Source organism: Ornithodoros turicata, chromosome 1 (assembly GCF_037126465.1).
Source record: "Ornithodoros turicata isolate Travis chromosome 1, ASM3712646v1, whole genome shotgun sequence".
NCBI classification, from domain to species: Eukaryota; Metazoa; Arthropoda; class Arachnida; order Ixodida; family Argasidae; genus Ornithodoros; species Ornithodoros turicata.
The window spans coordinates 80,545,129-80,617,217 of record NC_088201.1 but is presented as its reverse complement, the minus strand read 5'-3'; the positions used below and the strand labels follow the sequence as shown (position 1 = coordinate 80,617,217).

Sequence of the window (72,089 nt, the reverse complement as noted above, 5' to 3'; positions counted from 1 at the left end):
GTGGAAAAAAGAACTATCTTCTAAGTGAGAAGCAATGCATAAAAGTGCGAGGAAGCTAGCGAGTCAAAACAACTGACCTATGTTTGCTAAGCTGAACACACCCAACGAAATGGAGAACTGCAGCAGAAAAAAATTTATTCCACATTCGTGTTGCAGAGGCGAGCGCAAATGGCAATACAGTATTACATAAAACGCACACAACCTTGAGGAATATGAGTGCACAGTAACGCAGGAGACACTATATTACTGCGTTATCAGCGTTGGAGGCGCTCTGGGACGAGTTTGTGAGGTACTGCATTGCGCTGGTGACGGTATGTGAACCTGCATGTGGGATCCTGGGAACAAAAGTTTGGGCAATGAGAGTAACATTTACGGAACCATTCAAATCCGTACAAAGCACAAGGTACAAAGCAGCATAAATGCGAGAAGGCGTTCACTCCGCGATTGAGTCTTAGAATATCGTAAGAATACAACAAGTAGGAAGCTGCGAAATATATATCTCGATGCATATATCCGCAGCTCGCAAAATGCACGCCGGTGTATTGACTTGGCGACCAAGTAAGAGCAGAAAAGTAGTAAGCGTAAGTGGCGTTCATATGCAGGACCGCAAAACGCTTGCCATAACCACAACAAACCTGCGCTAAGAGCTCTTGCTATCAAAATAACGCACGTACCTAGCACAAAATGTACACTTACCCAGTGTATCCCAGTGTATGAAGTGTGTGAATTAGGGCTGCGGTGGTGACGTTCGTTTTTGGTTATATATTCTTTGCAATCTTCGCACTCACTACACTTTCCCCTGAGAACACCGAAAATATACTTGTTTGCTAGCGACATCTAGCTTTTCCGTTGTTCCTGACGATACTATGATAAACGCGAGGAAAACCACTGATTAAAACAGATTACACTTGTTAACGGACGGACGACGAGCGTTAAGCGTTTCAAGGAAACCGCTCTCAGTGTGGATAGACCTAGACCAGGCTCGGCTACGCAGCGAAATCGGAAATCTTGGTGGTTGCGGCATTGACAATTGTTTTCCACCCTTTAGAAAGAAACATACTATCAGTATTTCAGACTGCGAACTTATAATCTGTGTTCATACAGCATTGATAACATGTAGTTGACGTATAGGTGACGCTGAAACAGATAAAAAATAACAGCGTAGATTCGCAACTGTCGTCTCGAATGGGAGGCTGAAACGCGGCATTATGCTGAAAAACAAAAGGAAAACAAACGATAAGAAACTAACAAAGAGATTATCGTTGGAGATTTCGCTTAGAAGTTACAGTGTCGGAGTAGAGGGTACATTTATAAGTTACAACAAGCTGTTTTTGTTTTTTCCGAGATGTAACTTCTATTCGTGTTGTAAAGACATGACCTTGGTCGCTTTTAACCTCTAAATATACGTTACAGTGGTGTAACCTATAAGAAATCTCGAAATCTACGTCTATACAGAAGTTACATGTTTCTAAAAGTTACAATAAAAGGTACGGGTTTAAGAGTGTACCCTTGCCAATCGATGGCTTTTGGCCATAGCTTGCTTGGGCTGCTGGGGTCATTGGCTGGTGATAAGTCAAAGGTGCTCCTACTAGCGACGGTCCAAACTTTGTTTCTCGGAACTCTAATTTGGCCCCCAGAAGAGAGGTAGCGAAGCCCTGCTTCCCGTCGAGTAATGCAAGTGCTTCACCAAATTTCTCTACTGCCTGGATTTCCTCTTCCTTCGTCTGTAGTTTAGTCCTTGCGTCGTAAAGTCGTAGAGGTAGCCTGTTTTCTGCTCCATTTACTTCAATCTTCCTCCAGTCTACTGCTTGTACTGCTGTACCATGCACAACCTGCTTCCTTGGCACCCTCCATCTCTGAGGCAATTCTGTACAAGAAAGCTCGGCGGGTGCTTCTGCATACCCTTTCTGCTGTAGCAAGGACAATAGGCGTAGTGATGCCAGGACGTGGTTACATACGTACAGCCTTTCCAGCAGGACAACCACAGCGGGTGTACACAATAGTACCAGCGCCGTCAAGAGAGATACAGATACTGTACGGGTCACTTCTTTTCTTCAGGGTCCGGTAGCACTGACACTTCATATGAAATGTGTTGTCCATCTGAAACGAAACATGACAATCAATAACAGATATGACGATGACAAAAACACGTAAGGAAAATCATGATGCTGTATCCACTGTAATTCGAAGTATTCAGTACAAGCAAAACGGGAAATCAGCTATCTATCTGACTGCAGCAAGATGTTCCTGAAGCAGTGCAGCCGTCGCCTTTACAACGCTTTCTGTTGCACAAGAAAATGCACACAGGTTTAAGATAAAATATATGAGCTTACGTTTCACTTGTGTAGCAAGCTTTAATCGTTGCCGGAACAACGTAGGACTCTGTCACGAACTTGTAGCTCCGGCGGTAGGTTCGGTAGGCCACGCTTCTGCTGTCGTGGAAATCTTTCATCGCGTTTTCAGTCACAATCGGTAAACGCGATATATCGTTCACTCAGCCAGTTTTGGGGAAGGATGAGTGACCCCCTGTCTTGGTCATAATCGCAGGCTCGAGCCCCTAAATTAGCTAAAACCACACTTAGTAACCAAACCGCAACGCAGGGAACACAGAAGCAACGCAGTTTTCGACTGCACTATTTCGGCAGAATGCCAGTGTTGCCAGACCAACTTCCAATTTCGAAAAGGGTGTATTGTGCTCTTCCATAGCCTCCTATATACTTCAATGCCTGCCCAGTTGAGGCGGAACGGCCGTTCAGCGCACTATGCGGCGGCGGCGCCACATGCCTGGGGTTGTGATAACCATATCGCTGCGCTTGCTGGCGCGTGATGTTTGACTTGATACCTCAAAATAAACGAAGAGCATAGAAATTTTCCAATTCATATCTGTAGTGACAGGCTTGCAAGCAGATGAGGGTATTGGTTGACACCAGACAGACAGAACAAGCTGGCAGGCAGACGACGCTGCAGTCACACGCGAAACCGAAACATCACGCGCCAGAAAACAGAGCGATATGATCATCATATCCCGTGTATGTGGCGCCACTACAGTGGACGGCCGGTTCGCATGCGTTCCGCTTCGACTGGGCAGGCATTGATGTATATAGGAGGCTATGGCTCTTCTCATTGAAAATATTCGACAAAACCCACGAATGTGAGTCAAAATTGCATTTAAGCATTTAATGTGTGCACATGTAATGATCACGAATGGACAAGAATGTGAGCTCTTTAGCATCTTTCAGATCGTCGAAAACTGTCCTGATATTGAAATTCGTGTTCCTCGGTGTTCGCCCTAGCTCAAGTGGCGATGATGCATGCTTAGAAGCTAACCCTTTACTTAAAAGTTGCGTTCCATGGTTAATGAAGTCCATCTGATAGCTTCTAGCACTGAGTATTGATAGCTTTAATTGCTTCTATGACTCCTTGGCATGATTCTAGCCCTTTAATGATCATTTGATGTTCCTCTGATAGCATATTATAGGTGGTTTGCAACTTCCTGTCAAGATGACGTAGGGGAAGTTGCGATGTCACGTGGGTTTACGCTTCCGGTCCGAAGTTCTGTTGAATTGTCATTGTGTTAGCAGGTTTTGGACTTACTTGAGGCGAAAATGGGCGGATGTTCAGCACTTAACTGTACTAATTCGGCGGAAAAAGGTCATAAAATGTATCGTGTACCCTGGGATCCTGCGCGGAAGATGCAGTGGGCTGTCGCAATTCGCCGCAAGAAGAAGAATGGTGACTTGTGGATACCGGGCGTCGGGGCTCGGATATGTTTCGCGCACTTCGTTGAAGGTAATAAAATTTCCTATGGTATCTTTACAGTGTCTGTTTAGTCTGATGTACGTGTCTGTACAGGATCCAGGAGCGACGATCCAAATCATGTGGACTACGTGCCATCCATTTTCGAGTATGACGATGCAAGCCGCGCACGTTCATACCGCAGGATCCAGAGGTAATTAATACTCATGCCTCTGAATTTTTCCTTTTTTTCTAGGAGTTGTTCATAGTGAACAGCCATTGATTTCACTTATTATACTGACTTTCAGCCACAGGCGCCACGTCGCTGTAGAGAAGAAGCGTGCGACGGCGAGGGAACACGAAAACGAAGCCCCTGAATACACTGCGAATGAAAATCTGCCATCCGCATCGGTTGTGTCGGAGGCTCATGACTGCGGTGCATACAATGACTATTTTGACTATCAACTAAGCCCTACAACATCGAATAGCGGAACAGCGGATGCAGGTAAGCTTCTGGTGCCTTCTGTGGGAGTTGCTATTTACAGCGTCACAGTGTTGAAGTTCAGGAAGCAAAAAAAAAACTATGTATTGTGGGGGATGCAGTACAGGCACATGGAGTATACTTTATTTCCATAGGAACACAGACCTCAGATTATCATGGCTTCTGCTCGAGCTGTAATACACTTGCAAGTGAGTGTGAAAAACTAAAAGAAAGCCTTGAGGCGTCAAGAAAGCAGTGCCAGAAGCTAAGGGGTCGTCTTGCTGCTCAACAGAATGTTGAGAAGATGAGTGAGAAGAAAGTGGCCTTTTACACGGGTATGGTGTACTTGCAGTTCCACATCACCTAGGTTTCACCATCACTTTGCTGTCTGTTACTACTTACAGGACTCACAAAGACAACATTTCTAGCGCTGCTGGCAGTTGTTGCAGCTGTTGTGCCATGGAAGCGTAAGAATCTGCCTTGTGGAAGCCAACTTCTGCTACTGTTGATGCGACTGAGACTTGGGCTACAAGTTACAGACCTAGCCTACAGGTTCAACATCTCCATTGGTACTGCAAGCCGCATCTTCAAACTCTGGCTGGGACCAGTGGCATCTGTGTGCCGCACGCTCATTGTGTTTCCCAAACCGGACGTTGCTAGAAGCTGGCTGACAGACAGGGAGAGTTCCCATTTCCCAAATTTGAAGGGAATAATTGACTGCAGTGAGGTACCCGTTTCCAGGTAGGAGGCTCTAGCTTACAGTTATGATGATAGTGCACCGTGCTGCAAAGGTACCAGGTGGTACCTGTGTAGTTGAGGCTGGTCACAATACACAACTGTTTGTTGTATGATTTTAGGCCTTACAACCTGTCGACGCAGCAACAAGTGTGGAGTAACTACAAACAAGACTCAACACTCAAGTTTTTGGTTTGTGTAAATCCACACGGGTGTATTACCTTCATCTCCAAAGCATTTGGTGGAAGGATATCTGATAAAGAAATCACAATAGAAAGTGGTAAGAACTCTAGCCTAGCAATAGCATAACACATGTAGGCCACATCAGGGCCTTAAACCAGATCTGATCTTTGCACAGGCTTTCTGGAATTGCTCCTGCCAGGGGACCAAATTTTGGCTGACAGGGGGTTCTTGTTGCACGAAGAATTCTTACTTCGCAACGTGCAACTCATCACGCCTGCATTCACAAAAGGAAGGACGCAGCTTCTACCAAGTGAGGTGGAAAGTTCCAGAAGGATTTCGTCCTCACGCATCATTGTAGAAAGGGCCATCGGACATCTTAAGAAGTGGAAGGTGCTCTCAAACACTGTTCCATATACGATGGTGCAACACTTCGACGACATCCTTACCATAATCGCAGGACTGACGAACACTGCTCCTTCTCTTCTAAGTGAATGTGAGTATACGTAGTTGCAAGAAGAACTATGTCAAGCGACTGGATGATAAATTACAAAGAACGTATACCATTCAGACAATTTATTTGAAGAAAGCTTTTGTGTAGTAATGTATACTTTATCAGGTTACAAAAATGTCATTAGTCGTTATGTAGGATGAGCAGGAGAGGAGGAATACATTAGTTTGCAAAAGCTGGGGTTCACCAATATCAGTTAACATTTGGACTGGGATCAACGGTTCCTTAACCTGAATTTCACGCTTCACTCTGCTTCACTAAAGGGAGTTTTTGTCACTGAAACATTCATCACGTCACAAACTGAAGTATCGACTGCTACACAAGGGTTTGTTCAACTAAAATTTTCTGGATGTTTATAACCATTATAAGGTCCTTTAACGCAGAGAACACAATCTTGGAAGCACAATCTTCGTGAAGAACTCTTCTAGTTTTGGCTTTTTGTGTACCATGAACTCGTTGTCCTTTTCAATAGGCACTAGTAGTCCACCCTTATCAACATGAAGATAAAGATAGCACATGTCACATCCAGCAGTGTTGAGGTGTATTTGAGCCTGCACTTGATAGTAGTATTTGTGTGTATGTTTCATTTGTCCATGTGAGTCCAAGCAAAAGTGTGCAAGCTTTTGCCCTTCTTCTATCATGGAGGAAGGGTCGACAGACTTAAGTGAATATATGCATTTCACTTCAAGCACAGCAGGCGCATGGCAGTCACAATGCAGTAGTGCATCTGGGCTACAGCCAAGGTAGGGGTAGCTGGGAGGAACCATGAGTCCGCAATCCTCCATACGTGCATTTTGGTGGCTCAACGAAAATATTTCAAGGGCAGTTCGTTTGGCACTTTCTTCATTTTCAATGCCATACTGCACAGCGGCAGTGTTAATGAACGTAGGCCGGAAGATTTTGTTGATGAGGGAGGTGCACTTAGTCATTCTCGATGCGCACACCTCTTTAAATATGGAAGCTGTTATACGACCTTTCCTGTGCTCAAACCAGGCGCTGCTATTCCGCTGCTGTCGTGTTGCTGCCTCAATAGCTTGTGAATCTTCATTTGTGATTCGTAACATTTTTAGAGCAGAGGTACAATCTGAGGGAGGTCGAAACTTGCTTAGGGGCTGACTGAGAGTTATATTGTAATGGAAACGTTGCTCGGGTGTTTGCACATGTTCAGGTAGATTATTGTGCGCTGGATTTACATCCACTGCTGTAAAAAATCGTGCAGTTGGTGCTACCTGCAATGATTAATTTAAACAGGGCATGAGTTGCATGACGATATTAATATTATCTTGATGAGCTTACTCTTGTACACTGACCTTTCTCAGTGCTGCTATGAATGCGCTTGAATCTGGTTCAGGTGTCTGCTTAACCGGCTGGGGGAGCACAGACTGCTTGTGCCCATCACGTGTGTCCCGTGTGTAGTTCAGTTGGTTGGCAGCCTTGGGATGTACCTGTTTGAAGTTGTACTTAAACATGTTTACTTCATTTATGTTCATTAAATGGTTTACCCTTTTCAGACGGGGTGCCAGCCACTGACACGGAATGTCCGTAGGCACTGGTGTCTCCACCTTCTCCTTATTCCACGCCTCAAGTACGAAACATACTGCGGCTGCATGACTGCAGCACTCTCCGAGCCTTTGGAAAAATTGTAATCGTCAAGCAAAATCGAGCTACCTGGTGTAGGCACTTCTTACCAGTTCCTGTGCAATGTACTTACTGTGTGGAATTGTGCGTGGCTGTGATAACATTATAAACTCAAAATATGAAAATATCACTAAAGTCACGTCTCAAACTAAAAGGGAATGACTACATCTAACAAAGCAAGTGTTGGGCTCGTTGGTGCATATTTAATTTAAAAATGATTAAATTATTCGTCCTCGTCCTACCCAGCACTGTTTTTTTATCTGTCTTAAATTGAACGACCACATGTGTATGGTCCTCAGAGTGTGGAAGATTGTTGTGTAAAATAGTGCCTGTATGCACATGTGCATTCATGTGAGGATTGAATTATTGAGGTTTTCTTTACAAAGAATATGAATACACAAATGCAAAACTACATATATTGTATAACTACGTTTTCCTAATGGGAATAAATTCTTATCCATATTCTTTACTACAGAGAACAAACAACATAATAAAGGATGACTGCAGGGGGTCTGATGCTTCCAGGCCACGTAGTCATTCTTTAGAGGCGTTTTGAGAGCTGGGTAACGCAGGCAGCAGTTGTAGCCCTCCAGTAACTGCACAATATACAAGATGTCCAGACTTATTTAATGTTGTGACAAGTTCACTTTGCTGTGACCACATAAGGGAAGTACCTACCCTGCCATGCATGTACAGGTGGCATCCCTTATTTTGCCACATGTTTCAATCACCACCCAGCACACATAGGGTGCTGATGACCTTTGGGAGGGGCTTACGGTTCCTTTCAGTATGATGTACCCTGGCTCTGGCACAGACACCAGTATGCTGTGCACTTTCCCTGTTTGTAGAGTGAACACAAAGTATGAAACATTGAAAGCAATAAACTGACAAAGAAATACCAGAGTCGCTTACCCGACGTAACGTATAAAAATGCATTCAATGACTTATACGCCTTCACTGCTTCTCCGTCAAATCCGGGTCTCCCTACAAAATATTCGCATATGTTGTCGTATGTGACACTTGGCCACAGCTCTTGGCATTCCCAATAATTTCTTTTCTCGTAGTGGTAAGTTTCCAGAAGCTTTCCACTGAAACATCAAATTAACCGCGTTTTAATGTAGCGGAACATTTCGCACTTCGTGTTAGCAGAGACCGCGACTTCAAAGCGCGCGCCAAACGGAACCGAAACATGCACCAACTGTGACGAAATCTAAACTTTTCCGAAAGAAAAGTGTCGGCAAAGTATCTACGTAGGTAGCTTACCTGTTTGGGGGACAGGCGTTTCCAGGCGTACTCATTTTGATTATCGTTGAAGCCCTAGATTACAGACTTTTCCTTTGCTCCAATTACGCAAAACAAAAATTTCGGACCGGAAGTTCGAACTCCCAGCATGCGTAGCGCCACCTCTCCACTTGAAAACCACCTATTTCTAGCGTCGGCTATTGATAATTGTTGCTATGATTGTGTCTCGCGGCCTCGTTTTGTTCAAGAAACGGGCCTCGCGGGAAGACCACTCTAGCGCACCCCTCATCCACAGTGTGCCTCCGTCCCATCAGTATCGGTCATCCTGCCTATGCCTCACTTTGAAATCGTCACCTGAAATCGTCAACTCTTCTCCCCCTGTTTTTTTTTCTCTAGTCATGACGATGCCCACTTGAGTGCGGCCAACAACGGGAAGCTACTACGACCCCAATCCCCTCTATACCTCCATACTTTCTCCATCTATCCACATTCTATCTACGTCCCGCTGTTCTGCTCCTCAATTCATAGAGTCGTATTGGAAGCTGTCGATTAATATCAGAAGAGAATAACTATTTTCTTACACCTATTCGTGATGGCGATGTGAAAAAAAAAAAAAAAGGATGTGAGGTGCAACAACAAAAAAAAAAAAAAAAAAGAACTGGCTACCCACAGGATGCCTACACACAGACTATTATTACATCCAGGGCTTCAGGTTCATCATGCTCTTCCAATGGTACACATGGTCTTCTTCCCTTATCAACTTGATATTTCATTTTTCACTTTTGGTATTACTTTTGTTATGCGTTTCTTTTGTACTTTTCTTATGTGCTTCTCTCCACTCCTTATATAATACCCCCTGGGGGTCTTTAACGTGCTTAAATAAATAAATAAAAATAAACATATTTGTGATCATTACTATAACAAAAATATTGCCTCCATATAACAGCAAGATTAGCCATTGCATTTTCGATGTCATCCTTCACTCTATCGATGATGGCACCCAATATGGATTTTCGCTTTGAGAGGGGGAATCGTCGGCTGAGGGCAGAGGGAGATTTCCCGCGCGTTTCGAGGAAAGAGTGGAAAGGAATGTGTGAAAAGGAAGGTGAAACCGATTCTAGCCGATAGAGGGAGGGGGTGGTATATTAATTTTGACAGGAAAAGTCAGCCAGAAAAGACGGCTTGCCATTCCTTGTTAAATAATTCCATAGTGTGTATTCCTGGAGTAGTTAAGTGCAAGGCTATGTGGGGTCAGAGGTATCACGCAGGTAGCAGAGAAGCGCTGCGGTTACACCACTGCTCCGTGTGCCAAGTAGTGTTGCGAACGAGATGGACTATCCGAGGCTGGTCAGGCGAGACTTGAGCCGACAGGGGTCAGTGAATATGTCTATCTGAGTATGTGTGTTTGCGTGTGCGTGTGCACAGTAAAACCACGCGTTCCTCACTACATGCAAGAATCATTTGTGTGTGTGTGTGTGTGTGTGTGTGTGTGTGTCACTGTGTTGTTCTAATGGAAATGTTCGACAAAATGCAAGAATATGAGTCAAATTTGCATTTAATGTGTGCATGTAATGATCCTGAATGCACAAGAAAGTGAGCTCTGTGCCATGTTTCATATCAACGAAAATTGTCCCCATATTGTAATTCGTGTTCTTCAGCGTTCACCCTGGCGTTGGTATCATACTTAGAAGTTAACTCTTCTTCAAATAAAAGTTGTGTTCCGTGGTTAATGATATCCCTCTGGCAGCGTTGACTATTGCTTGTTTTAATTATTGATCTCCTGGTTGGCGTGCTTTGTCTCTTTGTTGTGCTCTTGAACCGACAGACTCGTATTTTCTAGCCTTAAACTAATTTCAGCATTGAATACTTAATCTGTGTTGTGTCATGTTGATTTCCGCTGCGCAGATGGAGGTCACATACAGGAAGCTGAGACGTCTATGGTAATAATTTTAATTTTGATTATCATCGTATTGATTAAGAATATTTTCCTTAATGAAAAGCTGAGTTCCTGGAAGTTCTTTAATCAATACTATCTGCTCGGGGGAAGTGATTTTCTGCACTGGGCCATCGAATCTCTCCATTTCATATCAAATCGTTTTAACTGCAGACATTACCATATCATAAAATTTGTAGTGTGTGTAAGATGTGAACGTTGCCTGCTGCTGTTGCTCTATGAAGCCTTGCACCCATCTATGCTGATTGTCAACAATTGACATTAATACAATATTTTCACATGTGCAAATGTGTATGTCTATTGCATGCATGTTCGGGCGCGAGAAGGAAAGCACGCTATGTTAAAGGGAAGCATGGGGAGAGTAAACGCTCTTTCAAGGAGTGGACGTCCTCGTTCGGCATGTAATGTATGTAGAACTGACTGGAGATGGAATGAGATGGGGTCGGGCAATAACACTTTCTTTCATGGTGATGTACTTTGCACGTTGCACTTTGATGATGATGGTGATGTACTTTGCACGTTGATGTATGTCCGAATGCAAGAAAGAGAGCCCTTGCACGCACAGATACGGACCACGAACAAGCCTATACACGAGAGGATAGAGAGGTAGCAAGCGAGCTGGTCTGTTGGAGACCTTGTCTGTGTTTGTCGTTTTTTTGTCCCCTAGTCTCGGGTTTTTAGGTTATGAATAAGCCTATACACGTTGCCCTATCCTGTATCCTCTACTAAGGCGGAACTGTATGCCTTCCTCGCAGCCCTAGGATACATTGCCGGCCTGCCACCTGAGAAGTCCTGGGTTGTCCTCACTGACAGCAGGGCGTCCCTTCTTCTTTTGCTGTCTTCCCACCCCGCCCTCATATGTGACCTGCCCAGCATGATCAGCCATGCATACAATCGGCTCCGTGCAAATGGTCACGTTCTTTCTCTGCAGTGGATTCTCCGTCATGTGGGCTTATCCCGTAACTCACGCGCAGATGCGGCTGCACGACGTGCTGCACAAGTTGTGACTCATGCCACTCTACATCTGCCCCTTACTGTTTCTGCCTGCCGTATGTCTATACGCCGCCGGTGTGCTGCTCTGTGCCCAAGCGTTCAGAGCAGAGGCTGCCTCATACAACAGTCACCTGCAATTAATCGACCCCGCTGTGGACTTCTTTATTACGTGTCGTTGCACTCGTCATGAGGCATCTCTCCTTCACCGTCTCCGTCTAAACGTCGCCCGTACACCGCTGCAACTGTTCAAAATGGGTCAATCTAGCACTCCACACTGCACTACACTCTTAAAAATGAACTTCACCGCATAGCACGCTCCTAGCCAACCATCATCTCGAATGATATCGTTATCAGCCCCGATTTGTTGAAAACTGGGGCGTACGCCTTTTTTGTGACACTTATGCTGTTCATAATTGTCACAAAAAAGGTGTACGCCCCCCGTTTTCAACAAATCAGGGCTGATAACGATATCATTCCAGATGATGGTTGGCTAGGAGCGTGCTATGCGGTGAAGTTCATTTTTAAGAGTGTAGCTGTGGCGTGGTGGGTGATATTCCCCACTGCATCCTACACTGCCGGCAACACCTTCTGCACCGTGACGTCTGTCCTCGTCTATCCCAGCTTGGCTACGGCACTATGACACTGGCTACCCTACTGGGTCCCGTTCGTCAGTCGACCCAGTGGGCAGTTACCACTGCGCTCCTTTTTCTTTTCTTCTTTTCCTTTTCCATTTCTTTTCTTTTCCTTTGCTTTTCTTCCCCCTTGTTCCTTTTTTTGGAATAGCAAGCCGACCTTCGTCTGGCTGACCTTTGCTTTCTTTTTTCTTAAAAAACATATCCCCCCCCCCCCCTTGCACGGCCCAGCGCGTGAAAAAAACGCCCGGCCGCTCCTCCGATTTGAGGGTGTCTTTGCGATGCGTCTCTTCCTAAATGGGGTATACATAGAATATTTTCCTAAATTGGACTGGCGCTGAGTATCTTCCTACACCGGCCTGGCTCTATCGTTGGTCGCCAGAATCTTTCCCGTACTACTACTCTCACCGATTCGCAATGCGCATGCGCGACACTCGAATCGGTCGTTTGCTTCAAGCGAAAACGACTCGCTAAAGCTCCCTATTGTTACGGTTAATCACGTCAGCAGGTTGCCAGTTGTGAACGTAAAAAGTAGGGTTTCGTCCTACATCAGCTTTGCCAAGTAGCTAATGAACTATTCATCAAGTTCATCACCAGATACTACCTGGTTATCAACAACTAGTTCTTGAATTTCACTGGAGTGTTCGGTACGAGCAATTACATTACATAAGTGCCTCCAGCGATTGTCTCAGAATTCTTGGGTGATGACCCTAGTTGAAATTGCTGTCTGTCGACCATTGGCCAGTGGTCGGTTTTTGGTCGGCAAGCAACTTAGTTTTCCAACGCACCGTGGATCAACGTCGGTCTAATGTCGCTCGTAGTGGTAGTTGGCAAGCGACGTTGGGCCGAGAACGTTGTGCGACGTGTTGCGGGAGCGCTACTGGGAGTTTGGCATAATAAATGCGGGGCAATGCCGGCCCTGCACTGCAAACAAACAAGAAAACAACGCAGCTTCCGCTCGAAACAAAAAGCAAAGAAAACGCACTGTGCATTTGTAGTTCTTCGAATTCCACGTATCTGAGTAAATTTCTTCCGCTTGCAAAAGTATTTCTAGACGAGATGAAGGCTGCCTTCCGGTCGCCCTCGGTAGCTCGTAGCGTCCTGGCTTGCTGAGCTCGAGATCACACTGGTTCGAGGGGTTCGATCCCGGCTGAGGACAATAGCTGCACAGGGCCTTAGAGGCACCCTGTCCCAAGCAACAAACAAAGGTTGGGCCAAGCTTGGCAATAGTTATACTGGCCTACCTGGCCTTGCTTTCGTACATCATCGGCCAAGAAGCTTGTTTCTTGATACGGATCTGTACCCTGGCCAATGATTTGCCAAGCATTGGCCAGCCTACGCTGTACCAAGCTTGTGCCAAGATACAGACTAAAGCATTCCTGCGGCATCGCTCATCTTCATACTCAACTGGCTCGCGGCGTAAGGTAACGATATATCATTATTTGTTTGTTTTGCTGGTATTGCCCACAACGGACGTTTGTATTGCTCACGACGTTTCAAAAAGTGGAGAAAAAAAGAAAAATAGAGAGCTGTTTCCAAGTATAAAAAAAGCTCGTAAGATGCCCGTAACATCTCTTCATCAGGAAGACTCATGCCGTTGTGAGTTTGGTCGTCTCGACCAAACTCACAACGGCATGTGTTTCCTGAGGAAAAACAGATACTGTACATAGCTTGTCTCGCGAGCTTCCGCAAATTCGAGAGTCCTGTTCGCTTGTGTATCAAAATGAAGGGTGAGGTGTCTAAGTTTAATTTGGCGCGTACAGAAAACTACACTGAAATGATGAATTGCTTGTCGTATTAACTCCCCATGAAGGTAATGCTTCTGTTTCTTACTGCTTTAGTTTTTGAGAAATTTCTTTGGTCCATCGAAAGTCGAACTTATCTAGCGCTACACCATTCTACGTTGCCCTCTCCCCCAGGCGAGATTGGTCTAAGCCTTGTCAAGTGCTTGGCCAACGAGCCCGTTTCTTGATACGGATCTGTACCCTGGCCGACAGCTTTCCAATCCTCGCTCTGCCTAACACTATGCAACGTTGCACCAACGTTGGATGGCCGAAAGAGTCGTTGGCCAACTGTCATCCGACCGTTTGCCAACCGTCGGCCATCGGACATTGCTTGCCTGGGGTGTCTGTGGTTTCGGTTACAAGCTAAAGAACCCGTGGTGGTAGAAATTACTTGCAGTCCTACACTACGGTGCGTACCGCATCTAGCTACACAAGTGTCGTCTAACCCGCCTTACTTTTGAATCTATTTCTAGTGATTAGCGATAGTGACTCAGTTTTGTAACACCAAAGCGTTTTTGTATTGTAGCGTGATTGTATGCCTCTATGATTGCCACTGACCGAATGCAATAACGTGGCCCTGGAATCTGCACGGTATCCACTGCTATAGGATCAGGATACTGCATAACCTCGCTGTTCGTTGTTGCAAGTGGTCCATAGTTGGCCCATCATGGCTGTTGATCGATGGGCCGCCGTCTAGCCGACTGAGCGCCGGCTACTGCCCAGGTTTTGTTCTACATCGGCCCTGTGTTGGCCCCATGTCTTATAAGTCGGTCTGGTATATTGGTCCAAGGTTAGCGGCAGTGATGGGCAAAGTACCTCAAAATTATACTTAAAGAAAAGTACCAAGTACCTGGCGTCATTAGTACTTCAAGTAGAGTACAAAGTACCCAATTCCAAATGTACTTCAAGGAAAGTACAAAGTACTAGGCAAGGTACTTCAAGTACTCATCAAGTAGATTGCCAATTTAATTTGTATCACTTTGCATTTCACTGTTTAGTATCTGTGTCTTGCCTTTTTGTCAAAACTTTAGCGAGTATTCTTGACAAATGCTCTGAAGCCATAAAGTTCTAGGTTAAGTGCTAACCCGTGAATATGAACTTCATCAGGTGTCATAATTTGCAGTAACGTGTAGAGAGGTAATCAGTCAGCTGTGCTGTGATTATGCAAAATAGTATTATGTCCTGACTGATCCAAGATCACTCGCCATGTGGTGTTCCGGTACTAATCTTCTGCTATAACAGGCTAGGAAATTTCAAGGGAAAAAAGTACAAGCAAACATAGATTATATATTCCTGGGCATTCCTTGATGCTTTTTGAAATACAACATGTTCAAGAAAAGAATATGAAGAAAGTAAAAAAGGATGAAGCACAATGTAAGCCTTCATTTTTATACGACTGTGATCTGGAGTAATGTAATGCGTGTGACCAATTAAAAAACGTAAAATGTAAAAATGAAAGCATGTGTGTCTTTCAGAGTGTTCATCATGTAATGCAATCACACATATAATGTGATATAAAATGATATTTAATTGCCAATGAAGGGAACAATATAAAAAAGCATAAAACCCTCCTCTGGGAGAACTGAAATGACAATGGACCAAGTCATTGTGCTGCTGCTTACAGTGTCCATTTCATTCGTTTTACATAATCATAGAAGCGCTGATACTTTTTCAACATTTCAAGCCTCTCAACAATAGATTTGCTTCAAGAAATATGGTCTTTAAAAGCACAAAAATCATTTTTGGTAAAATGTCAGACTGGGACTCTTGGTACTGCATCCCACTAAAAGCGCTAAAATGATGACAAAAAGACGAAAACTCAGAGATAGCCCTATCTGTGTGTTTTCGTCTTCTTGCTGTCATTTTAGCGCTTTTAGTAGGGTGCATTTTTTATACTCTTTTGTGATTTTTTGTCTGCAGTCCAAGTTTGGGTACTTCAGTACTTGATGGGAAAGTACTCGGAAAAAAGTACTTGAAGTACAGTACAAAGTACACGATTTAAAATGTACTTAAAGTAAAGTACAAGTACACAGAAATGTACTTAAAGTACTACTTGAGTACGTGGTACTTCAAGTACTGCCCATCACTGGTTGGCGGTATCATGTTGGGCCGAGTAAGGCCAATGTCAATCCCCAAGCTTGGCCCAACGTTTTTTTTGTATTTTTTTTTGTTTTTGTTTTTGCAAGCACGGCCCAACGACTTGTGGGTCTGAAGCATAAGTCGGCCTGGCATTTTTCCCGACGTTGTTTTCACCCTTGGGGAGTCATTAAACAGATTCTCGTAATAAGCTAACTTCTACTTTTTCTTAAGTACTCAGCTGAGATGGTTACGAACGTTCTTACATGCATTGTGTTTATTACAATATTGTGAGATCCCTGCTTTCCAAGACTTTTTTATACAACGCTTGCTTTTTCTTTTTCCGTATCAAAGATTACATCTGCGGCGTAACCGATGCTTTTCTTGCGCTTTTGACACTGTATAATTTCTTGTAAGCGGAGACAAGACATATATATAGGGAGTTTTGACCTACGTCACATTGTCACGTGGCAGTGACGTGGCATGCTCGTAGGCTCCTCTCACTGGTGGTCAGTTTTCGTGCTAGCGGCATTGAAAGATGACAAACAGTTCAATGCAACACCAATAGTTTTCATAAAAGAAAATGTGTGAACGACAATGACAGTGTCTTCGGGATAAAAAAAGGGTACGGATGCGACCGGATTTCAAAACACTATTGAAGGCTTCGTTTTCGAGCAAATGCTAGATAATCTCAGCAGCTGCGCCGAAAAAGTGACCACCACTATGGCGGCCAAACGCGTTCGTTGGACGTCATGTGAAAACACCCTTCATTCATTGTACGCCATTAACGTCTAAGCGGGTTCACAGGAATTCAACTTACGCATGCGAGAACTTTCATGGTCATGTGTGCTTTCAAGATGTACCTACTGGAATAACATGTGTCATAAAAGTTACGCCCGGAGAAGTAATGCTGTGAAGTAATGCAACATGTATTTCACCACACTCTACATTTGCGAGTTGCATTCATCGGCTTGCTTGCTGAACAGTTAAATGCCTCCGAGAACTCAGGCATGTTGCTCATGGGTACGATGATCCTGAAACATCAGGAAAAATATGCATTCGAAACTGCACCGGGAAAAGGAACCAATAATCAGGCCGTCAGTTCTCATGCGCACCTGTATTTTGCTGGCGCGTGCACGTCGTACTGAATCAGGTGACGCAACTGTCTTTCCCGAGTGTTCTGGCACCATACCTGCAACAAAAGCTTCTTCTTAAGGTATAACGATGTATAGCGCACGGAAGCAGGAGCCTAACGGGACGACACGGGTTGATATGTGACTCGAAGTACGTGAAAGCTTTCAGAAGTAAAGGGCAGTGATGGCCAGTAGTTAACTACATGTAGTTAAACTACTAGTTAAACTACCTGATTGTCGTTGAAAAGTAGTTATCAACTACTTGCAGAAATGTAGTGGCAACTACTAGTTAAACTACTATTTCGCGTAATATGTATTGCTAATGCTATACTAACTATGTAATGCGACACCATATGCGCGGATACTCTATGATGTAATGCGAATAGCAAATGTCGCATTACATCATAGAGTATCCGTACACACGCCAGCGCATAAAATGAACGGATTACTGAATGGATTACAGTGGTGTTAGCCAAGTCTGGAGATTATTTTTTCAGTATTCCGATTGCTTTCGTTGATCGCCGTATATGCCATAGCGAGCATTAAAATGGGATAGGCGTCGAAAAAGCCAGACAGCGGCCGAACTCGAACCCACTCTTTTTTGTTGCCAGACTACTGCGCTGCAAACTACGTCACGCTGGCACAACTTACGCCGCGACTAGAGAACGACTTCTCTGCATTATGAAGTGTTATTCGACAAGATGAAAAATTAGACTATTTGGCATGGTATCACATACATACCGTTTTCACCGCTTCCGGTTGGGTGCCAAAACGACATCCGGTTTCACAGCAAACACGCTCTGCGCCAACCACAATGCCGATTGATACAGTTATCGCTTCTGATTTGAGGAGAGTGAGATGGTCGTATACGCCTTTTTGTGCCACTTCAAATTGCCACAAAAAGTCGTAGGGCCTCCCGTTTTCAACAAATCAGGAAAGCGAAAGATGCAATTCTCCATGGCGGCTGGTTCTGGTTCGGAGCGTCCTTACTCGCGGAAGGACCGGAAGTCTTTTTGGCAGCGGAAGTTGTGGCGGGAGCTTGTTTATCTTTACCCGAGAATGTCATGTATACGTTCTCGTACACAAGTATTTGTGATGCGCTATACAGTGCCAAATAAATCGATGACATACATACTTTTTGAATAAATAATTCGTTCCCTATCAAGCGAATCGGAGCTTCGACAGTATCGTGCTGGCTATTCGAACTATCGATAGCATAAGGAACATTTATTTATTTAGTTGAATGTGCCTATCGTAGGAAAAGTAGCATAGGTAGCGCAGCTGTCCACTTTACGTCACGCAAGCCAGTCCAATGAAACTAGAAAGATAGCTGCGCAGCTATCTTTCTCTTCTCTCCTTTCTGGTCGCGAGGATCTTAGTTTTATTATGGTAACCGTACCGTTCTCCCACCAATATTCAGTCACAGCTACCATCACTCGTTCTACGTACGACCACGGTTAGTATCAGACAAATACTATAGGTATTTTTCTTAATACCTTCGGAATTGATGCGATACCATACAAAGAGTGTCGACACCTGTAACCACCTAATTTCCCAATCGGCACAGAGAAAAAGTTTAGAACGGACACAACACTATTAGAATTATCACAGTCATCCGCGCATACGTGAACGCTCTGCGGTCTCACATACCATGGCGTTAGCGATGAAAAACATTTGATCGCTGGTGACATTCTCGAGGCCAGGAAGGGCTAAATCTTTGTATGCCTGCTTCTCTTCGAGGAGTGTTCGATATGTCTGCAAGAAAGAAATAGTTCCACAGTTCGCTTCATGTAAAAGGCAGCTCACCATGATCAAAATATGAGATTGTATCAAAACAAGACGAATCTTACATGAAATGCACCAAACAGTCCTCCGTTGTCAGCAATGTTTTCACCTTGTGTGTTAACACCGTTAAGCTGCAATCAAACAAACGACAGAATGAAACAATATATAGTTTCGGAAATGTGCAGCACAGCCCTATTGATATTGGCAATAGGAGGGTCAGGCCGGTGTAAATAACCAAATGACAACAGCCCCATCACGTGACATACAACCATAGTTGATTGAATGCGCATTTTTTATTGTGGTGCACGCGACTTTTAGTGCCTGTTTCACGTTTCTTTATGCCTGTTTTGCATTACTTGAATTTCGGAAGACGCCTAACTTAGTGGGACAACACGGGTGATCTCATGGCCCTTCGTTATACAGAAGTCTCATATTTGACACACTTCCTACACAGGGTTACTTTAGTACACAGCCACGTCGGCTATGCAGTATTGCTGACTGCTAAAAAGCAGACAAAACATGTAACGCTTGCCTGGTGTTGTAGATGAGACAGTTCAGAGATTATTGTGGAGTATGTTACAAACGCTCTGATGCGAGGCTTTCCCTTCGTGCAGTTGCGGTCTTGCATGCAACCCAAAAAGGTCAATCACTTGGAACTGGTGCAGCTATATAGTGGCCGTAGATACTTCATGCTCACTTGAGCAATGCGGGGGAAAGTTTCCAAATAACTGTTCCACTTTTCGCCGACCGAAGCGGTATATCTTTTGTTAGTGGTATTATAAATCATTGGAATCCACATGGTTTGGAATTCCAGCGCAGAGGGGCGTGCGTGCGACGGCAGTGCGACGGCGTTCTGATTCCTATGACGACATGGCCGTTGGCCTTACTGTTGGCGCTATTTCCACGTAGCTTCAACTGTGTGAACGGGGCCAAGACTCTTTGTTGCTCTCTGCTTTGTTTACGTGGGGAACTACGGGGCCCTTAGGGTCCAAGTCAAAATACCAGTAGCGTAGCCAGAAAAATATTTCGGGAGCGCTTCGACGGGGACTTTATATGGTGGAGGAGAATTTCATCCTCGTTTCCTTCTCCCACTGCGCGACTGAAGATACAATTTCGGGGTGTTTGAACCCCCTCCCCCTCTGGCTATGCAACTGCAAAGTACTAATCTGAATTCTAATGGCGTTGCGTAGATTTGCGGAGGCGGAATGTGACGCTCATCTTTAGATTTTCGCCGCATTACCTCGACCAACATGGTAGAGTATCGTCCGTTGCGATGAAACACCCTGACCATCATCATTTCAGTTAAGTAATATGCAGATTCAAAATCAAGCGTTGTTGTCGTTGTTGTTTTGGGCTGAACGCTCCCCTCTTCCGCTACGAACGCCTTCAGGAAACAGTGTAGTGTTTAAGATGTCGAAATCCGCTTTTGTCACTTACCATGAGCGAGGTCTGACTGTCTTTGATACTGCCGTACTGTTTTATAAAGCATTGTGCACCTTCCTTGAATGCCTTTCTGGTTTCAGCTGTCCACCAGTTGTGCAATTTTCCATCAGAATCGAATTGACTGCCTGTAACATAGAGTACAATAGCTATACAGTTGCTTCGCGGCGCTAACGGCGCGGGGTGATCTGTCTGTTAGAACAAGCCATAAACAGGATGCGCGAGATGCGTTTAGGGGAAAGAAAAAAAAAAACTCCCAGAATTCACTGGTCCTGAACCTGTCGCATGCAGCTTTTTTCTGTTCGGATGGTACGCAGGTATTTCGGCACACGAAGTTATTGATGATAACGTCGCGAGACAACTATGATCATGAGCGGCGCCAACTTGGTCGGTGAACTGTATGGTGTGAGCCGAAGGTGACCACCAGATGGCACAGCCACCGAACTTTGCACTGAACGTATCATCGCCATGTGTCGTGTGTCTAGTTGCTGTGTCGCGTTTTTTCTTTTTTCTTGCCTTCTTTTTTTTTTTCTCTCTGTGGCAACTTGCCGCCCGTCTCGGCAGGCAGACCGCCCTCTCTTTCTTACTTCTTTATTGCTTTAGATAAACGATACCCCCCTCCCCCCCTCCTCCTCCCCGAAGCCTCAGCACGTCCCTCGCGGAAGACTGCGTGTCCGAGCAACTTTTGAGCACAAGAAGTAACGGGATATTTGGAAATGATCTGGACTCCTTATTTAAACCGTATACAAGATTTGTCTGTCAGGAGTCAGCTGTGTCGGGGTTTTGTCAGGGTGGCAGAAACGCCTGTGAGCGGTAAGAAAGCAACACGTCTGAGTGGAAGGTGATAATAATGATAATTCGTGTGTTTAACGTTGATAGACAACTATTATCATGAGGGAGCGAAATCACATTTTTTTCAATGCCTACTTACCGGTGTCATCGAAAGCATGCGTGACTTCGTGGCCAATTACCATTCCTATTGCTCCCATGTTCACTGACCTGAAATGGTACAATGTCAACCGTTGACGTTGCGACATTTCGTCGTTTTTTTAAAACACATAACACCGTTGCCGTATGTGGGAGGTGTGCTGTGGCGAGTTCAATGCCGGAAGGAAAGTGGTAAAATTGACGTACACTCCAGTATACCACGAGATATACCACCGTTCAAATAGTGAATGGAACCTGCGTGTTATCGCATTTCACTCGGCAATATTTATTAAAAGAAAAACAAATTGGCGAATGGTTCGTTGATTAAAATCGGCATGTACTGCCGAGTAGGACGTAGGCTACACCGACTTCAACACTGTATGCAATACACCCCGGTCCTAGTGTAACCTAATGTATTATGCAATGTCCAATAAATGTCTACCTAGAGTATTGTGTCTGTCTTTATTATAGTGTAGTATCTAGAGTATTGTATATGTCTGTAGTATAGTGTTGTATCTAGAGTATTGTATCTGTCTGTAGTATCTGCCTGTCTAGATTATTAATAAGCACTCGACAGTTTCGTTTTCATGTTCGCAATGCTGAAAAATTTGTCCCCCATTCGGTAGGACGTCGTCTCATAGTGGCCAAAAAAAAGACAAAGAAGAAAGTTGGTGATGTGACGAAAAAAGTCAATGGGAACTTTCTGAACCTGTTTCTTTACCGTAATTATGGAGGCAACGAAACCATGCACGAAGGTTACTTACAATGGTAATCCATACTCGTAGAAAGGAGGTTGCAGAATCCCAGCCGGGAACGCTATCATGGCAGAAGTAGGGATTGGTGATGCTTATAATCATTCGGTATATCAAACCACTTTAAACGTGAAGGACCTCAACAACAATATACTCAAATACAATACGAAATGGAGTCTCTAAAAGTTATAATAACACCTCGCTGTAATAAACTCTCTTCATGTACAGCAATGATACAGATAAGAAATCTATTGTCCCCGTTGATTCTAGTCAACGTCCACGAGGACTTCTCGTCTCCTTGCAGAAGCTCTGAGCTAACGCTTTGCAAACATAGCGAGTTTTCTTATGATCAGTTAGGTAAATCGAGGTTTTGCAACTATTTCCTTTAAGCCTGAGGTTTTTGTACTTTGTGAAATGTATGACTAAAAAGCCTGGGACACCGCACATGCTATACCGTGAAGACGTCGCTCGAAGTTCTGTAAGATACGTACCCTTCCCGAGTTAACATTGTTCCTCATCTAACACACCTCAGCTGCTCAGCGGTTCACCCAAAACATTGCCAGCAGGAAGAACAGGCTCAATGCAAACAAAGCGAACATGCAGAACACAGCCATGAGGGCACATAAACAGACTTACAGATATCGTTACTCCCAGGTGCATAGAAAGCGTTCACTACGGCAGGTCCTGTGTACCATCTGTGAAATTTTAAAGTCTAAATATATATATCAAAGCCAACAAGGTATGGAGTACCACTAGAGAGATTTGTTTTGTATTATTGAGATTATTGTATTATTTGAGAGTTCTACGAGTACCGTGATTGAAAAGGGCGATATGGCTCTTCGCCATACGCGGACGCAACTCATGATTCGCTTAGAAATATGTTTCTTCCTTGGAATTTAGTTAATTTCAAGATTGAAGATCAAATTGAAAGACGTCTTTTTATTGTTTGGTGATTTCTTATGGGGCAACGACTTTGTCACAAGGACATGACATATATGGCACACTGTCAGAATTTAGAGGGCTTGTGATCACAACGCAGTTTAAATGACACCGCTGTTAAAAACTGCATCGTTCTAAAATCATCTATCGGCCAGCGGCATCGTTCCCGTGTGTAGTTGAGCAGCTATTAACAATGCATTTACCCGCACGAATACCACGGATGGCGTGTAATAAGCATAACACGTGCTGCAAGACATCGTCCGGCTTGAAATCGTCATAACACTGTACTGGGTTATTCCACACCAAATTGCAACGGTCCTGCTCGGCCTCCGTTAGTTCGTTTCTCGAAGATCATCATGGATATCCTGTGCTTTCGGTAGACATTTCCCGAAATCCTACCGAAACACATTGTCCCACTGAAAGTGTCATAGTCTTCCAGAACCGCTCTCGGTCTACTCGGGTTCAAAGTTTACGAGGGAGACGAAAACAGTATTACCAAGGAGGGATCCAAAGGGCGGACACTTCCAGCTGGGAACACGTTTACGGCACTGAATGAGGCTATGACGTCCGAAGGATGTGCGAAAGGCCATTTGTCGAGTTTTTATTCATCGTCCGTCAAAGAGGCCCACGTTCCGGCGCTATTTACACGTGTGCCATTTAAAAAAAAAATACTTTCCGGACAGTCAGGAACGCTGAACGGATTCTGAGCGTAGTCACGACAGCAAATGGCAGCATAAAGCAGAAGGCGTGCTTCGAGGGCGTCCGATGAGTAGATTTTGCTACATCAAATGCGAAATGTGACGCTTCCAATTTTTTCAACGTTGAACGTTTCCTACACTACTTTTGGAAATAAAGCGGTCAACGGAGAACAGGTAAAAGTTATGGAAATCGTGGAACGGAGTTTGAAATTAAATATATACATAAAAAGACATATTTTTTAATAAGTCTTTTTTCGTTCTACATACAGCACTGAGCCGTCCGCACGCTCACAATGGGAGCGCGTCGGCGGGCTTGACGGACACTGAGCTATTGTTTGACGGCCGCAATACAACCGTACTCTGGGCTGTCGAAAAACTAGCAGGGCCGTAATTTCTACCTTAGTCCGCGTCGCTATTGTGCAGACATGTCGCTATAATCTTATCCCAACTAAGCACACTGCTACCACTGCGGAGCGACGGGAAGTTTACCTTGACGATAAGACAGTGGAAAAAGAAGTCCTTCATCTTATAATTCTGAATGATGGTAATATAAGTATACACAGATGCCTGATGCGGCGTTTTTCGAGCGGCAGAACGCCTATCTCCCTTCACTGCAAGCGACGCTCTCGAGAAACGCCCAAAGCTAACTGCATGCAGCGGTTCCACAACAGCGGATGGACGGAGTCCCAAGTGAGCGTTCCTGTACTCTCTCAAGGAAAGTAACTCCGCATGACTTAATAAACACTTTCACTAGAAGTAAAAAGTCTCAAACACGGATGCGTTTGAGCGATAACAGCTACTGCAGAACAATACTGCAGGAGTGTGTACGCACGGAGCAATTTGTTGGTAATGTCGTACCGCTGGAACTTCGCACCCAAACACACGAAGCCAACTCAGCAATCCCAGTTGACATCGTCATCAATCTGTCGAGCACTTCCCTTTTGTGTTTTGCATGCTAAATTGTGGACGTTCACACAAATATTACGGTACTCTTTCTTCAATCGGCGTTTTCAAGATTTTTTTTTTCAAAGGGGTGTCAAAGTGCATCAAGCGGGGCAGGGGGGGGGGGGGCAAGCGTTCAACTGCCCCCTACCACCTCTTTTTCTGGAGGTGGACGTTGCGGACTGTGCGTGTGTTCAGAGGTTCCTATGATGACGTCAGAGAATAATCATTGCGACATATGACTAAACAGCGCACTATTTTCACAGGCGACCTTGGAGCTCTAGGGTGCACGGCCGCCTTGACCCCCTCTTGGTACGCCCATGCTTTATTCATAGATAGTCACGATTTTTCTCGGATGTCATAACATTATAAACCTCTGAACACCCGCACAGTCCGGAACGTCCGTCTCCAGGAAAAGAGCTGAGGGTATTGTACGCTTTGGCCCCATTCACGAAGCACTTTGCCCCTCCCCCATGGAAAAAAATCCTGGGAGTGCGGATGATCCGTACACATTACTAACCACGAGAACGGGCAAAAAACAAATACGCAGATACAGTTCTTGACAGTTGTTGACCCACGCGCACCTTTATTGCTCGGCGGCGGCGGCGGTCCGCATAAAAGTGCTCGCGGCGGCACACACCACTACCAATTCAGCGAGTCGCCATCTATAGGCTCTCCCGAGAATTGGTGCGACCAGATGAACCTACTCTGAGGCTAGTCCCTGACTGGCCACGTGTGCGCGCTACTTTGGCTAATTGCCGTCGAGATCTGCACGCCTCGGTCTTCAAGGACTGCATCCAGTCTGCATTGTTCTACGCCGCTGTGGCTTGCCGCTCGACAAGCGCAACTGTCCATCGCTCAGACAACTTCTCATGCGGCTGGGCATGAGGGGTTGCTACTGGAGAAACAGCTCCTCGAAGCCCACCCTTCCCTGACCGGACACCAACCTTGCTGTCTTGCGTGCAAGGCCAGTGCCGACAGCATCAGTGGGGTCGAACAGAATCATTCAGTAATTTGAGCTGGAATGACGCTACTTCTAAAATCACACGCAAGGTCTCGCATGGGCGACGCACCGATGCAGTTAACATTCATAGTAATTTTGGCTGTTAGCTAACACTGATCGTGCGGGGTGTTCCCCCCTCACAACTGTTCTCACGACAGGAGGCCACGACAGGAGGGTAAATATGCACTAAAAACTGTTGTAATATGCATGCAACTATGCACTAAGAATCTTCAAAGTATGCAGTAATACCCCTCAATATATGCAATGAATATATGCAATTTTTAATTGTTTGTGGTATGGAAGTAATGCATGAAATGCATATTTGACCAAATTTGTGCATTTTATTAGCGGTCATGGGATAAAATAAACCTGCCGTCGCTCAGGAGCACATTTCAAGGAAGATCTGCGCCACATATGTGAATCATGCAGGTGAAAGCTTCGCTTTCGGCACTTCACCAAGGTGCAGACTAAAATGCGAACGCCGCCTGTCTTCGGAACGGTAAAAACGGTAGAATGGAAGGAAAGTGGCGAAGGCGAAGTACGGCCTATCGGTCATGCACGCACATCGAACGCACTCCGACGCAAAACGAAGGCCAAGCCTTGAACGCCGCTGTAAGAAAAGATGTCGAACATTTGTGGACAGTATTTCGCGCAGTGGAGCCGCCAGTGTGGGTGCAGAACATCGCGTCCGACTGAAACATGGGAAATATTCCATTGTGATCGGAATTTTCGCGAAAGATGACACAAAGCCACCACTTACAGAGCCCAGCACTACCTTCGAATAAGAAGAAGAAAGCTCTCCCATGTGAGCCAAGATACGGCAAAATATGCATTTTTTATGCATTTTCATGCGAAATACGTCATAACGTGCAAAACATGCATTTATGCGCACCATAGGACCCTTCTAATCGGCCCAAAACCAAGACAAAAGGCGTGTTTTGATCGTTGAGATAGGAAACAATATCGAGAGAAGAAAGCATGGATTTTCATGAAAATCCGCGCTCTAGCAAAGACTGTGATTATAACGGACACAGCCAGGAACAATAACGAAGAAGAAGGTGAAATAGAATCTTGTGAAACGTGAAGGTATTCGAGTGTTGCTGAAGAGCGTGTTCGGTTTTTTTATGCGTATCAATCATTAAACTTTCAACAAAGAGAGGATGATCTGAAGGAAAACAAGAGGGCGCAACAAGTTCTTTCACCCTCTTATTTCTACAGATTTATATCTTTTTTACAGATACAATAACACAGGTGCAACATGGGAGTACTGACTGAGACAGATTTTCCAAAACACAATTTCAGTGTCTTCAATGATACTGTTCGGAGCTCTTCCCTCTGGACTTCCTCCGCACGCATGTGCGAGGAAAGAGAAAGAAGAACTCTCCAGGTGCTGACTGACTGATTTTCGATTCTTTGAATGCTCTCTTTAGGAAAAATGTTCGAAAATACAATACAATACTGACATACTCACTCGACGGATTTGTTGTAGTAGGTCTCTAGTTGTTCCAGCGCTTGCATCGCGTTGTTCCCCAAGAGGTTGGCGATGATTTTCACGTACGGAGTATTCTGGGAGAATTTCTTCACCTGTGTGCATTCATGTTAGCAGAATTAGTAGGTACATAGCGCCATTCAATATCATTCACACTCAGAAGTGCAATTCTAAAACTATCCGTGACGCATAACAAGGCCAAAACAGTTGCGTGTTGAAGGTTGGAAAGTAAAACTGCATCCTCCATTATGTGAAAGCCTGAGTCTGGGCAGACAGAGGCGCGACACGAACACACGACTCAAATGTGTTCGTGTCGCCCCTCTGTGTGCCCAGCCTCAGGTTTTTACATAATGGAGTTCTTCCACCAGCTAGCCTGCATATACGCCATCTTGTCAAATGCATCCTCCAACTCCGGACTAAATTTCGTGTCTTTAGAATGTTAGCAAATTTATGTCCATGCAATCGCTTACATTGTATCTGCCCAAAATATCTGTTCTCTGTGTGACGCACAAGTATCATAAAAATAATTTCTACTCTTGAGAAGAATGACGTCACAATCTGGGCCAATTGTCACCAGACTGGCAACATTGGTCCTTCAAAGTCGTGCCGGTCATGTCTTCAGCACAGCTACTAGGAGTCTTTCAACGTAGGGTGGAGGCAAAGACCAGGGAGGTGCCTGTCAGTGTAGCCACTAATGCGACTGTGGTGCTAAAGTTAGCTACGTTTAACTGTGCTTAGCGACCTTTTTTTTTTTTTCGTACAGGGGGGTTTAGCGACTTTCCGCAGCTTATGCGGGGCGCGACAACGACGAGCAGGATCTCTGGACTATGTCTAGTTCCTGCTACCTTGAAGGATCCTTCGATTCAGGGTGAAAGCACATAGACGAAAGGAAACGAATGAAATTTGACACATTTTGTAGATGTAAGACTTTTTGAAGTATCGCTATAGAACTGCTCACAGTAGCACAACGTGCTTTCAATACTGGCTGGACTAACGTTCCACTGTTCTCAACAGGTTGCTGGTATTCTGTTTTCTTTCATATCCTGGCTCTTGTAAATTTACGTCATTCTACTGTACCCTACCTCAATGCAGTCAAAACAACACTAGAATAAGAGATCAAAGTTACGAGAGTCCTGCGCTTACCCTAAGTAGCTCTTATCTACTAGACGAACTCAATCAACGGATCAGCTATCGGTAAGATATTACTCGTGTAGCTATACACTCTCAGAAAAAAAGGGAGTCAAACGATGCTCGGACACCCTCGCGAACAGAGAGGGCGTTGCAGCGACAACCTTCCTCTGCACTATTTAATGCGAGGTGTTGCGTGCACTCCCTTCATAGAGGATGTTAGCCTCACTCCCCAATGTTTATGACGAGGTTCTTCCAGGCTATGCAACAGTGCGGCCTCGTACTTTTATTCATTTGTTAAGCTTATTGAGACACACCTGCAAATAGCGGAAAAAGAGATGAACAAGCCTGTGTCTGACATGGCCAAAGTAGTTGTATCCCTGCGAAGGACATTTACTTTTCGCAAGTCCTGGCTGTACCAAGAAAAGCACGTTGGTGACAGATACCCTTGGAAAGTACCAAACATTACGTACTGAGGAACAGGTACTGCAACTTTACAAGCAAGCTGGTGCCTACATCTTGTTCTTGCGCTCATAAAGATGCCTGCTTCTACAATGCACTCGGATCGGTCGTTTCATTCAAGGGAAATATCCGTAGAAATACTCTCTGATGACAAGGGAAGCGGCAGCTCAAGTAGGAAACGCAATGTCCGATAGAAAGGGATATCTGTTCTGTAACGCTAAGTGCCTTGAAGTTACTGCATATGCGTACATATCTATACTACTTGCAGGGTCGGCTACCGGAAACGGAAACGAGAAATGGTAATTACCGAAAGTCAACAGAAAACGAAAACGGAAACAGAATTGTATTAGTTTCCACCACCAGAAACCGAAACGAAAACGAAATTCAAAAGTGGTAACGTGAACGGAAACCAAATTCGCAGGACGTTTCCCTCAGTGTTTTCGCGTTAATATGAAAACTATATATGTCCACACTATTCTTCCAGTCATCATTCATTCATTGGTTTATTTTCGGGACTTTCTTTCGTGTTGAGCCCACTGCGCAGCAAGATGGACACGAAAGTTTTGGATAACGTGTTATTTTTGCGCACGAGCGGAGACTTTTGAAACTTAAAGGCATATATTTCCCCAACCTAGAGAGGCATCTACTTGTGGTGTATAAGATTCGTGACGAACTTTGCATTAAAGTGTTTAGTGTTTCTGTTTGGTGTGGCTGTCCTTTTGCATCCATTATATAACTAGAACATCTGACATGAAAAAGCCAAAACCAGACAGCACGAGTTCCGGATGAGAGACAGACACCCGTATCGAAATTACCTCGGAAACGGAAACGGAAACGAAATTCTTCAAAGGAAACGGAAACAGAAACCGCTACCGAAAATCGTCCAGAAACGGAAACAAAAAGCCGAGTTTTTCAGTTACCGGAAACGGAACCCGAAACAATAATATTTTCGGTAACCAACCCTGACTACGAGTTGATGAGGCGTATGTCCGTCGCCGTTACGAAAGTGTTTCGCTCCCTTGTACTCTAGGAGCGGGTTGTAAAGTATAGTATAGTGCAATTTCGATGAAGGCTTCTGAGGGATGTTCCGCTTGGGTAGTTATATGAGACAACTTGGATTCTTGAGGGATACGAAGGCGGAGAGGCACTGCACCTGTTGTTCGTGTTTTGGGGCGAGGGCAGTACTGTTTTTGTAACGCGGTGCAACGCAGATCAGTATCTGCACAAAAACAAAACAAAACAAAAACAAAAGACGTCCACTAAAGTAACATCACATAATGACAGAGTAGTAAACAAGAGTGCTGAGTGTTCTCTGCAATGTGCATGGTAAGGCAGCCAAGGGAACACCTGCAGGAAGGGTGTCAGGGGAACACCCTCAGGGAGGGGAGTCGAGGGGAGACGTTTAGCAAGGGAGTCAGGAGAACACCCTTACAAGGTGTTGCCTAAACACCGCAAAGCCAGTAATATGTGTGCCGAGCGTCAACACCCCCAAGGGACTTTTCCATACTCCCTTTTTTTTTTTCTGAGAGTGCATGATATGAAATTTTCCATTTCGTAATTAGTGTGCAAAGTAAGTTATTTTACCCACCATCAGAATTACCTCACCCTTTGTCGCACGAGAGCTACCGCCTATGGAGTTAATAAATAGATATCCCAGTCATTAGTTGCGCCTAGGCGACGATAATTTTCGCGCAACTACCATCTCTATTAGATTTAACAACTTCTAGCGACCTTTTCACTCGAATTCGGCTAGTACAGATCACGAAAAATTGGCATCACTGGTGCAGGCTCTGTTGCTACGAGAGAGACTCCACAGCACATCAGCACATGACGTCGTCATCTACTCTTAGAGAATCTGAAACTACGAACTTTTGGGGGTCTTTTGAAAAAATCGTGGAAGTGTGCAATATTTATTGACGGCATGTTAATTTTGTGCGCTGAATTTTTTAGCGAGATTGATTGATAACACGAAATAAAACGAATATTATTTTAGTCCGAAGTGGCATTTTAATGCAGAGCTTGTTCTTACGTATTTGTACTTTCCTTCCAGGTAGGAGTCATTCATCAGCCTGTCAGCGTATCCTATTTTACTTCCCAGACCATCGATCTGCATAACAAAGGAGAAAAATAGGACCGACAACAACAAGTTCCGTGGCGCACATAGGTGCTACGCATTTGTGCAAAAGCACTGCCTCGAGCTATTCGTTAGTGTTCTCGTTGTAATCTGCGCCTTTACAGCATGTAGTCGGTCGAAGGTGTTGCATGTTCCCGGGCCAGACGATCCACACGAAATTCGCACTCACAATGCTCTTCATTTCCGGCTAATGACGGAGAGGCTGCTGCACGAAAATTAGCCGTAAATGTCTTGTTTCTCTGACTCACATCATTGAAGAAGAAGTAGAGTTACTGAAGTCAGTTAGGTATTGCTTGCGACACACTTGTCTGAAAACTCCATTCAAAGGTACAACAGCCCGTATCGGTTGGGCCGCCCCTGAAAGAGCTGCGTACCATTACTGTGTTTGAAGGTAGGCAGTATGCAGTACGAGTCCATGAGTTTAGAGAAACAACCTTGCAGTTCTTAGAGACTTCAGACAGGATAAACAGCGAGCTGTCGATTTCAGACAAGCATTGCGGAAACGGTACTTGTGGAAGCGACCTCCCCCACACACGCTTTTATCGTTTACTTTTTGTTGATATCGTTGTTTCGATGGTATCTGTCTTGTTCGTTTCGTAATACATTTTCTCTTCATGAAAGTATAACCTAGACTATGGTGCATATTTCACTTTGTATTTGTTTTGAAATTATTTACGTTTCGAAACTGTGTACGCGTAATTTTTTTTCGCAGAAATGCTTGTTTTGTTAATTGTACTAGTTGTGGCGAACCCGAAACTAGCTTTAGGTTATGGGACCGCAGTGTTTTGCACTATTGGTAATGTAATCAGCAGAAAGGAATAAAGCATGTCCATTTACTTTGGGACCGCCATACTTGCGAACTGACGCACCAATCAACCTAACCTAGCGGACTACATTCTAGGTACGCATGGTCACAGTATGTCCTTGTATGCGCATATCACAGTATACCTTCCGTTTCCGTTACTTATCGCCCTCGGATATTGCTTTCGTTTTGTTTTCTGGTAACTTGAACGAAAATATTTTCTGTTCTGTTTCCATTTTTCTTTCGCGTAGAATTATGGTAGTGTTGCTGAAGATATAACTTTCCTTTCGCATATCCCGTTTTGCGTTTATGCCGAATCTTGTTCTAGGTCGTTAATCAATCATGCGTTCATTAACTGATTGTAGTTTCCTTCATTTGGCGTGATATCCTCAAGCTAAATATCCTGAAAAAAGACGTCTTCAGGGCGTCTTTTCAATAGTTTACGAATTTTTTTATAATACAAATATCAGAGCTACCTCGATGGAGTTTTCGCAGATGAGTTATGCGATAAGGCAGACATCCTGTTGGAAAGCATATATAACTACAGGGCGATTAATTACTTATTTATTTGTTAACTTATTAAATGTTTCAGGGAAAATGCGAGATATCCGAATTGGAGCGGGCTATTATTTAAATACGCCCTTTTTTAAATAACCTGACACGAGCACATACTTTCAAGTATAAAGCGCTAAAGTTTGCTATGCGAACGAGCGGACACTGAAACGACGCAATTCCCGAGCGCAAAAGGAATGATGGGCCTCGGAAGGTCACGTGGTTTGGAGCGATGGCGCAAACTGGAGTAAACGCTGTTGTATCGGTGAACCTGCCTGCAAAAACGGCATGGATCCTGTTCTCACAGGGTTTTTAACAATAGATCTAAAAAACACACCCAGTATAACCGCACGTATTACGCGTTAAGATGGCGTCACCATTTGCATGTACCTGGGAATATGTAAGTTGCATGCACATTGTCTCGATCGAACACATCCCTTACTCCCTTACCTTCTTTAAAGCCTCCGTTTTTGTTGTCTGATCAATCCAAGCCTTGCTTTCAATGAGACTCCGGAATGTCCGCCTTAATTCCTCAACCAGCGTTTCCATCTGAAAGCCATAGATATGAACGCCTATATGCACGCATTTTTCAAGGCGTTAATTTACCACTCAATAATAATAATAATAATAATAATAATGATGATGATGATGATGACGACGACGACGACGACGACAACGACAACGACAACAACAACAACAATAATAATAATAATAATAATAATAATAATAATAATAATAATGGAGGGCTTACGTCGCGAGACAATCTACCACTCACACTGCAATCGATGTACAAATGGTACAAGTCGTTCTTGTTCATTTTAAGAGCCACCAGATGTGGTAGTGCCTTGTTAATGAATGATCAACTCAGCAGCAGTTGTATTCGAACCCTCACTCACTGACGGTCAGATATGTCACCGTTACACCACCCTATAGGCGCTTTCTCATGAATGCATATCAAGCCTCGAGCAGATACGCAATGTCATAAACTCACATCTACTCAACCTTCCTTACATTCTTGTAGTGCTGAAATTCACTAGTAGATCTGCAGCGAGGTCCTGAATCCTCTACAAAGCAACAAAATCCTGCACGTAGGGACAGAATCCGAATTCGCCAGCGAAAAAGAATCCCACAATAGCCAACAGTACGCACACATTCGGGGAATACAGCGTGTCGTCCCAACCCCCGCTGTTGCTCAGTTCCGGCGGCACTGCTTACGATTGGGACTAATCTTCCTATATAGGTGTTGTATTCTCGAGACTGAGGCAGCACAAGTCACACCGGCTCAAAACCACCAAAACGTTTACTGCAACACCACAGACAGCAATATATGAGTACCTGCTCGAAGAAAGGAAGCAACACGCTGAGGGGGTTACGTAGTAGGGGATGGATGTTAACAGAAGGAATGCTGACACACTTTGGAATGCTCATTATCACTGCAGTTTCTAGAACCACGCCTGTAAATGCGTCAGGCATTTGATAAATACATCTCGTTTGTTCATAAACCTGGTTGCAGTTTTGACACCGCAATATGTATTTTGCCAACCCTGGGTTGGGTAGCAAGTTTTTTACGGCAGTCTCGTGCTCATGCCGACGATCGAGAATGCACCGTCCCGTCTGTCCTATATAAGCCGCACCGCAAAATAGAGGAATGTAACAAGCTATATTGGTTTTGCAGGGGACGTATTGTCGTGAATGTTTCCTATGGCACTGACAAGGGCTGTGGTTTCCCGGAAATGGTGTTAACGGCCTTAAGCATTTTTGACGTCATAACATACATCAAAACTTGCGGCCATCTTTCCGGAGCTGTTTGGAGGGCAATGAAAGAATAGCAGTACGATAATTCGCTTGAAACTGCCATGAGTTGGCGTTGTCCGCTCTGTTGTCAAGAAATATTTTCAAAAAATATCCAATTGGAAGCTGTTGCATACCCACCTTCTCGCATGCAGCCCGTTTACTTGGCTTAATAGTGCGCACGCAACCAGCTGATGACAAGACTAAGCTAATTGCCCTGTACTTATTGCCTGATAATGGAAGCTGCTTAGGCTTAGGATTTCTTCTTCGATTGTCACCCTCCATGTGTGACGTCAGATCTGAAAACCGAAGATGTCCACCCTGGTGTCTGGTGTTGCCTCCTCAACTGCCTTAAGAGCTGCTACAGGGAATCTTTTTTTTCTTCTTTTTAATGGGGGAGGTGGGGACAATGACAGTAATGGTACCCAGATATTGCATGACTACATTAGTGATTGGTTTGTCTAAGCCAATTTTATAAGCCCCATTCACTATGTTTCACTGAGAATCGGTGCGACCGTGGAGCCAATGCAGTCACTTTTTGCCTAGGTGCAGTGTCGTTGTCAGAGGGCGGTTTCGGGGGTTCGAACCCACTGTAATCGTACCTTTCGTTGTGCCTTTCGTACCTTTCGAAGAAGGAAACGAGGGCGAAATCCTCCTCCCCATGTAAAGTTCTTATAGAACAATTCCCGAAATATTTTCTGGCTACGCTACTGCCTGTGTGTATCTTTGATCCTCAAGAGAGAGCACAGTTGGGTCCAAATATGTATAGAGAGGAAGTATGGGTACTGAACAGATATACCTGCGGGAGACTGGAGCCTTATCGGGTATTTCTCAAGAATATATCTGACCCTGAACGATAATATCACCCTATGTGATGAAAAAACAAAGAAAAAACAGATCATTTATGTCGATAGAGATAACCACCTGGTGGCTTTTATGGATGAATAGGTCAAGAAACGTAAAGAGGTCAGCAACTGTTCGGAATTACGTAAGACCAAGGTTACAGCAATGTCGACCTGTCTCAACTAAGTTGCTAAGGAGGAGGACACCGAGCTTGCCAAGTTCCATTTTCATTCCCTACCACACGTAAGGGCACCCACCTTGTTGTCGTTTACTACGAACTTGATGGCGAAGGTATTCGGTTTTGTCTTGGCTACCCGATTGCGGATGCTGGAGTTTTGCAATGTCAATAGATATTACCTTTCTCTTGAATTCTACCAAAATGTACTTCAAAACGTTATGAACGTTATGAAACCACACTTGGAAACGTTTCGTGACTGATTCCAAAGGCGTCATTGGTTTCCAGAGGTGGGCGTTTGTCCTCACTAGCCTCGCCCTCACCTCAATTTTCTGGGAGAAAATTTTTCCTCACCTCACCTCAATTTTTTATTGAAAAATTTTCGTCACCTCACCTCACCTCAAAGGAATTTTTGAGACTTTTCCTCACCTCACCTCACCTCAAAACTTTGTTTCGAAATTTTCCTCAACTCACCTCAACTCAATTTTTTTTTCAAGTTTTCCTCACATCACCTCACCTCAATTTTTTAAAGCTATTTGTGTATTCGATGTGAAGATTGTGTATTCGATGCGCGTTGGCTTTGAGTGACTGCCAATGTAAATGCATATATCTCAAGCGTGAGTGCATACAGGGTGCGGCACGAAACGTGTCATTCACCGGCTTAACGGAAAAATATGGGGTAAACAAATTTCTTCTGGACATTTAGTTTGTCACCAAATACAAATAGTTTCATCAATTTGCCATTGAAATACATTTTCAAAATTGAACTCATGAAATTGCTTAATCAATGTAACGTTTTTTTTTCTTCTTCTTGCTGGAGGATTTGGCATAGTCAATCATAGAAAACGCTTCGTGGAACGATTGTTATACCCGTAAAAGTTGCGCGGAAATTGAGGTTCAATTGCGGGTATGCGAATGACGCGCAAAGTCGGGCGTCAGATCAGCGGCGAGAGGAGGGCAGTCCCCGCCCAGATGAGAGACAGAAGCTGCGGAAAGAAGGAAAGATATCCCGTGTACGCGCGGGAAAAGTTTTCATAAAGTGCGCGTTCATAAATTTTTCCTCGCCTCACCTCAAAAACTTTTTGAAAATTTTCCTCACCTCACCTCACCTCAGTTTTTTTAATTTTCCTCACCTCACCTCAAACATGACCAGAAAAATTGGCCCTCAACTCACCTCACCTCAAATATCGTGAGGTGAGGGTGAGGAAACCCTCACCCTCCCACGCCCTCGTGAGGGTGCCCACATCTGTTGGTTTCTCTTAGAAGAGAGTCTTCGGTACCATATAAAAAGTGACGTTGTATCCGTTTGGCGGAGAGCGACGGAATATTGTTGTTGATTTTTTGTTTTCGTTAATTGTTTGCCGTTGTTGCGTGGTACGAGCTGAAGGGAACCCCGTCGAAAGGCTCTATGCACTTTGTTCTTGCGATGGTCAACGATGTTTCGCTCGGTGGGACTTTCGCGTCCTGTGGTTGAAACCACAGGACAAACCATGATTGCTAATTACCCAGCGATAGCTGGAGCCGTTTCCAAGGTGAGGGAGCTTGGTGGTGGTGAAAGGGCTTGCCGTTGTCGGCCTCAGGTGTCGGTAGAGGTGGGCAACGTCACGACTGACACCCTTGGGGAATGTGCGTCCTGGGCCTGCTTCTAAAGGAACCGTGCCGACTTATGTCTGAAAGCGTCTCAGGAAAACCCAGGAAAAACGCCGGACAGCACAGCCTGCACGGGATTCGAACCCGGGTACCTGCCCGTACCGACGTGACATGGCCAGCACGCTAACCACTGAGCTGGCAAGATCAGGGATGCAAGAACGAGCCAAGGGAATGTTAATGTTATTCCGAATGCAGTTATCCCTTTTTCTGTTCGTGGAACGTTAGAAGATACCTTATACTACTGGAGGAACGTTGACCTATATCCCTACCACTGCTGCGTGGACTCTTCATTCATAAGCAGCGTCCATTCCACAAAGGACCCAGAGCTGCGAAACTGCAGTCCTTCTAAGTTAGTCCATAGGAAATACCGTACTTTTCCTGCGTATAACGGGCGTCCTACACGGCGAGATTTGACCTCCGGACCCCGCCTATGCGCTATACGGCGGTACGCCTTATACATGGCATTTTTTATGGCGACAGCAAATATTGATGCATGGGTTTGAACCCGGACGACCTCGCCAGTAACTTGGTAGCAGTCGTTCACGACGGACGCTAAATACGGTGTGCCTTGTGCTGAGATTTCGACGCGTGATAACGTGTGGCGTGGCTCGTCTGTCACCGTCTTGATGGGTAAAAGCCATGAACTATTGGGAATTATTATCACGTAATAATTCGTCTCAACGGCATACCTCCATGTTTTCTGATTATAAGCACAGACATGCTGAGCTTGTGCGCGTTATATGCGGTATGTATACTGTTAACACCAAATTTTCGATTAGTGCGTGTTAAAGGCAGGAAATTACGGTTAATGAGATCATGGATGTCGTGCCTGTATCTTGCCATTGCGGTTCGATACATTCCGGAAATTTGCACCAGCTAGCATGAGTACATTTCCTTTAAACGGACCTCCCTGCTTACTTCGATGACGCCTGAGGTGGCTTCCACATTACTATAAATCCCTCATCATTATTTTCTGACCATGGAATGTCGCCCGTCAATAGGTTTCTAGCAACAGCATTTGATGTCCAAGTGGAGCATATCATATCCTCCATTCTTCTGCAGATGTCCGAGTGCAAAAATCGAAAAGGCATATTTATCCCAGAGCCGATTTTGTAGCATTTCGTGCTATGGCATAAACGTATTTGATGTCTGAACGTGGTTAAGAGTGCAGTGTTAGCCTGCAATATACCGGGTCTGCCGAAAATCCCTGTGCTGAATAATTCAGAAGCGGCTGGCACTCCCACGGTCGAAGAGTTGAGGAATGAGTGGCACATTTTCATGCGCCATTAATTAAAACCCTAAATTAGAAAAACTTTGGAACATTCAAAGAAAAGTTTGCGTCGACTCCTTGTGATTTTTTTTATCAATTGGTTCCGGTTTCCACATTTCTTACGTGGGGTAGCGCAGCAGTGCGCTCTTTCGCTGCTCTCATTGCGTGATCATCCGCCTAGTTCACCACAAGGGGGCTAGAGAATATAAAGAATAGCTGCAAGAGACGCTTCGATATCCCTTGTCTACCTAACTGGTACGCAACGATCGCAGGGCATTAGTCATCATTGCGATAAAAGCACACAGCCAGTTCAGGAGATTGGAGGCACACAACGAAAACGGTACGACAAAAGACGTTGTCCAGTCCAAGCTCAGGATTATGATGTCACAATTTCAAAAGAAATTGTGCGATTGGCTTATCACCTTTTCGAAAGCGTTATCGTCAATGCGGTTTCAACTTGATAAAGCTCAATACTATCTCGCCTATCCCACGACAACTAGAAGCGCTGTGTACCAGTCGTGCAGAGAAGAAGAAGGCTTGGGAAGAAGGAATACCTAAGCGTCTCTTGCAGCTGCTTCGTATCTTCGGTTAATCCCTTGTGTGAATCAGCAGGAGGAAAACGCAATTAAGAGCCGGATAGTCGAGCCAAAGAGCGCATTGCTGCTTTACTCCGCGCAAGACATATGTGAACCGAAAGCAATCTATAACTTGACAAAATCCCAAACTGTCGACGCCCCTTTTTTTTTTTTTTGCATTATTCGTTAAGGATCCCGATCGCTAAGGTACAGGTGCTCAGAGCATCCGAAGTAAAACTTCAAAGCTAGAATTTTCGCCTAACTGAAGAGCGTAAGCAAATGAGCCACTCAGTGGTCGGCTCTTGGCTGAAGCCTCAGGGATGCTTACCGAAACTAAAGCTTCCTTAGCGTTAACCGTTCCAGTATTATTCACCTGTGGGATTTTCGTGAAACACACGGTACAAAAATTAGTCAGATACGTTTAGCTTACGACTCATATCATCGTGACTGCAATTTCATTTTTACGAGCACTACACCATAGAGCACGTGTGGGGTGACACATTGCGATGAAAGGCATCTCACCTCTTCCTTTGCTTGTGGACTGAACATTTTCTCCACGTACATTCGGCCAACCACGTTGCCTGCGTGATTTTGAAGGTCCGTGACGCATCTAGTCGAACTGTCTTCATTTTTTGTGATGCCAACAGCAGCCTCGTTGAACTCCAAAAGCAGGTCTCGGAATCTTTCGTCCGTATATGGCCCGAAGAACGAAACAACTTGAAGGCCGAAGAAGTTATGGAGAGTACCCCTACATTGGAATAATCACATATCATATCACCACGTTTACACTTTCTGGTGCTTTTGCGCGACATGCTGTTTAAGTGGTCTGATGTGTACACTTAAATTTCGTATACCGGCTATTTGGTGTTGTGCTTCCTTGAGCGATTCACAATCGCTTCACGTAGGCTGCGTTCCCTGACCGTTAGTTTATCTGTATACGATGACATATCAGTATATTTTACTCGTCAGCAGTACACAGAGGTGTTGACTGATTGGTATTTCGATTCCTCGTCGTTGAACCGGGACGTGTACCAGTCAATTCTAGAGATCAATTTGATCTATAGAATATAATGTTGTAAGCGTATTCATACAGTAGTCCCGGAAAAATTAGACCGGCAGCCGCACTCTCAGCAATGCATAGAACGATGCCCTGAGGGAGTGCTGTTTTGCACAAAGGAATCGTGTTCTCGAAGCCGGGTGTTAACACATCTGCCAGTTTGGCCTATGTAGCTCATACCACATGTCAGGGGAATGTTGTAAACCACTTCTTCACAGCAGTCAACAAACTGTTTTTTTTGTGTTATCAGGCAGCCACTCTGCACAGCTGGAACAACTTAATGGGATCAGATAACAGCACCGGAACATTATGCCTCCTTGCCACATTCATTATGTTATGGATGAGATAGGCGGTGTACGTACGGTACAATGATTGGCCTACCAGTGCACCCTTTCTCTGGTGTTTTAATTTGATCTCTTTAAATTGGTTAGAAGGTTTTCAGCTACAGATCAGTTTAATGCTTCCGGGTAACCACCTTCGCGAAGCCTTTGCTTGGTAAAAGCTGTCTCTATAGGTACTGTACGCAAGACCTGCGTAGAGTTGCACAGACAGTCATCATAACAACGCTTCTGCTCACTATTTTTGTATGGGAAGAGTCAAAAGGTAGCAGTCCTTTCCGTGACCGTGGCCAGTATGCCCAACACCAATGAAGAGCAGTCACCTCCAGTCGAACCACCAGCGGCATGGCCGAGTGGGCTAAGGCGTCCGCTCGTTGGTGGTAACCAAGGTCGTGCTGAAGACTGGGAGGTGGTGGGTTCGAATCCTACCGCCGGCTGTGCTGTCTGAGGTTTTCCCTGGGTTTTCCGAAGACTTTCCAGACGAATGTCGGCACAGTTCCCCCTGAAGTCGGCCCAGGACGCATACTAACCCCCCTGTCCCCCACTCCTTCCTGCTATCCTCTCTCCGTCTGTCCACATCTGTACGTCGCTCATAGCCACAGTTGCTTCGCGGCGCTAACACCCAATCAAAAAAAAAAAAATCCAGTCGAACCCCGGCTTCGAGCACACGATGCCTTGGTGCAAAGCAGCACCCCCCTCAGGGCATCTTTCTATGCATTGCCGAGAGTGCGGCTGCCGACCTAATATTTCTGGGACTACTGATGAATGCGCTTTGAGGGAACAACACTGTAGGGAATGTGTAGCAGCTTTCCTTATGATACAGGTTGGGGGAAAAGTTTACGGAACACGCGAGCGAGCGGCGTGCTTTTTCTTCGGTGCGACACCCAAGCGGCCTGCGGTAGGCGGGTGAGTTCACTGCTTCGGAGGGGTGGAAGCATGCGCTGTTGGCGAAACAGTGGTAGTTCCAGTGTCGCCTGACGCTTGGGTGCATCTGGGAAGCGGGAGCTACCGCTGTGTGTCGCTAACAGTGCACCTTTCCTCCCCTCCGAAACACTGAACTCACCCGCTTCCGGTGGCCGCTGGTGTGTCCAAGGCATATCTGAACAGGTAGCGTAACTCCCATAGGCAGCCTGTGTCTTCCGAATGACGCCATGATTGAGACGGTCAGCGCCATCCATCCGTGTCGCAAACTACTACGACTGTAAATACGAGGGGTGTTCAAGTCAAGCAGGGACTTTCTGTCTCCTGAGTGTACAAATGGCTCGCGCTAGTTCTTTTTCGTCATTTTCACACGCGACAGGCCTCCGCGTTTACCACATGGTGGTCCAAAGTTTGTGCAAAACAGAAGACGAGGTGAGCGCGCACATCGAACAGCGAATTGTCATGAAGGTTCTCGTGAATGGAGGCGTAAAGTCATCTGAAATTCACAGAAGACTTCAGGCTCAGTATGGCCACGATACACTTAGCCGCAGCAAAGCGTTTGAGTGGTGCGAACCATTCCGAGACGGCCGTACATCAGTGCAGGACGATCCCGGCCCGGACAGCTGAGAGCCCAGTGTCAGAGTTCCTGAGAACATCCAACTTGTGGAGCGCCCGATCCTCAAGAACTGACGAATAACATGTCTGGAACTGGCTCGAAAGACGGACCTTTCTGTGGGAACGTTGAACACTATCATTCATGAACACCTCCAGTTTCAGAAAGCCGGGCCTCATCACCAAATGGGTCCTCCTCCTACAGGACAATGCACGCCCGCATACCGCATACCGCACATCTCACGACAGGCACGGTACAGGAACTTGGCTGGGAGTTGCTGACACATCCTCGTTACAGTTCAGACCTCGCCCCAAAGCCATTTCCATCTCTTCGGTCCACTGAAGGCTTTCCTTGGGGGCTGCCACTTCGGCTGCGACGACGAGGTCAAGAATGCGGTCCGATCATGGCTGCTACGCGCCGGTAAGGATTTCTACGCTGCTCGCATCCAAGCCCTCGTGAAACGCTTGGACAAGTGCATTAGTGCCAGCTGGAGATTACGTTGAAAAATAAAACTAATTTCTCGCCTCTAAGTTCATTTTACTTTTGCGAAAATTGAAAAGTCCCGGTTTGACTTGAACGCCCCTCGTAAATGACGTCAGAGATGACGTCAGCAGTATGACTAATAAGCACTGCATAATTAACCATGGACGTTTACATTCGCACACTCCGTTTGCGTTGTATTCAATTTCCCTTTTCCTGACCGAACCATACCAATCACCCAGTGCAACAATACCAGACAAGAAGAGAAAAAAATAAAGCATATCAGGTTTAATGACACATATCAATTCGAAAGGCGTACAGTTATCACAGATTTTGACAACTCCAAACACAAGGACGTCGTGATGACCACACAGAAGTTAGGAAGGTTGAATTAAGGTCCATTTCTCACCCAGAGCTATATTGACGCGTAGTGATTAGACGTTTGCGTTCTTCAATGAGTGGCCATAATGGGTCCATTGAGAAAAAAACATGACATCGTTGGTGCACAGCTGATTTCTGCTAGCGCTCACGCCATCTTGACCGGTCGTACCATGACGATTTTTTTTTTTGCGGGGCCAGCAAACAGTGGATGCATTGTATTCATCTGTTCACACGTGTTAATATTGATCTACAGCTAAGTGTACGAATTCCTTATTACAATGCACGGGCACACGGTGCACGGATAAACAAGCCCACTGTGACGCATGCGCAGGGGAGCAGGATTCGGAAATGTACTCTGGTGGTAGATGATTTCGTATATGTGCACGAGTGGGACAACGGACAGTTTTTACTACATCGAAATTTATGAATAACCTATTAGTACACACACAAGCCATACCGATGTTGTAAAGTTTTTTTTGTTTACGATCGAAACCTCTACTACTAACATCCAGGATCGCTCGCGTCTCATGATCATAGCCTTGCCGATGGGTCTGATTTCGTATTGTCGCTTGTTTTCGCTATACGTTTTTAGATATACCTTGGTATGTCGCACCAAAGAAAAAGTACGCCGCTCGCGTGTTCCGTAAACTTTTGTCCCAACCTGTATAGCAAGCACCAGCCTCTGCGTCAGCACGCCTTTGATCAAGCTACTTCCCCAAGAAATTCCTTATCTAAGGAGGGCGTGTGGCTTAGCTTACCACGTGGGAACAAGTTTTTCAATTATCTTTCTGTTTATCTTGTCGTGTTGTTTACGTTGGCTTTAAAGATCGGGCGTGTTTGTGGATAAACCTGAGTTTTGAGTTACCAGTCGGTATGTGTGTTTCTGCTCGTCCGCGTCTTTTTGCAGCTGAGGCTACAATGTAACGAAGCCACGTTCCTGCCTTGGCCAGCCCATAGCCAAACATAATGGCAAACATGCGGGTAATCGTTGTGCGCAGAATTTACGCAAACGAACGTCTGTATGGTACCTGCTAAAAGCTCAAAGAAGCAATAAGGGATGCGTGGGAGTTCATCGATACCGGCACTACACATGACCCAATTGAATGTGTTCAACGGCGTCTCCTCGTTATTGCTGCCAATGGGGGCCCTACGAACTACATTTATATAATACTTCAAGTGTCCCTACATTTTTGTGCTGGGTCAAAATTCAAAAATGTGCGAAAGGGTATTATATGACACAAGCTCGTAAAATAGAAAGGTATCTTTTCTGTGGTTTTCGACGATGCTGAATCCACTAGAACACTTTGGGTGAAAGAGAACGACAGAAGCTGGGTCAAGCTTCAAATGTGTATGAAGAACTACTCAGCTGCTCCTTTCATTTGTCTGATTGATTATATTGTTCCTCATAAATGTGGACGAACCCACGGTTCTGAGACGCAGTTCAAGTGCCAACATCAGGTATTTTTCTTGATGTTTTTAAAATAAGTACGTAAATGAAAGGCGCGGGACTTATGGTCGATAGAGATATATACGCCAGACGAGCATACAACACTTTTGCGTGCATAACAGACGATAACTTTTGGGGCAACACATTCGTGACCCGGTGTCTAAAATGCTAAGCTGAAACTCGATACCATCTAAAACTGACCCAATAAATTGCGAGAAACGTTTCACAGCCACAATCTACAGACTGTGGCCATCTTTCAAACAAGGCTACATATTGTGTGCCAGCATTCGACTCTGCGTTAGCGAAACCTGAGTCACTGGAATCCGATTTCATGCATAGACCGGCCATTATCCCTGTTTCGCTTCTATCACCCATCGGAGTAATTAGCATAATGGACTGGTACGCTGACTGTTTCAAAAAATTGCAGTGCTTCTGTCAATTTCCATAATCCTACCTGCGTAGAGTGGCAAGGTAGTCAAGCGTAGAATTGTAGTATTCCATTTCCCACACAACAACAGGCAAATTGTCATCGATGGTGATGTCTGTATTTCCGAACATGGTCTTGAAAAATTCTAGCCAATTCAGCTGAAAGAAACAAAGTCGACTCTTTATCTTCTGTCGTTGAATACAAAGAAAACACTCATTAGATAGATGCCGCCTCATAGACGACTTCAGAAGATCCGAGAGATCTTAGCGCCGATTTGACCTGTGTGAACCTCCTGACAACAAAGCAGGAGAAGGTCTGCAAACTTTTTCGGTTCCTCCTCTCTCGGCCGATTGTCCGCGAAGTGTCAAAGTCAGCTAAAACCACGGAGAAGGGAAGCACAGAAGCCGCACCAGCTCCGGTGGCGCAGCGGTAACGCGTGCGCTTGGAGACTGGGAGGTCCGCGGTTCGAATCCGCGGGCCGGCTGGGCCGTCTGGGGTTTTTCCTGGGTTTCCCTCAGATGTGTAATAGGCGTATGCCGGCACAGTTCCCCTGAAGTCGGCCCATGGACGCAGCTATCCTCCCCCCGAGCGGATTCCGCTCGGTCTTCCACTTCACCCTTTCCTCTCCTCCTCTCCACCACCTTTCCCTTCCCGAGAAACATGCCGCCTAATCAGGCAGGCAGACCTCTCGGGTTCCTCCCAACGACACTCCTCCTCCTCCTCCTCCTCCAGAAGCGGCTGTTTCGAACAGAGGTGCGTGGCATCCTTCTGGCGGTCGCTCGAGTCAAAACCGCCATTACTTCCTGTCCACTACGTGTCCTTTCTAAACTTCCGGTTTTACAACGCTTGTTGCTTGCGCTGCTCTCCGTGCTTTTCTGCTTTTCCAAAGTCATTTACTCTTAAAATGTGAGCACCATCACGAACCCAACGTTACGGTAACGTGTTCCTGCCCGGGCCGCGGCTCTCGTTCAACGGAATGCCGCTCTGTCACGGGAATATAACGTTTCATTCCCAAGTATGCACTTGATCGATTGTTTCCTGCGTGTGTTTGAATCATCTTAAATCGTTCGTTTGCGATGCCAGAGCGGCGCTGTGCCGAAGATTCAATTGATTTCCTCCATTGTTGTACAACTTTGATTAATGGCATTCTTTACCACATGAGGAACAAAAACACGAAACGTGGCCACGTCTTCACATAAACGCACAAACGTCGCTGCCACGCATGATGTTTCTAGTCCTGCGTGCTTGTCCTACAGACCGTAATTGGTCTTGTAATAGACAAGTAAACCTCCGAACGCACAGAAATAAAACTGCACGTGCGCGTTCATCAGAATGCTGATACCGAAGTCTGGGGTACACTCTTGGGAAAAAAAGTAAAAAAAAAATGTAGTAATGGCTGCAGTAACCACCGCTTTTCTCCCATTATTACCTTTTACCCGTGGGTACTACCAGTTTTCAGACCTCGCGATGCTGTACGCGTAGTACGTGCTATTGTTACTGTAACTGTACCACAATTACTATATTTCTACCGTCCAGTTGCTACCACATCCGGAATGCTAACGTTCGGGTATTCACGGCTATCGTTACTACCGGCCAAGGCACAGCACGTGGCAAAGCGGGTTTTTTTCTTGCGTGCTCCCTTTCCCTGGTAGATCAGATGAAATCTATTGTGAATTGGCCACCAGTCTGTTGTTCTCTGCTGCATGACAGCCCTCTCTCTCCTTTACATTAAGTTCACTTATATCTTTATCTTTAATAGCTTTAATTTCTTGTCTCTTTGCCGATCTAGACTGCTTTGCAGTTAGTGTTCTGCGTGCTCTGCCGTTGCTGCTGAAGGAGCAGCCCGACTACCTGAAAAGCTCTGTAAGCACCCCTGTTATGCAAACCATTTCTAGTTATGTCTCATGCCTTGAGGAACGCCGATAGCCACTGATAATCACGCGAACGCTCTGTCACGCGTATTTTTGAATAGTAACATCTCCAATTCCTCCTCCTCCTTCGTTTTTCACTTTCATTGCAATGTTTTCAGTGACTTCCATTGCACACGATGGCACAGAAGCAAGCTTAAGAAAATTGGTTTCGGAATGTGTTTTTGAGTAAATTCGGGTTAAACCCGAATTTTTAGGGAGGGGGGGGGGAGGGTAAATGTTGGCGGATTCGGGTTAAACCAGAAAAAGCAAGGACCTACCCATACATACGTATGTACAAGCCCTCCCTATTTCACTCGCAGAATTGCGGAAGACTTCCATCGCAATATGACATTTCTAGTCATTATGACTTTATATTTTTGTCCAATGAGCGTTGAATTGTACGCAGTATCCCTCCTGAACACGGATTTTTTTCGAAAATTCAATATATGATTGTGATGCTTGTATCTAAAGCGGGCTTCCTGGCGCACGTAAGCACTGCAGAAAGCTGCCGTAACAGGCCAGTTTGCAGGTGGCGCAGTGGTTACACCTTGCATGCAATGGCTGATATGTATTTTTTTACAAATAATTTTTGTGAATGATACCTATTTTGCAGTCATTAAATTTGAAATTAAATTGCTAACAGAAGGTTACTAATCCTGCTCATATATAGCCGTGACAGAAAAAGCACCATCTGGGGTATTGGCTGAGAATGAATATCAGGTGTATGTTTCCTCTGTGTAGATCAACTGGTACGCGAAAGCAGGACACTATTATTGCCAAACCATAAAGACTGGTTTTTGCTGTGTCCACAGAATTTAGGGATTCGTGCCACGGAATTCAAGGTTTGCCGCAGCCGAAAAAGATGGTCCTTACCCATGTATAATGCCTGTCATTAATTCACATGCAAATCGCTCCCACTACGGGTAACACAAACTGACCGACGCCCCTGAGCAAACGAATAGTCTCCGGAAGGGATTTTTGCCGTCAAGAAGCACTACCGCAGCTGGACTATTGCATGCAAAGTTTTGACCTGCTGAAAACGGTTCTGTAAAGTGGGCTTCCCGCAACGCTTTCATGTGCGCGGGAAAAGCCCGCTTTACGAATGGAATCAAATTGTGCACTTTCACAAAATTCTGTGCCAAGCATTGTCCAATTGCCCATTCCGCGCTGCATACTGAATTTTGCGAATTTCTGCGTAATCGCCATACTTTCTTCGCGAATTTTTTTTTTTCAAGTCAACGTTGGGCGATTGCCAGCATTTGACATGTGTTTCCTTGCATGTTCGTTAATTCTGACTTCATTAATTCGAACGTCGTTTGACTCCCACTGAAATTTGAATTAACAGGCTTTTACAAGCCTGGCTTATACTTTGACAAGTGAACAATTAAGCAAACAGTTTTGTGTGTAATCTTGCGTGCCATGCTCACAAAAAGCCACCCCTTTGCTTGACTATTTCCGTGTTCCTCGTCTCTGTGCTTCTCTTATTTAATGCAGCTTTGTTTTCCATTTACAGGATGTGTTCCCGTCATTGGTGTATGATGGAAAGCTTCAAGAGATCAACAACATCCGGGTAAAATTTGAACAGTTTGACATGGAGATGTCTGACGCGATAAGCGCCGTTGCAACACCGTTGGAACTTTACTGGGTCCTCGATGAAGTAGTATACAGCCCGGAAAATAGGAATACCTTGACAGTTATTGAGTACGCCACAGCGTTCTGTCACCACTGGCCATCCAACTTCTGACATCTCTGGAGAGTGAATAAAGGCCATCACCCCCACTATAAGACTGTTTTGTGCTCCTTCTTCTTTGCTACATAGAACACATGAAGATCTCACATGTTGGCCAAGCACCACGAAGCACAATGCATAGCCTCGTGCTTGTGGGTACTGCCTGCAGACTCGGGGAATAGTAAATGTATGAGTAGCAATGGCTACTATACTCTTCTTATTACTACATGCGGTTACCACATGAGCACTAAAATTCTGCGACAGCTGTTACAACCTTTAGAGGCAGTAAATTTTACTATCGCTTGGTCGCCAAAGGTACTAACTGCATACATAGTAATGTTTGCTACCCAGCTCATTACTATACATGGATACTACAAATGCAGTAGAATTCTGCGACAACCGTTACTACACTACATGCAGTAGCCATGTCGACCTGTTTTCTAAGCGTATATGGCAAAGGTGGCAGCTTTTATGATCAGATCGGTATAGTTACTTTGGCTGCTGCTTCGACACTGCTTTACTACTGCTACTTTGGCTGCTGCTTCGAGGGGGCATACCCTCAAAGGACAATGGTGAGAATTCATCAAGTGTTTCAAATGTGCTCCAGTCTGCTTTTGTTAGCTTCCAGCGAGGTGAACGTGTTCTCAGTGTATCGGCTGAAGAACAAAATTTTAAGATGACAGGAAAGTGGTCACTACCCCGAGGGTTTTGATCCACCATCCATTCAACATGTTTGAACAGAAAGGGACAGCATAAATAAAATGTCAGTCGCAGAAAATGACTGAGTAGCACTGTTTGCGTATGTGGGTGCTCCTGTATTTAGCAAGCATAGCGACCTCGAGGGTAGCACTCTTTCTAACATCTTGCCTCGGGTGTCGATCTTTGTACTTCCCCACAGGTGTTAATGTTTTTGTTGACCAAAAGAATAATAGGAACAGATTGAATTCGCAACACGACAAATTCGGCTACTCCCATAAACAGAACCCCCAAATGGGGAAAAATGGGGAAAAGACAAATGAAAAACCCGCCACTTTCACGATAACTATCGGCCAAAGGCCCAATCACCGGCTAGCATAGCGCACAATGAATCACGCGGTCTTAATAGACTGACTCCAACGAAGAGCTCTGAATAAATGTGACAAGCGTTGACAATGCAGCATCCCTCATGTCAAAGGCTTACCCACAGAACATTGTGGGCATCCAAATCACCCAATAGGATGAAGGATGAAGGCAGCTGATCGAGTAGGCTCTCTAACGGAACACGTGAAACAACGGTTGATGGAGGTAAGTATTACGAGCATAGAGTTATGACATTGTCCACACAGGTTTTGGACGGCAATGTCCTCAAGTGTTGTGTTACGTGGAATGTCCTTTGTGGGGAAGTGTTTACGTGTTAAAATTGCCACACCGCCAGACGCACGTCCTGAATCAAGCCTATCTTTCTTAAATATGTGCCACTGCCGAAAAGGGTTTGAATGACATGGACGAAGATTTGTCTCATGTAAAAAGATGCAGATGGCGCCATATCTGTCGTCATATCTGTCACATATGAAAATAGTCACGGAATGTGATAATGGTAATCGGTAGTTATAAAACGCTATATGACACTGTTCGAAGCAACGGTAGTCCCGTAAAATCGACCCATCACACATATAAAAATAGTCATGCAATGTCATAATGATCACCGGTAGTCATAAAACACTGTATGGCACTATTTGAAACAGCAGTAGTTCTAAAAAATCGACTCATCGCGCATATAATTAAAATAGCCTTGGAATGTCATAATGGCCGTCGGTAGTCATACGACACTGTATGACACTGTTTGATGCAACCGTAGTCCCATAAAATCGACTGTGTAGCCTTCGTTTCGCTTTGCGGGTATTGGCTATATCTGCGTGTTTGATCACGTTGATGCGCCGATTCTGTTCCTGTTACCTTGTATGGCGGTATCAGCGAAAACTTCCGGTACTACAGGATACGCGTATGATATGCGTCCCGGCGAGGTGTATCCCTATACCCGTCATAGCCAAGTCGGAGCTCCCCTCGTATACTATACCGCGTTGATTCGACAAAGGAATGCGGGAAGAGGCCGCTCCCACAATATATTTCCTTTGGCAATTGGATGCTCGGGGGGTTACGTACCCTTGACGTTTTGCGCCGATTCGGAAGAAGGAAAGATGTACCTCGATATTGGCACCTTTATTCACGTTTTAATTACAAACGCTGCAACGGGTGAATCTCGGTCACTTTGGATTAATAGTTAGTTTTAGTATTACGTACGCTGTCGCCTTTGCGTTCGTAAGGGATAGCGTGGCGGTTCCGCGCAATGCGCTAAGCTCTGCTTGTGTCTTACGCGTGCGCAGAACCACCAACGCTATTCCTTACGTACGCATAGGCGACAGCGTAAGTAATACTAAAACTCACTATTGTCATGATGACGGAATCCTTCATATCGCGAAGAGAAGTTTTATGCACTTTAGTGCCACTTAAGTTTTCTTCCACATATTCGAACACCTTACAGTTCAAGGCCGCACCAAAAGAAAAGCGCAGTTCGCACGTGCTTTATTCTTACCTGTGGTAATTCGTTTTGCAACTCACATACAGTTTTCCTGGTGTACCTGACATCGTAATCACGCCTCTCTTCCTGAGGTCGGGTTTTCTGGAAAAAGCAAGTCGATTAGCATACCTACGCCAGTTTTACATGACGACAGTGTTCGGCAATTAGTGTTAGCAACGCCATTTCGTGTGCGAATGTGAATTTCTCAAACAAATTGATGCTGATTTTCTTACTTTTGCCAGCTCAACCATGATGCCCACCATTTCATCGGCAAATGACTGAAGCTTATCTTCACCCATACTTTCTGCCGCCATCAGTTTAGTGACACCTTTAATGTAGTTTTTATAAGCGGATACAATCCTGCCGTTATGCAAAACAGTCTGATTTAGAAGCTGATTGCGTCCAACGACACCGAAATGCAGCTGATCCATCTGAAAATACAATAATGTCGTGGGTTATGACTATAATATACAGTCAACCATCGGTTTATGAATTCCCCCATTTTATGAACGGTATGCCGTGGAACGAAAATTTTGCGATGTGCTTTACACTCGTTTTACGGATCCTCGATTTCCGAACAGTGAACACGTTTTGTGGGTACGAATTGGAAATCCCAATGCTTTTTCACCTCGATTGATGAACAGATTACAATCGGTCACCAAAATGTCAGAAAAAGATGGAATTTGGAGCATGATATGTCCGCGGTAAGACTTTGCTGTTTTGAAAGTTGATAGAACAGGGGGATACTGCACGAGGAAACGTGACTCTTTCTTGGTGTCACGAATTGGCACAAAGACAGCTGTCATGTGGTGTTCGATTTCTGAAATACACACGTCTGAAGCAGCGAAGCGGAAGCGCTCAGCCCTTACCGCCAGGGTGAAAAAGACGACGATAGTAAGCAAAGTGTAAAAGTGCTACTGTGACTAGTAGATTCGCTTGGGACCACCCTGAAGGGGACTATACACGGGAACCACACACTACACGGGAACACACTTCGAAGAGAAGCATGACGATCGAAGCGTGCGGCAGTTGACACCTCAGGAAAGTAGACACAAGTGAAGGTAATGTGCAAAGCACTATAACCCAGTATTTCTGAAAATAAAAATCTTTGGAGAGTTCCGTCATTATAGAGCTCCTGGGGCCTTTGCTTTTGATTCCTGCACAGCTCGATTGATGAGTCCCTCTATTTATGAATTGCGAAGAAATTCCCGAAAACGCTATATCGAACCTTTTTAATGAAAATTCTCATTATTACGCGGTTGCTACTGCTACTAATTTCGCAGAACGAAGAACATACTTTGTGTCACTTGATGTATAAGACGTTCCGTTACCTTCGGGCATCCCTCGGCGACGCTATCGGAAATTTGAGGGGGCACAAGAAAATCATTGTTTTGTGTAGAGCTTTTTTTAAAAAAAAGGCCGTCTTCCAGTTTGATGCTAGTCCCTACAGGTCCCGCGACTCAGGTTCTACACGTCCCGCGACTGTTTCTTTCTTTTTTTATGCACATGAAATTTGCTGTTACAGCGTTTGATCTCGCATGGTAACGCAAAAGAACAAGCTCGTAAGATGTATGTAACATGACGGCATTGGTGTAGTTCCTTCGTGGGCGACATTGTCGATAAGGGACTGCTCGCCAGGGCTTACAGTACAGATGCCACACAGTACAGATGAAATGCGTGAGGCAGTGGAGTGACATCCTTATCTCGATGAAGAATTGAAATATGGCAGTCGTCGAAAACAGAACAGGAATCGAACCATTCGTTAGTGCATTCGACCGGCAATCCAGAGGCGGGTATTTCAGTTCCCACCGCTGTCTGAGGTTTTCGACGACTGCCATATTTCAATCGTTCAAGCAGAACTTGGGGCCGTTTGCATAAAACTTTAAGAATCTACCTTAATCTTAGGACTTCCCTACGCAGTTAGGAGCCTAAGCTAAAAGATGTTCTTCTTCTTGCACGTAGTGGTTTACACAAAGAACATCGAAGAGCAAGAAGGTGATCTGTCTTTTCGTGAGGACTTTCCTTTGCCATTTAGAAAATCCCTCAGATCCTGGACGTAAGGTAATATGAAACTTTGACGAACGGTCGTGGTCTGCTTTCCAATTCCTCAACGGTTATGTTTGCTAAAGCTAAGATTGAAAAAAGAATTTCCCTCTTGATATACATCGTTTAGTATTTAAAAGAAGCCGATAATTAAAACGATATGCAGAGCACATATATGAGACATAAAAAAGACGAGAAAATTCAATTGGCATACGACCGAAGAAACATACTTCCGGCTGCACAACAAACACAGCTGCGCCGTCGTGGAATGTTGTTTGAAAACTTTTTTTCCTGTTTTGCATTTTGCCGCATGGTAATGTGCGCCTACAGAATTATACAGATATTAACACAACTGCGTTGAAGCTTCGAACGAACAAAGCAGAAGACGAGCGACACCAATCCTCTGCTACGGTACCCACGCTCAACATGGCGCCGATGGGGCCAGACGGCGACGTACTGTGTGGGGTACGGTTGTCTCAAATCTTCAGCCCGTGGCGGAGCGGTCCCCAATCGGCGACGTCGCGCTCGAAAGAACTGTGCCAATACCGTCTCCGAGGGGGAGGGGGCGCTCAACTAATCTCACTAGCACACGACGCCGCGTATCCGACTATTATCTCTCCCGGCAGGTGGCGGCCCGTGGTCCCTTGGAGACTGCACAGTACAGTAAATTGTACCATAAATGAAAAAACTACAACTTTTCCAAAGAATCCAAGCTCGGAAGAGCGTAATTATCGGGTCTTTCAACCCAATGTTACAAAGTAAGCCAAGAAAACTGTATAAGAGGAGATTGTAAACATATTTTTAGAAACTCGTTAATTATGCGAAGTATGAAATACCGGGTTCGCCAAGTAAGACTGACCAGAATTTATATTAAATTCGCGATTTATTTTTCTTTCGCAAAAATCGTTCAATATAGCTATTCCCGATAGGACCTACTCAAAAACGGTGGTAGGTGTAATAGTAATTAGCGCAGCCGTTAATTAACTTTCATAATTAATCTTCATAATTAGTGAAAATAGGTTGACCACGTAATTTCAAAGTTGTTTTTAAAGCGCGACCCTGAGAAGTCTACCCCGCAAGAATCGAAACCGCACCCCTTTTCTGCGCTCTGATAAAAAATATGCGAGACTGCAAAATGTTCGAGCGCTGCGCGCGTTTCGCGGCCACTTTCTCCTCTCCCCATCTCGTCGTCAGGCTTTCCTAAAGGACATCAGGCTGTTCCTCAATAAAACTGCCAATCCATAACTTCCAAAAACCACGCAGATAACAACAATAAAATCACTGATTCCGCTGCTCGATAAGTGTGTACGTTCTACAAGGTGTTAACAAAACAATAATAGCGGTATCGACCAGGACGCTTGGAAGCGGGGCTGCTTCTTGCTTTCAGGACCAGCCTAATGTCAGTTGAGAAAAGGTACGTTCGATTAGGCCTGCACTCCCTTAACCAGTTCCGGGCAGTGCAGGGCCAGTTGTGAACTAGCGCAGCACTAGGTCAGCTCCAGTTCAACAACGGTGCAACACTAGTGCCGCCGCGAAACGAATATCGAAGTGCAGCGCTAGTGCAGGCCTTCTGCTCTCCGCGAGTCTTAACACCGCTACGGATTGTAAGAACGTGTGTGACATTTCAATCACATGTGCATTGCTGCTTTTTAATTTCGAACACAATGAACTGTTCAACAATTGTGCAAACAGCCATGGAACTTGTGGATTCTGACAATGAGGACGAAGAATTCGACAACCTGGTAACCGTGATAGCGTTCAGTCTTCTGCGAACTGACAGGAACCGTGTACCAATGTACACCGAAACTGTAGTGAAGCGTTAGTTCGACTTCGAATTCAAACGTCTCTTCCGGCTCTCTCGGGATACGTTCGAGAATTTGGTTCGAGAATATTGTGTCATCTGCTGCCATTGCCGCCATTACTCTGCACTACCGTTGAACTGCACTAGGGCTACACTTGGCGTGTACTGGTTTGAAACGAACGAGACGGTGCAGGGGGCGCTCGGCTGCACTGGCGAAACGAACGGGCGAGTGCAGCACCACCGGAACTGGTTCAGGCAGTGCAGGCCTAATCGAACGTACCTAAAACGTGACAGCGAGAGAGCGATAGGAAAAAGCGGCCGCAGAACTCGCGCAACGCTCCAAAATAGTGAATTTTCGCGCATTTTTTACTAGGGCTCAGAAAAGCGAGGCGGTTTCGATTCTAGCGGACTAGACTCCTCAGGGTTGTGCTCTACAACTTTGCAATGGCGCGGTCAATCTATTTTCACTGATTATGAAGATTAATTATAAAAGTTAATGAACGGCTGCACTAATTACTGATGCGCCACCACCTTTAAGTAGGCCCCATCGGGAATAGATATATTCAACGACTTTTCCTAAAGAAAAAGCAATCGCGAATTTAATAAAATTCTGGTCAAGTCTTACGTGACGCACCCTGTATATTATATAACTTAAAAGCTAAATACAGAGCGCCGTCCAAGGAATACATTGACCAGAGGGAACAATCAGATATTTTACTTTGCCTTTCCTATACAGATACACTGGCAGGTTGTGTCATCGACACAGGGAGGTGTATAAAAAAAAGAAGCTGCTAATATGTGCAGCCATTTTGCGTATGTGTGATAAGGACGTTCTTAAAGTAGCTCATGGGTACCTTAAAGGGACCATCGCATCCATCCCGGTTGATTCCGAAACTACAGTGCCGTTTTACTTCGCGTTCATCATTCATAATAACGCCGAAAATCCGAGGCGAATTGGTGACGTTGTTCCTGCGCAGTTTGACGTAACAGATGGCAAGAGCAGACGACGCGTATTGAGAGTATTCCAGTATTCCCTCTCTGGAAACGTCACCCCCACAAGGCCAATCAGTGAGCGCCCTTTGGCGCGTACGAGACCAAGCAGGGAGCGGCTGGAGGGACATTGGTAGCCTTGGCGACCCACCGGCCGACAGGCGGGCAGGTGGGCCGGAATACTAGAGGACGGCGTCTGCGCTGTGTTCGGCTTGCAGAATGTTGTTTCTGGTTAGGGTCGGGCGTGTTCGTACAGCCAGAAGCGTAACACCGTGTTCCACGGGACATGCTCACGTCAGAAGTCACACTGGTAAGCGAAAGTCGGCGTATTTACCGATTACTTTTCACTTAGAATATATCGATGGGAACGCCAAGCAGATGACCTCGGAGACAATCGGTAGCGCTGTGCTCCCATTCGTGTGCCTGGCTTACGTCATCAGGGTGCCAGCTGCAGAGGGAGTGCGAATCTTTAAAACTCCTTTATTTAATATGTAAGCTGTTTTCGGAAGACAAACTTGGCCAAGCTGACTGTGAAGCTGTGACGAACATTAACGTATTGGTCTCATACATACGTTCCCGGATGCGATAGTCCTTTTAAGTATTAAGGTCCTTTGCCTCAGGAAGTTCCTTAGTACGGCCCTAAAGGATGTTTATGCAAACTACCTTATCTGATAAGCTTGAAGTTAAGTTTTCGTTTGTTTGGAACGTCCTTAAACCGTGTTATGCAAACTGGCCTTGACCACCTACCGCGTTCCGAGGGCAACGACGACACATACGTCTCATCAGTGTCATTCATCCCGCTCATACCTCACCTTCAACTTTCTTCTTCCTTTTGTCTTTTTTGCTGTAGTCGTGACCATCGTGATCTCGTGACGGTGCCCACTCGTGTGCGGCCAACAGCGGCAACCTATTGCTGTATCACCCCCCCCCCCCCCCGCCGCCTCTGTCTCAAAGATGTACTCATAGATAAAACGGCAAAACGAAAACGGGGAAAAGGCGAGCTAGCAGTACGGATTTCCATAATTGAAGCCCTGAGATAGGGTCAGTCCGTCCACTCTCCCCAAGGCTTTTAATTATGGAACTGCAGTGCCCATCGCCGAGGCGACTACACGTATCGCTCTGTGTTCAAGACGCTAGGGCTCCCACAGTCTTAAAACAGAACTTCACCGTACAACACGTTGTAGGCCAACCATTGCCCCAGAATGATACCGATTTGTGGAACCGTTTTTTGGGTGATTTGTGGAAATCGCCGGGCGTATGCCTTTTTGTGACAATTACCACGATTGTATGAGTGTCACAAAAAAGGCGTACGCCTCCCTTTTTCAACAAATCAGGGGCATAACATGTCATTTGGGATGGTGATTGGCTGATAACCTGCTGTGTGGTGAAGTCCTGCTATAAGAGTGCACAGCAGTCCAGCGCTGTAGCTACACACAGGGCCTGCGGTGGGGGGGGGGGGGGGCGAGTAAGGTGACTGCCTTAAGCCCCGCGCTTGCATAGGCCCCGCGCACGAAGCCCTCATTTTTTAAAAAAATATCAAGTATGCACTTAATCGTGTGAAACAGGCCCCGCGATGTGCCTTTGCCTCAGGCCCCGCACACCCCTAGCACCGGCCCTGGCTACACACGTTCGTATTACCAGAAACTTACCTGTAACATGTACCTCGTTACCTCCTTTACATCCTGCCCTACTCCGATGACAAATATTGGGGATAATCCAAGCTTCACCAGAAGTTTAACGAACGTCTCTTGCCAGTCGGGAACATTAACATTCGTGGATGGTACGGGCCACGTGTTCACGCCCACATCCCTCATCACATCTCGTAGCGCTTCCAAGTTGTCATATTCTGGTACATCTGAAACATAATTAAACGAATCACATGATTTCAGCACCGCATATGCACATGGTCTACGCGAGCTTTCAATTTCGTAAACTACGTTCATACTTGCTGGAAATCAAGCAGATAAATGCATATATCAAAGTAAATGTCGCTATTGGCGACCACGCAGCGGTGAGTACCAGCAGCAGTACTAGTACAGATCATATCAGCAGCAGCCTTCGGGTAAAATAGCCAGTCAGACTGTGTTGCGTAGAGCGCCTATAAGCCTTTCAGCAGTAGTTTTTTTTAATCAAATAATAATAATAATAATAAGTCCGGGCTTTACGTTCCGAGGCAACTGCGTTGAATCAAATCAGCGGAGAGAAATACAGCAGGAATATCAGTAAACAACTCAGGGAATTTACAGCGGTAGTCACAAGATAATCGCGCGTGTACTGTCTCATGGTTCTTATCAATATGGACATATTTTCGCAAGTGTGTAGAAGTTCTTTATTGTGGCGCTTACTGCTAAGTGCTTGTGACGTGCTGTTGATTTTTAGTGCACTCTAAAAACAGAACTTGACCGCATAACACACTCTGCGCCAGCCAAATGTTACAGCTATCGCTTTTGATTTGAGGAGAAAGCGGGCCGTACTCCTCCTTGTGGCAATCAACACACAGCGTGTTTCACCTAACGTGTCACAAAATTCTATGAAACGATCCACTTGTATTAAAATGACGTGCTTAATGGATTTTATCCACGGTTGGACCAATTTTCATCGCCTGAAATTTATTTCATAAATCTGAAATTCGCAAAGTCAACGTAACGTTTTCTTGAAGCGTCTCTGTTTTTTTATTTTATTTTTCGCCACAAACAGCGGATATCGGATCTACCCCACATGCCGTTACAAGATGTGTTCCGTACTACAATGGACCACTTCTGACAACGCGTACGCGCATGCCCAGCCCTTGTGCCCGGCATCTTTGAGTGAAAAAAGACAGCGAAACTAGCGAAAAAAGAAAAAACAGTGAAAACCGTCGTTTCCAGACCCGTAAGCTGACAGCCGTCTTCAGATCTCCGTCAAGTCAGTGCAAGAAGTGTCGGAAGAAATTGGTGGCTCGCGTCTACCTAGTTCCTTTTCTCTGTTGGTTCAGGTAGCTGTGGGCATTGTAACATTCTGCTGTTAACTTGCTGTAAATCCCTGCTCTTATCAGCAGAAGCATGGTAAGGGAAGCTCAAGGGGAGGTCCATGTCTCTCGTCGCGCCTTGACGCAGAACTTCGCGCGACTCAGCAATTGCACTTCTCAAAGTATCCGTCTCCGCACATAACTTCGAACAACTACCATTGCAGTATGTTGCGTAATTTGTGGTAGATTTGGATACCCCCCCCCTTTTTTGTTTCCGCAAAAAGACAACGTTACGCTGACTTGGTAAATTGTGGAGTTCCATTTTAAATTAATTGGGACTCCAAATTGAACAACGTGCTCGTAAATCACGGTACAAGCTCACGGAAGAAAGAAAAGTAATAATAAAAAAACAATAGTTTTCAGACAGGTAGATACAGAATTACCAGCTCCCGTGGTATAGTGGTTAGGATGATCGCTTTCCACGCCGAGACTGGGAGGTCACACGGGTTCGAGTCATGTCACCGGCTGTGCTGTCTGAGGTTTTTCCTGGGTTTTCCGAAGTCCGCACAGTTCCCCCTGAAGTCGGCCCAGGACGTATACTAACCCCCCTGTCCCCTACTCCTCCCTGCTGTCCTCTCTCAATCTGTCCACGTCTGTACGCCGCTCATAGCCACACTTGCTTCGCGACGCTAACACTGAATTTAAGAAAAAAGATACAGAATTTCGTAATGCTTTAGCGGAAATATTTCCAAGCAGAAACAAATTTCCAAGAAAATTTCCGCCTCTCCGATTCTTCTCTTCTCCTCTCCCCTTCTCGGAGTCTACTTTTCTCAACTAATATCAAGCTGTTCCTCAAAGCATGGAGCACCTCGCTTTGTCCCGAGGAGTGAGTGTGAGGGGGAATAGTGATGCCCTTTCTCAGCCTAGCGTTATCGCCAAAATGCCGCCTTTCGTTTTGTTCCCTCTATTATCTGGTTTGACCTGCTCAACACCCCCCACGACACGGTTCGCGATTTCATCTGGTAATGTCACGCAATAAAGCTGCCAATCCATGGGTGCATTAAGTAGGCGCCCCGGGGCGGGAGTGTTTCAAACTCCACTGACTTAACGCGACAGAAGCGCCGCTCCCGCACCCGGGAGTGTGAGGCTCCGAGCTACTTTTCGCACTCCAGTTTCATTTTGGTGCATGGAAGCAGAAGACAAGCGGTCGTTTGCTTGAGGTCTTCTGTGACGTACTTCCTATTGAGCGCCGGCAGACGATCTCCGAAGTGTGGGCTTAGAAGCAAAATACGGACTAACTATGTTACCTACTGCTTCTATTTCGGGAAACTGTACTATTTTTATAACTGTTATCATGCTTTTCTATTAGTAGACAACTTTCACACAGGTATCGGCGGTTATTCGAGGGAAATCTGGTGCTTTAATGCAGACATGTTCACGCCATACAGTCATCTTCACGGTGAATAGCTCCCATGGCGTCTGTTACAAATTCCCAGCTTTTTTTAAAATTCAATCGCTGTGACAAAGAAAAGTATTCACAACCGCTGTCGTCAGTTCCAACGTTGCTAGAGGATAGGTTCAAACTAAGCCAACATGTGGTCCGAATGGGCACTGCATGAGGAGACAACAGGAAGCGGCATCTGCGTGCGAGCAGTGTAGCGCTCTAAGGTTACTCTTCCCCGTTTAGTGGTAGCTCCGAGTGTCTGATACTGCCGATTTAAGTGCGCCAAAAGAGGGCCACCTACTTAACGCACCACACTGCTTCCAAAAACCCCGCAGGTAACAAAAATAACATCATTGATTTCGCTGCTCGGTAAGTGTGGTGCGTTCTTCCAGTTTTTAACAAAACAAAAAAATAACGGTATCGACTGCGACACTAGGAAGTGGGAGGTGCCCCATACTTAACTCGCGCAACGCTCGGAAATTGTGCATTTTTCCATATTTTTTACAGCGGAACAGAAAATCGCTGCGATTTTGATTCTAGCGGACTGGACTTCTCAGGATTGTGCTCTACAACTTTGCAATTGCACAGTCAGCGTATGTTTACTAATTATGAAAGTCAATTAACGGCTGTACTAATTACTGATACACCACCACCTTCGACTAGGCCCGATCGGGAACAGAGATATTCAACGACTTTTCCAAAAGCAAATCGCGAATTTAAGAAAATTCTGGTCATTGTTGCGTGACGCACCCTGTATAAATTATACTATTATACACTACTCCACTGTCTACACTATACACTGTCTCCGCTGCAGTTCCCCAGTTTCTTTCTCTCCTCTATTTTCCGTGGAGCGACCTCATTAGTCCATTTCACAAATGGGGGGGGGGGGGGCAGCAGCTCAAGAATAGGCGCACGTGGTTTCTTCTGTAAACCCATGCGGACTGCAATGCCGTTCTATGAATACCCCCTTATTGCTGCCTTGTGAGTGGACAGACACTTCGTCACGTTGGTTCTCCAAACTTTATCTTTTTCCCTCCGCAGAAGCAAACTGTCGTAACATATTGCCCAATGATGGACAAACCAACCTTCTGTTAGCTCAACTCATCATGGTCCCCCATGATAATGAGATTTCCGCCGTCACGAAGCACCCCGTGATCTAAGAGTAATAAACTAAGAATAAATTTTCTTCTACGTCGTTACTTGTTGTTGCCCGGGTAAGAGGTTAACGTATGTGCTGTTTTTTTTTCTTCTTCTTCTCCTTCTGAATACCAATTGAATACTACACGTTCCTATTGTGCCCCATACCGGAAATTCAGAGGGAAAAAAGAATTTAAAGACTCGGTGTAAGGTGGCTAGCCGCATCACCATGGACACAGCGCGCTCGCGATGATGCTTGTTTTGTTCGTGAGTTTTGGACGCGGTTCTTGCACGTGGGTTTCCTTTTGAATGTTTCGCCTGCAAAGCTACAACGAATAGCTTTAATGGCCCTACGCATGGCCGGTATCCCATTTACCAGCTCCTGTGACCTAGTGGCTGCGATGATAGCATTCCACGCCAAGACGTTTTTGCGTCTGCAGCGGAGTGTCTGTGTTAGGCTTGCGCAATGTATCATGTCACTTCTGTGTTAGCGTCGGACATATATTAGTACAGCCAGGAGCGTAACACCCTGTTCTACGCGACATGGGCCCCGATATTCAACATTCATATACTGATACTCATATGTTTATTGTGTCTCAATTGAGAATACAAAAAATACAATACCACAAGGCCAAGCCCATGGCGATCGTTATCCTTATATTTAAAGTTCGCGCGCTCGAAAGCCGCTTTGATAGGCTCGCGCGTGACGAATCGTGGGCCGAAGTGATGCATTTACCGCATGTTATGGGATAACGACAAGTTGAAGATCGGGCTCATGGTCGTGTTCGAACTCGCACTGATATGCGCTTACCGATGAGTTTGCACTTCGTATATTGCGGTGCGAACGCGAAGCAAACGAGCTCGGGGACAATCGCTTGCACTGTGCTCCCATTCGTATGCCTGGCTTACGTCATGATGATGTTACTATCGCTCTGGCTTCCTTTTGCTGCAGAAGGAGTGCGAAACTTAAAAACTCGTTTGCTTAATATGTAAGCTGTTTTCGGAAGAGAAGCTTGGCCAAGTTGGCTGTGAAGCGGTGATGAAGGTAACCGTATCGGTCTCATACACACGTTTCCGGGTGCAATAATCCCCTTATACACTTTTAAGGAAGGCAGTGAGGGGGGTACAATTATCACTCTCATTTCGCTCACGAGCAAGAATACGAGGTACTTTCATTCCACCTCATATTCCTCTACGTGTCCGGCTTAACATGTCAGGCTTAGAGGCCATCCTGGTACTGTTTTTATGATCTATCGCGCAACGATCTACCGTAACACAAACAGATCAAGGGACTAACGCTGGACGGATGTCACTTCAGAACAAATCAGACCTTACCTGTCTACTCTTACTGAAACTTACGAGGAACACTTCTGATTACAGTGAAAACACGTAAAGTCGAATACGTACCCTCCCGTATGCAGCTCTCATACATGTTCAAAATTTTCTGTGTTATGTTCGGTTTTTCCGGTTGCTGGAAACGCAGTGTCGCATTCCCAAGTATACCTGGAAAGAGTTAATTATTGACGTTGAGTACAAGTATGCATGTGTGTGTGTGTAGGGGGTGGATATAATTATGCTGAAGAACGCAAATCCGGCATTTGGCGGCAGCAACGGCGATTCGTCTTGCGGTGGAGTAGCGTACGGGGAGACGCCGAATGAGTGCGGGGATGGGCAAGTTCGGAAGTTTTTTCCGCTGCCAAACCGAAAAGTATGGCGATGAAACTTTGTAAAATAAATGCTCAAGGGGCGTACTATCAAACGCAATTTGTCTCATATTTTCATCAATCCAGGCAATTAACGGCTGAATACGGTGGTAAAAAGCAATGTTTCCGAAATTCACAATTGTTTCTGCGTAGTCTTCCAAGTCTCCGCGCCTCAAAATATTTTAACACGTTCCATGCTTCCTATAGAACAGCTCTAAACTGTTCAAATGGCTCAGAAAAATTGCAGAGTTCAGTACAAAATTCTAAAGTTTCTCGAACTTTTACTGTTTGCTCGGGACATGAACTCTCGACAAAAAGTGACGATCAACTTTCGACCGGTCTTGGCACGAAAGTATTATGCTTTACCCTCACTCAGAAGATATCTAGTTGGAATTTACGAAAAACTGAATTGTTAAAGTTTGATTTATTTTTTTTCACCAGGTAGGTCACATGTCCCATTGCAACCTTCAAGAGGCGGCCACGAGGCGCAAAAATTTTTTGGTTCAAAAATAAGCCGGGAGAGCATTGTGTGCATGGGAATAATCAACTACAATTTATTTGAAAGAAATCGGGGATGGTCGAGCGCAATCTGTGGGACGTTTTGCATGGAATCACCCATCTGGAAACCCATCTATGAAACGGATACCACAATGTTCGGCATCGCTCGACAATCTAGCCGGCTAATATTTTCGTCCGAAAAGGCTTAGATAACAAATAAACGGATTTTAAGGATCAGTGCGGCTTCCGCGGCCCCAGAGGCTCCGGGCGGCGTGACGTCACTCCCTAAGCTGAGGAGTTTGAGCGTGGCGCTCAGAGGAGGGAAGGCGCCGTCCACACATCCCGTAACTCTATGAGAAGCCCGCACGGCTGCGGCAGTCATTTTCTCAAGGTCGCGCCCTCATTGGTTCTTAAGAAGTGACGTTTTCCCGTTTTTCCAGAGAGGGAATTCCGACAAACTCTCAACATCCGGCGTCTGTTCTTGTTATGTAGTCCGCGAATAACAGTCAAACAACGCCCCCATTTCGCGTGGGACTTTCGATACCACGGTTAGCGGTTCTGGAGGAATAAAATGACACTTTATTTTCGAAATCGAGAGGAACGTCCTTTAAGTACCATCGTGCGTAAGCACCAGTATGAGTGCGTGGAAACTTGGGTGCTGACGGTGCAATTATTTGTCTATCTGTTCGCCTTCCGTATGTGAAGCATGCTGCTCGGAGAGCATCGCGCGTCCTCTGCCGACTCCTTAGGGGAACGTACCGACCTTTGCGGTACGTTTTCTTAGAGCGGCACAGAAATTGAATGTATCAGTTGCATTTATTGCATGGAGTTCATAGACCTAGTTGCGTTCTATCAAAACGGTCATCGGGGCTTACAGAGTTTGCGTACAGGATGGTTTCTCGATACAATACAAGAACGCGCGTAGAAGACCCCCCCCCCCCCCCCATTTCACTGCATCTAATTTCCGTCTAATATGATGGCGTGCCAGTTTGCACCATATAGGAATAATAAAAAGAGAGGCTAGAAGAACAGCTGGTAGAGAGGGGGAGAGAGAGAGACGGGGAAAACAAAAGATTCGTAAGGAGGCGATAATATTTACAACGACCGATTGCGATGCGTGATGGAATGCAGATTCCTGACGCACGTAAAGGTACTGTCAAGTGAAACATAACCACAATGTTTCAAGGTACTATCATGTAGAACGTGACTGTGTTATCAAACACGCAAGTCATCACCTTTCAGTTCTTCATACTTATCGCACTAATTAATTTTTAACACTTTTAGAAACTGAGAGGTGCCGACCCTCAAGGTTCGCAAAGAACAGAGGCCCTGGATTGACGGACAGACATCACGTGATATTGAAGTACAACGTAACTCATTTGAGACAGGTTACTAATTACCATTAGCCCTTTTTTTAAGAACAACATCAGTTCTTGAGAGGTTCGGTTTAAACTGTTAACGGTTGTAACGTCGGAGTTCCGTGCCTGCGAGGTGATCTGCCCCATCTGTTGGCCTTTCTCTCTATCCGCGTCTGCTCGCTGTATCGCTGCTGTTTGCAAAACCTCGCATCCAAGTGATTTAAAGGGACGGTCTCGTACAGATCGAGCGATTCCGAAACTTAGATGAAATTATATTCAAGAGTGCTACAGAAACACAGTCGCGAAGTTTCAACCAGAACAACGAAGTGGTTTTCGAGAAATTTGAAGGAATATGCCGTGACAGCAGACGACGGAAGTCGCAGCTGGATTCAACTCCCTCTCATGCAACGTCACATGTGACGTGGTTATGGTATTTATGGTGGCAGGTCGCCCATTGGGCGACCGAAGCGCAATGCACAATACAGTCGGAGGTGTATGCGCTTTGCGCTTGGAAGTTGTCACGCGCGACGTCGTAATGTCTGATAGCAAATTTAGCGATAGTGACAGGTCCCTGTCACTAAGCGGTGAAGATGAGCTCATCGGCGCCGATCGATTGAAGAACCGGGGACGTCGACGAACCTTTAGCTACTGACCCTTTGCCACAACAACGTGGTTAGCCAGTGAAAGTAGTGGATGATCCGGAATCGATTGACGGGTAAGACTCATCCATAAAAGCGCACTTTTAGCGTATATATGTTCCGCCTGATCGTGACACCATTTTAAATTGTACAAACATTGCAGGTGTGTGTGTAGCCACTGCTCGCCAATACCAGCGTGTGTTGTGCGCACAATCCGGAACCTGTTTCGATCCGTCACGTACACATGGTGTTGTATTCTCCTGAAAGGTGTTGTAAGGTTTGTTTTTGTTGCGCAGCTTTTTATTTGCATATAAAAATGTGTGTTTCATGGTACGTTATGCAAAATTTCAGATTTGGGCATTTCGTCATATGTACAACTTGGATAGACTGCTGAAGAAAGCTGCTCTCTCTATCCATTCCCGCAACCGGCAGGAGGTTGTCAACGTGATAAGTGAAGGCTTTCCATTCATGTCATTACACCTGGAGCAAATGACAAAATCAAGGATAAGCTGATCTATGTCAACGTCTTCAATTACCCCTGGCCTATGAAAAAAAAGCCCTTTTCAGGACCATCCAACATATCTGCATCAAAGACCATGCTTCTGCATCGAATAAGCCCTTATCATCATTGATGATTATAATATTTCATATCAAAAATACCTAGACGTGAATTACGAATGTGCAAGATGGAACAGCCGTATTTTTGCTAATGTTATGGCGGTGTGTTCATGAGCCCATACTGGCTCAGATTTTGATTGTGTCAGGGGTTGCACACTAAGATGTCCAGCACGTTGAATATAAAATATGTGGAAATGTTTAAAAACTTTCAAAAATATCAAAAATACCTAGACGTCCATGAAAAATTTGTAAGATGGAACAGCGGTTTGCAACATGTGTACATGTCGTCTGGCTTATTGTTGCTCATGTTACACCGGTGTGTTCATGAGCCCATAATGGCTCAGATTTTGATTGTGTCAGGGGTTGCACACTAAGATGTCCAGCACGTTGAATATAAAAGATTTGGAAATGTTTAAAACTTTCAAAAATACCTAGACGTCCATGACAAATTTGTAAGATGGAACAGCGGTTAGCAACATGTTTACATGTCGTCTGGCTTATTGTTGCTCATGTTACACCGGTGTGTTCATGAGCCCATACTGGCTCAGATTTTGATTGTGTCAGGGGTTGCACACTAAGATGTCCAGCACGTTCAATATAAAAGATGTGGAAATGTTTAAAAACTTTCAAAAATATCAAAAATACCTAGACGTCCATGACAAATTTGTAAGATGGAACAGCGGTTTGCAACATGTTTACATGTCGTCAGTCTTATTTTTGCTCATGCTACACCGGTGTGTTCATGAGCCCATGCTGGCTCAGATTTTGATTGTGTCAGGTGTTGCACACTAAGATGTCCAGCACGTTGAATATAAAAGATGTGGAAATGTTTAAAAACTTTCAAAAATATCAAAAATACCTAGACGTCCATGACAAATTTGTAAGATGGAACAGCGGTTAGCAACATGTTTACATGTCGTCTGGCTTATTGTTGCTCATGTTACACCGGTGTGTTCATGAGCCCATACTGGCTCAGATTTTGATTGTGTCAGGGGTTGCACACTAAGATGTCCAGCACGTTGAATATAAAAGATGTGGAAATGTTTAAAAACTTTCAAAAATATCAAAAATACCTAGATGTCCATGACAAATTTGTAAGATGGAACAGCGGTTTGCAACATGTTTACATGTCGTCTGGCTTATTGTGGCTGATGTTAGACCGGTGTGTTCATGAGCCCATACTGGCTCAGATTTTGATTGTGTCAGGGGTTGCACACTAGGATGTCCAGCACGTTGAATATGAAAGATGTGTAAATGTTTAAAGAATATGAAAAATACCTAGACATGCATGACAAATTTTTAAGATGGAACAGCGGTTTGCAACTTGTCGACATGTCGTCAGTCTTATTTTTGCTCATGTTGCACCGGTGTGTTCATGAGCCCATACTGGCTCACATTTTGATTCAATATCAGGGGTTGCAGACTAACATGTCTAGCACGTTGAATATAAAGGTTGTGGAAGTTGAGTGTTTATGTAGTCATCTTTTATTGTCTCTTATTGTAATGTACGTCCACAGCACTGACCAATTGTGTTAAAATTGGGTTGTTGGTATCGGGTAGTCATAATGATATTCAAGCAGCAAGCTCTGAGCAACCTGTCATCCTGTCCTGTCAACAAGGTTGTCTTGTCTTTTGCTGCTTGAACATCATATAATCAACACACTGATTTGTGGATATAACTTACATATTTATATTATGCAATACTTTTCTCACATCAGCAATGTGCTGGGAAAAATTAAATAGAGCTGTGAAGCCTGCGAATTGGAGTTGTTATATTTGTGACCCATTAATAGGTGTTGATTCTGGCACAGGAAGGAGTGCCACTCTCATCAGTTAATGTCAGCTACTGAAGGGGTACAAGACAACATTATTGAGCATAGTTTGGCGATATACTGCTCCGGTAGGGATAATACCTTAGAGAGGCTATATGCAAAACAAAGTGATGTAGCCTGCTGGATCAAGCACTTCCTTCTCGCAATACTACCGAGGTACGCGGGACTGCCGTTTCGTGCGGTGCCGACAATTTCTGTACACATCACTTTTGGCCATTATCAACAAAGTAATAGCTACATTTCAATACTGCGCGTATCCAGTTCTTTGGACACCGTTGCCGCTAACAGTTGACTGCGTGACGGTCGACATCTTTTAGTTTGAGCTGCGTCCGGCGCCGTCCCGTACATATCGTGCTCGCAGAACGTCTCTTACCTCATATGCATCGTGAACGAAACGTGCGGAGTACACGCACGCGTGTGACAATCAGACCTTTTGTTGAAGATGCTTCGAGTATGTGACTCCCAACAGGTGCTTTTCTATATCCACTTTCGTGACATCGTCGTCGACAAAAGAGTTGTTACACACCCGGGTTACGTTTCCACCACTTCCATACGGAATATTCTTTTCGCAGGTAAGACGAACTAGAATTGCTCAAAATACCGAACGATGCGAGACAAGTTAGTAAATAAGCGTCAACTGCCTTTATTAGGTGGAGTCATCCACGTAAACTCCCGCTTGAAATGAAGATGCGAGACGTATTGACATTGTTGTTCGGCCACATTTTACAATTAGCGTCTTTCGTTTGACGAGACCACATGCAGCAAATTTATTGCCGTCGCCGTGATCCTCGAGCACCTTTTGGAAGTCGTCTGCTCTCACCGCTGCAAAAAGGCGCGAGAGCAGACGAATTGTTCATCCAATAAGCGGTCTGCCATCGTAGCGGATATCGCTGTTGCCAACAGAAATCGCAATGTGCTGGCGCTGTTCTTATCAACTTAATTCGTTTATTTAATAACCGTGACGATTCTGGACGAGCGAATTCACAGTATTACGTTTTCAGCAATGAGGAATCGAATGGTACGCTTTGTGGATGGGCCAGGGTGTACGAGACCGTCCCTTTAAACGAATGTGTTTAACGAGTGTGTTTAACGAATTTAAACGAACGGAATACACACACACCGTGCACATTCGCAATGAAATGCTTATGCATTCGCGAGAAACGCACTATCTCGTCTGTTGTTATCGTCTAGTTTCTTGCGTTCTCAATAGATGGCGTACGAGTCGCCTCAGGGTTGGGGCGCTTCTGGAGTCCGCTAGCTTGCTTTGCACATAGCAATCTTGGAAATTGATTGCAGAAAAAAAAAAGTTCAATATACAACAGAACTATTACGTATCTGAAGCGTCCAAGTCACAAGCTTTCAGAAAACCATACGGTTTCTACAGGTTTGAAATCAAGTTAAGATCCGGGCGGGTTGGTGATCCATTCTAAAAACAACAAAAAAAAGTGCAAGGGGACAACGAAAAGGACGAAAAACAGGTTTGCCATTCACGTTACAGTTCCTTTTAATGAACCCCGGTCGAAACTGTCCGCAACCCTACCCCAAGCGACACGTGCAGCATGTCGCTTCCACACACCTTTGAGCTGTGCTTGCAGATCCGTCCGAAGCTTCATGAACGTTCCATAAGAACCTTTATCTCTTGGAATGGGATTCTTCTCAATCCACTTCTGACATACGTAGTCGTAGAAATTGTCGCATGGATCCACTTGCTCGTTCAAAATACTCAAAATCTCTTCCGCTGGAAATAAAAATGGTCTTCTCTTAGATTAATCGAAAGCATCACTGTTCCCTGAACATTACGAAATTGTGTTACGCATCCGAAGAAAGATGTTTTGAGGTTTTGATGGGCTACACGGCATGCATGCTTGTTCAGATACGCTCCAGAGGTGAATGTGACTAATTTTGCTCCCTATGCTAACATATATTTTGACGTACTTATAAGATATCTTCACTGTTACCGTCTGGCTAGCAACAGGATCTGTCTCTTCTTTTTGGCAGGTCGCCAAGCTAACAGATGTTCTCGTCATAGCGCCTATTTAGACGTACGCTAGTATAGTCAGGCCTCCATAGCTCCCCGCATTCGCGGCAGTAGAAAAATAAAATCACGCCATAGTCACGTGGTATTACATCGTCAGGCATCATGACGGATGCCCATTGGCCGAAGGAGGTTGCGCGCTCCGGGATTGGTTGACAAAGTTTCGAAATATCTGACAGCTCACTTTTCGCGGGCAGTCTGGGCGGGCAGTCGGCCAGGCGGGCAGCTCCAAGCAAGGTCGCTGCGTCTCCGCGGTTCGCCGATGTCGGTTGACCGCAACGACCAAAGAGGAAGTGTATTCGCGGGTTTGTTCGTGAGTTATAGTGACACTGGCCATGTACTGATCTCCGATAAAGTATCAACCTACGGACATTCTAGCCGGGTCGGGATTGGAATGCTTGGTGAGCTGACGCCTGAGGAACACTTTCGAGCGCTGTCGCATTTTCAAATACAGTGACTAAGAAGAGAGTGCTCGTAACGACAAAAGTATTTCCCGTGACTGTGTGATCTTCGGTGCATCGCCAGTATGAGAAGATGCTCATCTGTGAAACGCACGCACTCGTGGACTTCGCTCGCCTCCAGAAGTAGACTGTGTGTGTGCTTTGCAAGTTCGAACTTGGTTTGGTTGCAGTCTATTCAACAAACGAAACGTCCTGTACGCACGGTGAATATATGAGTCAAACATTTGAGTCTATACGTTGCATCATTAAATATGTATTTACCCTATCAAAAATGTCTTAGTTATTTTGGAACAACGGGCGCCAGGTATGAAAACCAGTAGAAGTCAATGGTAGCCAGGGCCGGCCGAAAGCCGAGCCAAACGGGGAGGTTGCTGATTGGCTGGCTGCTAGGCATCACGACGCATTTTCATTGGTCGTATGTCCAGTGTTGCCTGAATTATCTCAAACTATTGGCTCTATGGGGAGCTGTGGGCGCCTGGTATAGTATTAAAATCACCAAGACAGAGCGCTAGAGAAGCCTTCCTACGCCAAGACGTACACAGAGACACAAGGATAGCAACTTTCGGTGTTCCAATATTGATTGATCCACGAGAAACCATGCGGTGTCTCCTCAAATTCGCTGTATAGCTGTTCGTACATGTGTGCCCCCAGAAGGCGAAACGCAACGTAGACATTCTTCTTTAATTCCCATAGCACTTTTTTTATACTTACCCCCTTAATATCCCTATTTTTTTTTCTACGTGTGACAGCGTAGATTACACAGATGTTTACACATGTAATAATGAATGACACTATTCTGATTATAATCCATTTCCCTTACCTCTCTTCTGACACTGTGTAGTATTACACACAACCCTGGTCATGGGTCCTCCTGTAATGGCAATAAGACATCAAGACCAATCCCGGTACCGTCTATACTAAAAAAAAGGGGAGGGGGGGGGGAGAAATACGAGCAACCTACAATTTCAAACCTGATCTATGGTGGATTCAGGCTGTCATTCGCGTAAGGCCACACTGCTTATCATGTGTCCGCAAACAAGTACAAAGCAATATTTATATTTCTCGATGATAACCTTGGTTGAGTTAGCCCTGTAGGACACACCGCTTCTTGTATAGACAACCCTCCCCCACGCAGTTCTACCCTCTCTCATTAACAAAGGCACATGGAGGTAAGAAACTAAGGAGAGGGCTATAAGATCGGAGGGCCGTGGGACCCCTCTAGCGGTCGCTCCTGGCAATACCACGCCCATCTAGTTGCCCGGTCACGTGATCCCCACATGTTTCGGCGTTATGGCAGTGTACGCGGAGGCTTGGAAGTTTAGCAAACCTCATCTTCAGCAAACGTCTTACCTTCAAGGAGTCCATTCGCACAATACTTTGAAGATTATGGGTTGCTTCAACATTTGCCGCGTGATAAATCACAGCAAAAGTTGAGCAAAACAGAAGAGAAGCCAGGCAATGTCACGATGACGTACGTACGTCTTCTAGCAGTTTAGTGATCCATTGCTTCCACACTGTGATTATCTATCTTGTGTTTCAACGGGTGTGATAACTTCTAACTCCAAAGATGTTATGAAAGCGGAAACAAGTTATTTGGCCGCAGCTCGTCTCTGTATTCAGGTAAGATACGCCGCGGACATGGAGGACGCCATGTTTTATGACGTCTTGTCGTGACGTTTATGGATCACGTGTGTGGGCAACTAACCACAATGGCATGCGCGGGTCACAGCACGCTCGCTTGCTTTGGGAGAGGCGCTTAGGGCATCTCCGTAGTTTCTTACCTCCATGCAAAGGCAACATCAACAAGCAAACCCTCCTTGTTGATGTGACTCCCAATTAACCATTGATGTCGGTCCGTTCGAGTTGCAAGCAGTGTGTGTCGCATTGTTCACTTCTCTTGTAATCGTGATATAAGAAATCCCTCCTTACCACCCTTCCCCCTATGCATTAATGGGCCATTCCAAAGTGCACCACGACACCTCTTTCGTACAGTTTCAGGATATTGCAGAGTACCGTGTAGCCTAGTCGATTAAGATGTGTTTGATATTTAAGTTGAAAGCCACAGTGATACTCCAGTTGTCCATGAAAACGACGGAGTGTGTTTGTTTGTTCGGGAGGTATATGTTTATTGTAAACAAAAGATGGAAAGGTGACGGAGTGGACTAATAACGGTCTGTCTGTATGTGTAAGATTAGAAGATTTCATTTTTTCTCTCTTTCGGCACTTTAGAGGAGAACCAGACATTGCAGACAGGTGACACATAATAACCGGGT

At 45.1% G+C, this 72,089-nt stretch overlaps 2 protein-coding genes and 1 long non-coding RNA gene across 3 annotated transcripts; 1 reads left to right on the top strand and 2 right to left on the bottom strand.

Moving 5' to 3' along the window:
- Positions 1-3,583: 3,583 nt before the first annotated feature.
- On the top strand, positions 3,584-8,147 carry LOC135401497 (uncharacterized). The gene is made up of 8 exons (XM_064633940.1): positions 3,584-3,789; positions 3,853-3,949; positions 4,044-4,240; positions 4,372-4,551; positions 4,621-4,957; positions 5,074-5,231; positions 5,310-5,627; positions 7,154-8,147. The coding sequence occupies exons 1-8, from the start codon at positions 3,606-3,608 to the stop codon at positions 7,186-7,188; spliced, it is 1,506 nt and encodes a 501-aa protein (XP_064490010.1). The 5' UTR covers positions 3,584-3,605; the 3' UTR covers positions 7,189-8,147.
- Positions 8,148-16,895: 8,748 nt separating this feature from the next.
- On the bottom strand, positions 16,896-32,964 carry LOC135377601 (neprilysin-4-like). Its single transcript, XM_064610139.1, has 12 exons — positions 32,923-32,964; positions 32,598-32,696; positions 30,689-30,766; positions 27,052-27,164; positions 22,635-22,693; positions 22,011-22,062; positions 21,251-21,318; positions 20,317-20,447; positions 18,945-19,010; positions 18,745-18,849; positions 17,077-17,153; positions 16,896-16,995 (listed from the first exon to the last, which is right to left on the bottom strand). The coding sequence occupies exons 1-12, from the start codon at positions 32,962-32,964 to the stop codon at positions 16,896-16,898; spliced, it is 990 nt and encodes a 329-aa protein (XP_064466209.1).
- A 6,018-nt stretch (positions 32,965-38,982) lies between these two features.
- Positions 38,983-50,408, bottom strand: LOC135401491 (uncharacterized). The gene is made up of 3 exons (XR_010424826.1): positions 50,327-50,408; positions 44,143-44,273; positions 38,983-39,199 (listed from the first exon to the last, which is right to left on the bottom strand). It is a non-coding gene; the product is annotated as an uncharacterized LOC135401491 (long non-coding RNA).
- Positions 50,409-72,089: the final 21,681 nt, after the last annotated feature.

What these genes read in the sequence shown, in the direction of transcription:
- LOC135401497 (XM_064633940.1), top strand. Translation starts at nt 3,606, where the DNA reads ATGGGCGGATGTTCAGCACTTAACTGTACTAATTCGGCGGAAAAAGGT. An exon ending in TTTCGCGCACTTCGTTGAAG is followed by an intron (nt 3,790 to 3,852) that starts GTAATAAAATTT and finishes GTGTCTGTACAG; the next exon opens with GATCCAGGAGCGACGATCCA. An exon ending in TCATACCGCAGGATCCAGAG is followed by an intron (nt 3,950 to 4,043) that starts GTAATTAATACT and finishes ACTGACTTTCAG; the next exon opens with CCACAGGCGCCACGTCGCTG.
- LOC135377601 (XM_064610139.1), bottom strand. Translation starts at nt 32,964, where the DNA reads ATGAACAAGAACGACTTGTACCATTTGTACATCGATTGCAGT. An exon ending in ATTTGTACATCGATTGCAGT is followed by an intron (nt 32,697 to 32,922) that starts GTGAGTGGTAGA and finishes TATGGCTTTCAG; the next exon opens with ATGGAAACGCTGGTTGAGGA. An exon ending in TACTACAACAAATCCGTCGA is followed by an intron (nt 22,694 to 27,051) that starts GTGAGTATGTCA and finishes AAAATTTCACAG; the next exon opens with ATGGTACACAGGACCTGCCG.